Source organism: Cyprinus carpio, chromosome B22, assembly GCF_018340385.1.
Source record: "Cyprinus carpio isolate SPL01 chromosome B22, ASM1834038v1, whole genome shotgun sequence".
NCBI classification, from domain to species: Eukaryota; Metazoa; Chordata; class Actinopteri; order Cypriniformes; family Cyprinidae; genus Cyprinus; species Cyprinus carpio.
In genome coordinates, this window is record NC_056618.1 from 20,295,595 (window position 1) to 20,367,683 (window position 72,089).

The window sequence follows — 72,089 nt, forward strand, 5'->3', positions numbered from 1 at the left end:
TACAGAAGACAATTCCGATACGAGTCTGATAGGTCATTAGCAACTAGTTATTCAGTGCAAATGAGATTGTGACACAGTGACAGTGACAATAACAGACTTACAGTTATATTTGCTCGAAAACGTCCTCAGGGACACACATAATATTTAACATGGAAATAAGTGCAAATAGTAGGTTAGAGAGAGAGAGAATGAGACGGCACGTGGCTGACGGCTAGCAGACCAGCCCTGAAGGCTGTTGATTTCTCTCAGGTGCTTCACTGAAGCGTTTTTAAGGAGCCAAATGCAGAAATCTCACGGGGTTGCTGGGCAACCATCAGGGCGAGGTTGGGAAGACTTCGAAAACACTTTCAGTCACATACCTAAAGCCCAAAACACACTGCATGATTTTAGCTATTCTATAAGATCACTGCATGTCACATTGCGCAATATGGATCTAATAAACTCAGCTTTACTGACCAACCAATAAAAATGCGAAATGAAATCAATGTGACATGGTGCTAAAACATAAAACTGTTTACCTCAAGCTCTTATGCCTTCCTATTTCCCCACTTCGACTTTTTTTTGAGCACACACAAAAAAATACAACTGCTAAAGTGTGATTTATGATGTTCTTTTTGTTTACCACTAGCACATGCTGATGATGTTTTATTCTTCCATAGGAACGTGCTCGTGCATATGAGTCAACAGGTGTCATCATGTGTTCTAAAATCATAGTAGTTTTTTATTTGTTTGTTGTAGAATGTTGTGTGATGTGGTGTTATTGTGTTGTTGTTATAGTGGTGTGTTTTTTTTTGTTATTTGTTACATTGACTTTTAAACTGCACATAATCAACATTGTCTTCAGGTTATAAAGTGTTCCTATTAAAGTATTGACCCAAATAAAGTGAGAAAGCCCTCTTTTAGCAAACAAACTCGCGTGATTTAGACTGCAGTGATTTGGGTTTCCTGAAGTGATGAGAGAAATGGCACGGAAGAGGAATGAGCAGCTGGTCTTTTTCACACATCTGTTTAAACGTGTTAATTTATTCGTGTTGAGCTCAGGGGATACTACAACAATTCCTACACAGAGGCTGTGCGTCCTGAGCGAGCTATTTTCACGTCTTTATTTTGCGACACTTTTGTGATTTGATAACAAGCTTGAAGGGTTTTCAGTCTACCGTGAGTTACTAAAGTTTTCCCTGTGTGAAATTACGTCATTTATATCTCTATTTCCCTTAGCTTTTAAATGAAAATCCCATAAATGGGAAGTGATTCCCAAACAGCTGCATGTTAAATATAGACAAATTCTATATATATATATATATATATATATATATTATATATATATATATATATATATATATATATATATATATATATATATATACATTGTGTATATATACAGTTTGTATATATATGTATAATATATATATATATAATATATATATATATATATATGTGTGTGTGTATATATATATATATATATATATATATATATATATATATATATATATATATATATATATATATATATATATATATAGTAAGAAGAATAATAAACATTCTGTTCCAATCCTGTATTAGGTTTCTTTCTTCTGCTGAGCTTCAAAGATAATTTTGAACAATGTGTGTAACCAGTTAACGGTAGCCATTGACTGCCATAGTATCCCCCCGTTTACTATGGAAGTAATAGCAAACGTCAACTGTTTAGTAAACTCTGCTCATTTATGCACTACATAATTATATACATATACAGATATGGAATGGCACAAAGGTGAGTAAATGATTAAATAATTTTCATTTTTGTGTGAACTATCCCTTTGATACCGAATTGTATTTCATTTCAAACTAATATTTCAATTTCATATTATCTTTGCATTCAGACATATCAAATAAAGATAATTATCTCTCATTTCAATTCACAGTAAGGTCATTACCTACTCCCATGCATTGTAATCACACTTTGTTCTGTTTTAGAAAGTTGACCAAGGGCAAGTTACTGAGAAACATCCAAATGTACAGAGTGATTCATTAGTGGTGCTAATTGCAATTATTCATCCTTAGGTTTCAAAGTTTAATGAGTAATTCATCCCACAATGTTTGTGCTACAGGCATAAATTATACCTCAAATTGTGCAGTCTGTTGAGGAGAAGTGTGCTATTACTTTTCTAAGTAGTCATATAAAGTAAAACTATGAGATAAAGTCAAAAATATGAGATATAGAGTAATAATAGAGATCAACTTTGTTTACTCAAATTATGATATATTAATATCTCAGTCAATATTATATGTATTGTCATGTGACAAAGTCATGTCATGAGATATAGACATAATTGAGAGACACTTTATATACTGTAGTTTATAAAATCAGATTTTGAGATACAATATTGAGATATGTAATCTCACATTATAAAATTATGATTGTGAGATGAAGTCATGTTACGACAAAGTCATATTATGAGATACAAACTTCAAAGTATGAGATAAAAAGTCGTATTCTAAGATATACAGTAAATAATTACTGAGGTATATAATGTTATATTATGAAATATAAAGTCACATTGATAGAGATAGTTACAATAGTGCGATATAAAGACATATTTGTGAGGCAAAGTCATATTGTGATGGTCAATACTGAGATATATAAAGTCCAAACTGTGAGATATGAATCATATTGTGAGATATAAAGTCGATATTGTGATAAAAAGTCATATTAGGAGACATAAAGTCACAACTGAGAGATATAGAGACATATTAGGAGACATAAAATCATATTATGAGATATAAAGCTCCATCTGTGAGACATACATTCATATTGTGATCTATAAAGCCCAAAAATGAGAGTCATATGAAGTCATAATTGTGAGACATATAGTCACAATTGCCTTTTTTTTTTACTCTGAGTTAGAAACTGTTTCCACATACATATCTAGAGACTAGGACATCATAGATACTTGGTGGTGAGGTATTTAGACTTGGACCATTAAGAGACTACACAGAACGTCCTGGCAGGCACCTAGCAACCATACTGCAACACCCTTACAACCATCTACAACACTGTGGAAATGGGTTTTGCACAGTTGTTATCTTCAGAAAATGTAAAAACTTAGTTTATAATACAGTGCATTTTTACCCTGGTTGAGATCATTTTCTCATAAACAATAGAATTAATTGGTTTCAGAAGTATAGTGACACACAGCATCACCCCCACATTGTTTCGCTTTTCAAAGATTTTACCTTTTCTCCTTCTTCTCTTTCATACTTGTCTCTTTTTAAATGTATATTGTTCTGGGAGGAACCTGACAGGTTTGTTTTCGGGTGTGTTTATGAAGTAGTTTAGTGCACCCTATCACTGCTCTGTATGTGTGTGTGAAGCAGAGACAGCGAGGCGTTTTAGAGCTGAGATAGCACTGTGACAGATGTTTGTCTCTTTTTTCAATGACACATTGGGTTATGTTCTACCTCTCTTCCACCTGCTCTGCTGAAACGTCTCTCGGTTTGAACGAGTCAGCATATGTCGGGGCACAGAACCTACAGAATGTGTTTTAAAGGGTAAAAGACCATCAAAACACCCTTGTTGATAAGAACGACTCCCTGATAAACTGCATTTTTGTATTTTGTGATAAATGTCTTGTTTTTTGCCACAAAAGTTAACTATGAAACAACTTCTAAGCCCAGAAAGCTTGTAAAAGAGCATTGTGATTATTACCATCTCAAGTTTTCCTCAGATATTGCTCCTAATGTGCCTTATTAGAAAGAAATTACTACTTCTGACATATAATAAGAATATAGAAATATAAAATAAATATAGATAGCAGATATAAATATAGATAGTTCATATTGAGATTTGACATCTAATTGCAGACTTCTGGCTCTTGGCAAATCTAAGCACATTTTGAGACAATGTTGAGATTTCTTCTAAAGCTCTAGAAACAACTGATGAGATTAATAGGCCCATTTTTTCTTTGGTCTCACGTCAAATCTGAGAGCATTTTGAGACACTGTCTCTTCTGAAGCTTCACGGGAAGTCTCAACAGATTTGAGATTATTGGAGCCTTTTTTTCTTTGGTCTCTTGACAAATCTGAGCGCATTTGAGATTTCTTCTGAAGCTCTAGAAGACAAATTTGAGATTAAGGTTGTTTTATTTTTGTCTCAAAATGTGCTCAGATTTGTCAAGATACCAAAGAAATAATTGCCCCATAATCTCAAATTTGCCTCCTCTAGAGAAGAAATCTCCACATTGTCTCAAAAGGAGCTCAGATTTGCCAAGAGACCAATGTTGAGACGTCTTTCAAAGCTTTAGAGGAAGCAATTTTGAGATTATTGTGATATCTTGTCAATTCTGAGAGCATTTGGAGACACTGTTGAGATTTCTTCTGAAGCTCTAGAGGAGACTCATTTGAGATTATTGGGACATTTTTGTTATTTGTCTCTTGACAAATTTAAGTGCATTTATATACTGTTGAGATTTCTTTCAAAGCTATATAGACAGTTGAGAATATTGGGACATTGGTTTCTTTGCAAATCTGAGCACAATTTGAAACACTGTTGAGATTTCTTCAGAAGCTCTAGAAGAGGCAAATGTGAAATTGGGACCTTTCTGATTTTGGTCTGTTGGCAAATCCAAGCACATTTTGAGACACACTTGAGATTTTTTCTGAAGCTCTAGAGGAGACAGTTTTGAGATTGTTGGAGCCTTTTTCTTTGGCCTTTTGCCGAATCTGAGCACATTTTGAGACAATGTTGAGATTCCTTCTGAAGCTCTAGAGGACCTTTTTCTCTATGCAAATTAAGTGCATTTTGAGACATCATTGATATATTCTTCTGAAACTGTAGCTAAGATAAAAATAAGATTATTGGGGCCTTTCTCTCGTTAGTCTCTGGACAAATTTGAGAGAATTTTGAGATTTCCTCTGTAGACAAAATCCTGAGGAGCTGAGAGAGGAAAAAAATAAATAACAGGAAAAAAAACCATACAAAATACCATTAGCTCAACATCTATGTTGGCAAGACTGAATCATGACAAATAAAACAAATAAGGGGAATATGCAACTATTTTTGTGATGCAATACCAACACCTATCTGGATTATGCTTACTAACCAAACCTTGACTTCCTCTGGAGCATGAATGACAATTTTCATTTTGGTTGAACTATTCCTTTAAAAAAATGCATTTAGATACGGACATCATACATTTACCCATAATCCTCCACGTCCATCACATATTTTGGCATTGTACGATTCAGTCTTGTCAAAATTTACTCAGCTAATCCTGAACACTTGTGCAATTTAGCACTAAATCAAGCTTTCCTGATCCACGTCTGTCACCGACAGGTGACACTGTGATTCATGCATGATATGCCCTTCACCTTAAGAGAAGAAAGGGAGCACAGAAGGAAAAAAAGGTGGGAAAGAATGCCAGAGGTGTGCATTTATAAATGATGGCGGTGTGAAGCCATTAGTTGGATTTGATCTGAGCTGAGAGGCAGAGGTTTTAGGCAGGAGACAGAAAACCAGAGAGATGATCGATCTGACGAGAGGGGTCGTACATCACGGAGGAGAGAGTGTTTCTGCAGGTTTGAGTGATGACGCGAGATAGTTACGGCTGAGTTCAGCGCCGCTCTTGGACTCATTTTAATGAAATTACTGGTTGAAGGCCCAGCTTTAAATTAAAAGCTGATATGTGGCCACAACGACTCCCATCACTTCTGCTCTGGTTAAATCCCATCTATATGCGGCGAGTGGGAGTTTGATGCTTCGTAACACTTCACCTCCGCCCTCTCAGATGGCTATTTTTTAATCCCCATCCATTTTTCAAACTCTATTACACAGCAGGAGTCACTACTTTTTGATTTTAGCAAGCGTTCGATGCAATTCGCAAGGCGAATTCAATTCTTTATCTGACAAATAAATGGATTATCATGGGTTTTTGTGATTGGAACTGCGGCTAGTTGCACATAGTTTATTGCTACGTGACCCTGCTAGCAGTGATTCTAGCTATACTAGCATATACCATTACATTTACACTGTTTCCTATGGAGACTGATTTGTTTTTACACAGTATTTGCGTTAAAAACGCAAAGGGGTACATCAATTTTACATTTCTAGCGTCACACTAACAGCCATTTTTCAAGCTCTATTAAACAGCTGAAGTCACTAGTTTCTAATTTTGAGAAAGCGTTTGATGCAATTTGTAATGCGAATTTAGTTCTTTATCTGACAAATAAATGGATTTTCATTAGTTTTTATGACTGAAACTGCAGCTATAGTTGCACAGTTTATTGCCATGTGATCCTGCTAACACTGACTCTAGCTATGCTAGCATATACTATACGTTTACACTGTTTCCTAAGAAGACTGACTTGTTTTTACACAGGATTTGCTTTAAAAACAAAGTAGGTTACATACATTTTACATTGCTATCATCACGCTAACAGCATTGCATGACACAGACTGTGTACAAAGTTGGAAATGTAGCACAACTTGAGAAGTTACACTACATTTCGCATGTTGTATTAAAATACAGCTATTTAAAGTGAGTTTTTGGATGAATGAGATTTCACTTTGGGCTAACCAACACAATGTGACAAATACAAACTAGCAGTCCTGTCTTGTTGCTTTAATGCGCTAGGCTAGAACATGGTGTTTTATGCATTGAAGCTTGACCACGTCAAATAAAAACCATGCTTTGGAAGCTAGCTGAAATTACTGCTAGTTTAGCATATGAACACATTCCAAGCTAACACATTAGCATACATGCAATGCTAAACTGTCATATAACCCAGCAGTCCCTCACTACAAACAGCACTATTTTTCACCTATTTAAATAACATTATAGTAAGTAAGATGAGCCAAAAGGCATGTTTAATATAAACAGAAAACCGTTTTCTAGCTTGTAGTGGGAATTGTTATTAGCAGCAGCACAGCATTAGCAATAAAATAAATACCTTCTAACAAATGTGTCAAGCTCTCATGTGGTTAAGGATAAACTACATAATTGGGAATCATTTTCATGTTTCAGGAGTGGAGAAAATGTTAAACAGCTTATGTTTTCAGGTAAAAGTTTCGATCAGAAGAAGAATCCATTTTACAAAATAAGCTTATAAGCTAATAAGCGCACACTGAATCTTAAAATTAATACTTCATCTTATACAAATCCATAAACCATAATGTTTAATCAATATTATTTTGCCCTACTTAATCAATAATCTAACTGCATTGAATGAAAATCCATAGCAGTCAGAAAAACTGTGTAGATTCAGAATCGGTTAAATGAAACCTTATTTAGAGGATAATTGTGGGCTTCCCTGACATCGTATCAATAATCTGTGGTTAAAAATCTAAAACACGAACATCAGAACTCTAAAGACAAATGTATAATTCAAGAGAAGTTGTTTAAACAATAATCAGCAAGAATGTATTTCAAAAAAAGTATCTCTTAAAACAAAGTCATAATCAACACTATATACATTCCTAATTAATATTACTGGTCATATACTATTCAAGATTTCCTATCTTGGAAATCTTTCATCAAAACATAATAACTTACTCCACCCCCAAATAACTCTTAGTTCTGATGACATCATCAAGGCCTCTTATTTTTCGACCCCTCCCCTCAATATGACTCTCATATAGAGACACTTCACTATCACTTCACTAATGACATTGATAATGCAAATGTACAAACGTTAACAGCAAAATACTAAAATGTAAACATGACCTGCAGGACTTGAAGATGAGGGGGTGGAATCGAATTCTGGTTTGAACCCTGGCACAGGAGACCACCTGCAACAGCAAACTGTAGGAGTCTAGATGTTCCTGTCTACTTGTCTACTCATTACAGACTTGAATTATCAAAGTACAGTTCCCACTTCAACAGCCGTACGCCCACTAAAAGAGCCATGCTGATGGATGAAAGAGAAAGAGGGCGATATGAGCAAGACAAATCGTATGAAAATGTTAATTTTGGCTATAGGAAAGAGATGGAAAGTTGAAATGACTCAAAAATGGTGACAGGAATTCCACCTTATCTGCCTCCACAACAGGGCTAAAAGGGAAATAAAAAGAGGCCTCAATTTTTCTCTCTGTTAGTTGATACACTCAACCTTTTGTCCTACACCTTGTTAGATGGTTGCTGTTGACACAATATCCCTTCCTGTCTGTCTTTCTGCATTAGAGACTCAGAATTACCTCGCTACATTCACCTGGACTTTATTTTCCCTTACACTCGGATACCTGATACAGTCCCTAAAGTGCTGCCTGCATCGGATGCAAAATTCTCCTCCAAAAGCTTTTAACCGAACTTGATTTATTTACTTTTTCTTTCAACATCAGCGTCTGAAGCTTTGTTGCATTGGTATGAAGAAACTCAAATACGACTGTCGTCCTAGGTTCAGCGGCAAGAGATCATTTTCAATGGGATAGTAGTAGATTCTAGATCAGCACTTCCATTTTGAGAAAACTGATACATGAAGCCTTCTCTTAAAACGAGAATCGACTTTTGAAACCTCTTTAACCACACAATAGCATTACCCCAAATTTTTGTTTGAACTTGTGCAAGTCAATGGCGTCATGCATTAAGACATTTTGACAGTTTCTATTTTGGCTGTACAAGGTAGCTCTGCAGACAATGACATCTCATTGGTCTAAAATCGTGCTGCATATGTTTTCATTTTTGTTCTGATTAGCTGATAATTTTTGCAATCACGATATTTTGCTTTCAGCGATAACAACAAAAACAGTCAAAATTTGCTGCGTTGTGACTCAAGACAACGAGTATCTCTCTTTCTGTAGCTCAAAAACGTAATTGTTTTACGAAATATAAACACTACCATAACCAGGTATGATGTGATATAGTGTTGACTGCTACAGTAACCTCTGGTCTTTGTTTTTGTTATGTAATGCTTGAAAATCTATAACTTGTCATTGGCCCAAAATCCCACTGCATATAGCTGTATTTTTGTTCTGATTTTCTGTAGTTTTTTTGACAATAAAAATAAGAAAAGTTAACGCTTTGTGACTAGTTAACATGACGTACAGTAGCTCATTTTTCTGAAGCTCGTAAATTTGACTTTTATGAAATGTTGAGACAGGAAAACACAGTATCATAACCAGTTATGATCCGATAGTGTCATTCGCCAACTCACAGACTGTTTTTGCCATGTCATTCATGAAGCCCTGCCTACCGTGAAATCTCACTGACCTAAAATCTCATTGAAAATAGCTGGATTTTTTTCGTTTTAATTTGCTGTGATTATTTCACATTGTACAATATATCCCTTTTGGTGACAAAAAACTTCCAACTCTAGTTCTAGTTGATTGGTATCAGTTTCTGCCATGTCATGCATATAGCCTCACCACAGTGAAATCTCATTTGGTTGCAGGTGCAATAAACATACATATATATTAAGTGTAATTTTTTTAATCATATATTTTGTTATTGTTTTTTTTGAAGGAGGGAAGAATGACTGGGTATGGTTTATTTTGTATGTAAATGAAAATTGCATTTACTCACCCGTTCCAAACCTTCCAAAGACTTACTTTCATCCATGGAACAAAAAGGAAGACATTTTCAAGAATATTCACACTGCAAACAATTGCCCAGCAGCTGTTGAGCTACAAAAAAAGCGGGATAAAACATAGGACAAAATATAACCCCAGTGTTTCCCATGTTTGTCTTTATACAGTTCCAAAGCAGACATTTCTAACACTCGACACTTGCTTAATGAACGCAAACCCACGAGAACAAAACTCATTGTTTGTTCTTGTCAAAACCAAGACAGATTCTCAATGCATGTCAAAATCTTTTCTAACATAACTACTGCTAATAAGTGGTTAGAAGAAAAGACGACACAGAAATGTAGCACACAAAGCTACCAAAAATGTCTCTGTTTTTTATTATTAAATATACATTTATTTACAATACACCTGTATAATTCTAACCATATAAAACAAGCTCAAAATAAATCAGTCATTAGTGTATATTATAGTCCATAACATTGCCGGTGATTTGTCATGTTAATTAAAGATTTAAATGCACTTCAAAAACCACAGTTTTTTTTTTGTTTTTTTTCTTCTTTTGCAAACATAAGAATCCAAGCAGACCTTTGGCATTCAGCCAAAGCAATGCTACCAAGACTGTTCGGATAACAAGGTTTTAGCTCTGTGAAAGGTGGGCTGTTTGTTAGTGCTTTCTGGGGAGGTGGATGTTCTGGCTTGTTATGGAGGAAGTGAGATGTGTGTCTTACGTGACAGCAGCTTGGCGAATTCTGCGATTTTCAGCTAAAACCAAACATCTATAAAACAACACAACTGCCACGGCTACAAACACGATACTCCGGTCTTTCAAGTACAGCAGCTACTATTTCATATTCCAGCTTTCGGAGAAAATTCACAATACTAACATCTCACACCTCATGTACCTAGGGCTGTAGGAATGAATTGATAAGCCTTATTAACCTGACTCATTAATATTAATGTTCATCCAACAGTACTAAATGATTTTTATTCAAAAGCAGGCAAATGGACTAGCTAGACTTGTATTAGTGCTTGTGTGCAATAATAGATTGATTGATTGATTGATTCATACATAAATGTCCTTTTAATTTAATCAAAATTATTACTAAAACTGAAATAAAAAGAAAGCTATAAAGACATAAAAAAAAAAACAATTACAAATAACAAAATTACTAATGTTAACCTTAAATGAAAACTGAAAATGCAATAAGTTAGTTTCATATATTAATAGAATGAATATATGTGACCCTGGACCACAAAACCAGTCTTAAGCCACAAAAACAGTCTTAAGTTTGGACAAGTTTAAAGGCGATTTTCTCAGTATTTTGATTTTTTTTTATTTCACCCTCAGATTCCAGATATTCAAATAGTTGTATCTCGGACAAATATTGTCCAATCCTAATAAACCATACATCAATGGAAAGCCTAATTATCAGCTTATCAGCTTTCAGATTAGGTATAAATCTTTGTGGTCCAGGGTCACACACACACACACACACACACACACACACACACATATATATAATAGTTATTTCCCCTGCATTTGTTATGGTGGCTAGTTACACACCCGCACTGTAAAAGATGATTTTTCGAAGTCATAAAACAAAAATTATTGGAGAAATGTTCATGTTTAATTCAATGTGTTACTTGCCATTTCTTTGTAATTACTTCTAAATCTTACTAGCAATTTCTGAGTGAAAATTCATTTTTTATTTATTTAGTTATTTATTTATTTATTTTTCTGTGTGGATGTACTGCAACCATTAAAAAAAGCTCCCATTTTTGTTTTTCTCATGATGTGTGGCTTAATTTAAAAAACCCACATCACATCCTAAACTTCCTGTGAGCTGCTAGAATTGCTCGGTAAGCCATCCCGCTTCATTTCAGTTTTGCTAGCATGAATATCTGAGATTGAGGATTCATTACCTCGGTGAGACACACCGAAATCTAATGAGAGGAATGAGCCAATCATGGTACAACATTCAGGCTGGTGTTTATCCATGCTGAGATGGATTTAGCTGTAAATCGGACTCAGTTCTTAGCCCAGGGCTGTTTGAGAGAGGATCCATCATATCTGTTCCATCGCGGGAGTGACATTTACATAGATCACGGCTAGATAAATATCTAGCATTACTGATTCTTTGTCCTGACGCCACTGAAAATGACAAATGAGGGGGTTGGGTGGGACGATGATTAGATACCGCCTCGAAGCTTCGCTCTGGTGCATTATGGGTATTATCGGAAGAATCTGCACATCTTGACCCTCTTCAATGCAATTCTGTTCAGAACTTTTTTTTTTTTTTTTTATCATGTTGAGTCCGGGAACCAATTATATTTAGATTATATCTCATAGCGGTGAGGAAGCAATCATAATATGATCTAAGACATTTTTGAGGCTTATACGGGAAAGACCTGGCAACCTTTAAAAGGCTGTGAATGATATTTTGACTCCATTACTTGGTTCCTCTGGAATATAATGTAATAGATTCAGTTCCCACCAGTACAGAATGAATTCTCATATTCCCAGTCTAAGAGTTTATTGTGGACTGGTTTGATGCACTCCAATGCGAAACCTTCCCTTCATTGCAACTGTGATTCAAAGGGAACTTTGTGTTCCCGTAAAACACATCATGGCCATTTCTGATCAGCATATGATACTTTAAACCGTTAAACATAAAATTAAACATCTCTTCTTACTTGTTTGGGGAACACTGGGTCCTTATTTCAGGTTCTCAAGCATATATACTGTATATTTTCACTATTTTTCTATTTTTTTCGTCCAGTAAAAAAATATTTAAGGTATTTAGGCTAATATTGAGAATATATCCATTTATTCATTTATTTAGTTTTTTTTTTGTTTGTTTATTTATTTAGCATAAATAAATAGATTCATCATTAACTCAAGAAACATCAACAACAGAACTGTCAATAGGGTAATAAATCTAAACTTAATTTATATACTCTCTATATTCTAAACTTTTTATGTTGTTTTAATAATGTTTTGATTTTTTCTAAAAAAAAAAACCAAACAAAAAAACAAACTTTTGTCAGAAGATAGAACTGTGTGCGCTTTTGTTTTTAAGACCCACTTAATGTGATGTATGCACGTAGAGCATCCTTTCAACATTCTTTTATATGTATATGTATATGTATATGTATATATATATATATATATATATATATATATATATAATTTTTTGGTTCTGGAACAACATTTCTTGGAACCAATCACTGACCTCGCTGATAGAGTGATAGCACCAGAAACGGATGCACTGAACGACTGAGTCTTAGACTTTAAAGACAACATAAAATCAAAATTGACCATAAACGGTTACTTAAAGACCCTATGAAATCAAAATTGGAGTTCCGTGGCTTGTAAGATCATGTCTATTAGATTTGATGCCATTTATATGGTAGCAAGCCTTTAAAAGTTGACTAAATAAACGTAGCAGTCTGAGCACTTGTCTTGCGAACTACACATATTTGTGTCCAAATCCACTAGAATGAGAATTTTCCTTCCCTAGATACCAACTACAACTGATTAGCAACATCATTTAAGCTGCAAAGTATGCTGTAAAGTAAAGGCTTCCCGCTGTTTAAAACAAAGCACCAACAGGTAATACTCCAAATTTCCAGTCCCAAAAGCTGTGTGAAATCATTTTATGGGGTCTTTACAGACAAATCGAAATGAAAATTTACACTAGGCCTAATTTCTTAATAACTAATCCAAGTTTTACTGTGCATGAATCAGTGTTTTTAATAAAACTTATTCCACAACTTTTCTGCTGATGTAACCAAGTTAGCAGGAAAAATAATATTGGCCAATATCACTCCTACTTTTAATAATCCAATCAAATCTCGCTAAATAAAATCTCCCTAAGTTTTTTCAGATTCACTTTGAAATATATGACATAACCATGATTAAATGGTCTTATTTTGAATGATTCTTCAGTGCAAATTACTCCAAATAATAATAAAATAAGTCTTTGGGAACTTTTATCTAAATGAAATAACTTGCTCCACCTCCTTTTCAAATGCTATCATCAACTCCTCCCCTCCAATCGCTCACCTCCATTCTGAAACATAACACCTGCTTTTCACAACCCAATCATGGACACAATCAAGTCATATTTCCTGTTCTTTCTCTCTGTGAATTGTCACATGACTGTTAATCTAAATGCATTACGAATGCCGTTTCAAGTAGTCCTTAGGAAAGGAATTAAGAAGTGAATGTATGAAGGAGAAACAGAGCAAAGGAAGGAGGAAGTGAAAGAGCCCCAATGGTAACATCACCCACTTTATTTGCATCACTACATCGTGCTCGCCTGTGGCTGAACAAGACCATTCGTGCTGGATTAGTACCACACCAGAGCTGTTTGATTGGTCATGGTCCACAGACTGGAGACCGTCGAGTGTTTGTTTGTCTGCCAGAGTGATTCTCAACGATTCTGTAATCTCTTTGTTGTCTGGTTAAATAATTAGCCCTGAAAGCAAAAGAGTCGCATCAAACGTTTGATTCTCCATCCTCTACAAAGGGCTGAAGGCCATGTTTAGGTACAGCTTCTGAGCTTTGAAGCCACCTGATCTTCTAACTCTTGGGAACGTTTTGTCTTAAACCTCAGCAAAGAACCACCGATATAAACCCGGTCTGTTAAAATCCCCCACGCTGCCTGCGTCCCGCTATAATTCAATGTATCTGTGTTGTGTGCTTTCCATTCCCTGAATCCTGGATGCTAAAGGACAGTGGTTGGGAGGGTGAAGGGCACTGGCTGTGTCCACAAGGCTCAGCTGACTTCCTGTCCCCAATCCCTGTCCACTGAGTTGGCGCCGAACGTTAGGGTCGCAGCGACTCAGTGGGGGTCACGAGGTTCGTACGCCACAGGTCAGATGAAGTACTCTTTCCTGCTGTCTCTCATGGCACTGTGTAGGTCCAACTCGGCCCGGTATCTGAGTTCTGGCCTGGGCTGGTGATCTTTTTCCTTGACGGAGGCCATCTGCCGGGTACGCTCGTGTCGATGGCGGTACAGGAAGCGGGTCATCACGGCCAAGGCGCAGAGGGTAATGAGCACTACTGCTGCTATCAAACCTACGAGAGACAGAATAAGTAAGTGGCACTTGTGCTGATGCACAAAGGCAAAAGATTTCCTCATTCACATTTCACAACTGGTTCAAATTGGTCACATAGATTTGCTGCATTGACCAACAGAAAGCTGCTTAGTTTGAATGTAACTTCTACGATGGTCAGCACCTACCACCAATTACAGCGGAGTCACTTTGGGCAGCGTTCGTAAGTTTCTTCCCTCTACTTCCTGTGTCTGCATGATCTGTGAATAAAATGTGTTGGTTGTGCACTGATTCCATTAATTTTACCATTTCTTGAAAACATAAGATGGTACTTTTACCAACCTGACAAAGATCTGGATGAAGACTTATCAGCCAGCTCTCCGCAATTTGACTCTACCAGGTTACCAAGAACATTGACCAATGAGCTGCCTCGATTCAATATGGCCGCCTTGAGAGGTGCCAAATGGTTGAACTGAACTGAAGACAGACAGCCAATGAAACCTCTCGATCCAGCCTGGAGAACCTCTTCATCTACACCAGCTCGACCTGACAGAGGCAAGAAGACCATATTTCAGAAAGTTCTTATTTGCCGAACAAATAGTGCTAAACTAAAGCAAACTAGTGTATGTAGTGCTAAATCAAGGCTTCTTGCCCATTAAACTATCTCAAGGTGGCTCGGTGTGGTGAATTAGTCAGTTAAGCACAGGCTTGCACACCCACAGCTTTAATCTTGGAGTTTAATTAAACCGCCTACCTGTGACTTTCCCCAATGTCAAAGACCTTATCGTGATCAACTCTTTGTCCGTGGACAGGCTGTATTTCAGATTGGTATCTTTATCAATCTAAGAAGGAGAAGGATACAGAGAGAAAGAGATGTGGCGTGACATTCGCAAGATACTACAAATATTTTATTGTTGTGAGACAAAAGCCACCACAGTGTTAATCTGCAACAGTGCATGAAGAATACTGATGACATCCTTGAGTTTAAGCACTGATCATAAAGTCTCTGCTACCAGGGTACAAAACTTCAGTGTATCATCAGCCATGCACATCAGGGTACTTTATTTAACTCAGACTGAAAACAAATCTGATCTAAATCAGATTAATGATGCTGGAACTTTCCCTCAGCAACAATGGAACGGAATTATGAAACACGAGTGGAACAAAATTTCTTTGTAAAACCGTATGTAAACTGGCTCAAGAATATAATGTGTTTTAGAACCATTCTTATGTAAAGTCTTATGTAAATTATACATAAAACCAATTTTACATAATTTGTCACAAAAATGTGGCCTATACATTAAAATGCGTGCAAAATGTAAAAATGTGTCACAAAATACAATCTTTCAATTAATTTCTGTGTAATATATTCACCAAACTGCTCATGCATAAATTATTTCATAAATGCAGTTCACACCTTTGAACTTCTGTGTAATTTGTTCGTAAAACTATTCGTATGTAAATTGTTGCATGAATGAAACTTACATCTTTAATTGAATATCTGTGTAATTTGTTCACAAAACTATTCATACATAAATTGTTGCTTGACTGTGATCCACATCTTTAATTGAATTTCAATGTAAACTGTAAATTGTTGCATGAATGTGAACGACACTAAATATCTGTGTAATTTGTTCGTAGAACTATTCGTATGTAAATTGTTGCATGAATGCAACAAACATCTTTAATCGAATTTCAGTGTACATTTTTCATGAAACTATTTGTACATAAATTGTTGCATGAAAGCAACACACATCTTTAACTGAATTTCTGGGCAATTTGTTGGAAAACCATACCTATTTAAATTGTTGCATGCCTGTAACACACATCTTCAAATTTGTTCATAAACCCATTTTTATGTACGTTGTCTTGGTTAGGTTCAGTAAACGATTAAGAAATTTGTTCTACTTCTGTTTCATGAATAAAGACCAATGATTTATAATAATGTTGACACATAACTATGCAAATATTCATTGAAAAGGTTAGTAACTGCCAAAGAACTGACTAAAATTTGTTGCCCTACGAAACACATGCAAAACTTACCTGGACATACATGTCCCTTCCTTCTCTATGGATCTGGACTCTGTGGAGCTCTCCGTTTGCCAAATTAAGGGACATTGGTGTAAAGATGTCAGGCTCTTTATCTCTGTTCAGCCGATACCAAATCTGCAAACTCCCTGCGGGACACCAATGAGACGCGAGAAACGCAGGCAATTTGAGACATATGTAAGACAGAATCAAGTCAGCACAGCACATTGGTTGGCTCATTTTCTTCCCCACTAATAAGAGAAATTGCTAGCTTGACCGCTGTTTTGAAATATGAGGAACACAGAAAAGGATGCTCCTCTCCAATCATCACCATCATTGTTGGAATCATCTACTGACAGTTTGAAGGTAATCAAATTACATTAATAATGATTTTTTTTATTGCATAATAATGAGAAGTGAAATATTTGTCTGTTTACAAAAACAAAATATAATGTATTGTATTAATTTGGGATGATATACAGTATGACCAAAACATATTCTAAAAATGTTTTGATCGATTCACACATACAGCAGTTAAAGACAAAAGAAGAAGCAAAAAACAGTAATATTATGTTAGTACCATTGTGAGCCAAAATAATGGCCATGTACTGTTGATGATAGGTGTTGACTGTCAGAAGCATGGCAGGCGTTTGAGTTGTGAGGAAACTGAAGGCGATGCTCTCTCGTGAATTGCTGCTTTGGGCGAAGATAGCTGAGGACTGACGGCTGTGGTTGCGCATCACGGAAAACGGTTCCTGGAAGGAGTAGGTCACCGAGGACCCGCTTTCAAAGGACACAGAAACTTCTGGAAAGTAAGAAAACACAAAAGCGTGAAAATGTTGGTGCAAACGCTTGTGGGCAGATCATAGACGGCGATTGGCCGTGTTTTTGTTTCCCTATCAGCATAGTAATTCGCTTTTGAACACCAAGGACACGGCACTGAATGGACAGAGTGAAAAATGCAAAGGAAATGAATCATTTAAACTTTAAATTAATGCAAAATTATGCTTGGACTGAAACCGACCCCTAGGCATCTCATGGTGTTCATTTACTCATAATATTATCAGAATAGAAACACCATCCCTCTAGAGTCCAATAAAAAAAAACGCAAAGCCAAGAACGCTGTCTCATTCACAGAGCGTTGAATGGCTCTGCTGTCTGGCATATCAGAGGATCAAATGTGATAAAGGTTGTATTGACAGCAGAGAGGTTTAGCATTGAGCGTGATGGGCAGGGAGGGTCCGCTGGGATTGGTCAAGTTGCAATCCTTTGAGCGAAATTCATCCAAACAACTGTGGTTCACGGTCATGGACACGATCCATGGCGAGACAGACAAAGACTAGCAGAACTGCACTAAATAGCTAATGTTTTATCCAGCTCAGCTTTGATCAGGTGCAATCTGCGGGCGCAACGCAGTCTTCAGAAATTAAGGTTGTCGAGCTCTTAAACGTCATCCTTCTGGAACGCTCTTTGATATGTAGTAGAGGAGTTTGAAGGATGACAAAGTTGAAACAAACTGTTTTTGATGATGAACTATTCCCTTGAGCTGCAAGAAATTCTAAAACCTTCTGTGTCAGCCACAGACAGATATGTTGATCAATTATCAGCCAGTTAGCATCTTATTTTAGTTATGAATATCTCAACTGTTTAAGGCATTTTATTGTGCATATATTGGTATGATGTTAAATACTGCGCAATCGCTTTTAAGATATTATAACTGGCAGCTGAAAAGCAAGCGCACAAAAAGACTAATACAACCAAATTAAATTTTGTTACTGCAAGTTAAACAAGCACAAAAAATAACGCTAATACAGCCAAATTAAGTGTAGAAAGACAGGAAGTTTCAAATTATTTTTCTTTACTTAATATTTTCTTATTTTTGTGGGGGAAATTTAAAGAGAATAGCAAAACAAGACTGCCTTGTTGAAAAAAACAGCATATGCTGGTTAGGTATGTTTAGAAGCATGGCTGCTGGTTTAAGCTGGTCATGTGCTGGTCCTAAGCTGGTCCTGAGCAGGATTTAGTTGGTTGTTTTTTGTTGGTGGACAGGTTATTTCAAGCAGGTCCTTAGCTTGTAGGAAGATCTTTTTTGATGGTATTTATATCCAGCATATGCTGTTTTTTTCAACAGGGCGTGGCCTCATAAAATGGCTAAAAACAAGCATTATTCTTCATCAGAATATGCAAGCTGCAGTCTTGATTCTACAGTCAACAATCACAATGAAAACATATTATAAATATTAGCAATTCATTTGAAACTGTAAGGATTAAAGAACCTGAGATACTTTGATCTCCTGAGAAACAGACAATACAAACATACACGGGCATCTTCGAGACACCCCACAGAGTGGAGGTGCAGGAGACCTCCTTCCCTTCTGGCCATTTGTTTCATTTTAAATCCCTTCACCCATGCTTTCTTCTACTCAATCTGCTCAAAATGATTACATGAAAATGTCAATGCAAGTGAACTAACAGTCATGTCTGGTATCATTTGAAATGTCTCAGTGCAACTGGTACAATGGTCTCAATCTTACAAAAGTAGATTAAAAGATAATACAGATCCTAAGAGTTAAGAGATATTTTGCCTACTGTAATGGGAGTGCCCCTTCCCAGGGTCCTCCATGTAAATTACCTCCTGTTCCCTTTGAGTTGTAAAACCACCCAGGCTTGGGACCTGAGTTAATGCAAATTCCTATTGTTAGTTACTGTCTCCATCTCGGGGGATGTTTGTCTTGGTCTGAGGTATTTTAAACGATTGCAGCAAAAGGATCAGGGCCTTCTGTAGCCAGAATGAGCCCTTAGCATGAAGTGTGTCCACACACTTCATACTTATGTATTTTTCTAAAAGTCAGGTATGCATCTTTTATTCTTAGATTCACCTTTGAGAATTTGATGTCTTGTATTGATTTGATATCTCTGAATTGGCTATGTAATTGGCATAATACTTACCTGACTGATAATAAATTGTTACATTTGATTTACTCTGAGTTACTCTGAAATTGTTTCCTCAAGTAGATTAAGTGAAGTCTATGTTTCCGCAAATCTGCGTCCAGGGTTAAGTGCATACTAAAACTCAGGCTAGATGGAGCATGGGGCACATCAGGTGAGGTTTTAGATTTCTGACTAACCGCTTGACTTTAGTTAAGTTGTACTCAGTTGCAGTAACTATGGGGGGCTAGTCAGAGCACTGGTCATAACCGCTGGTTATTGTCTCAGCTTTAATTAAGTTGTACGCAGTTATATAACTGTCGGGGGGCTAGTCAGGTAGTGCTAGCATAACCGCTGATTATTGTTTGAGCTTTATTTAAGTTGTACGTAGTTAATCTTAACTATCGGGGCTAGACAAAGAGTACTAGCATAACCTCTGATTATTGTCTCAGCTTTTATTAAGTTGTACGTAGTTATATGACTGTCGGGGGGGCTAGACAGTTAGTGCTAGCATAACCGCTGATTATTGTGGTGAGCTTTAACTAAGTTGTACATGGGTAACTGAGGGGGACTAAACGAAAATACTATTTTAAATATGGTAAGTATGAGTAACCTATTAAATAGTATTAGTCATAACCTCTGACTACTGTTTAGACTGGCGAGTTTGTGATCGTGGGGCACACGTAGAAGGAAGGTCTTAGTGACCGAATATTTCAGAACTAGATTCCTAATGAACAAGTAAATATAAAGTAAAGAGTTAACTAGAATAATCCAATGTCAGAATAATAATAATAATAATTAGAGACAGACAATCAACCAATTTGCCTTTCAACCTAAATTCGAGGTCATACTAAAATGCAGTCAGATGAAATATTAAAATGGAGTCAGATTAGAATTGGATTTAAATTGAATAACTCTACGCGCTGAAAAGACCGAATGCACAAGCAACCTTCAGCCAGCACCGGATACCTTCCTTGGACCGAGTGCCTGGACCTTACAAAACAATATTCTTTCATTGACACACCCTCAACTTGAAAAGTCAGCGCTTAAAGAAAATCCTTTGACAGAAAAAAATCCTTTTGTATTTTTTGACATTGTTGTGGCAGACCAATTATATTTTAGAAACCAAGTGTACAGTCGATACAAACAAATTCAATATTAGTGCAAAAGATTTATCGCCAATATGAACGTACCTTTCTTGCAGTTGGGTCCTCCATAGGCTGAATGTGTGCAATCACAAACGTAGCCACTGCTCTTCTCGATACATTTTCCCCTGTTGTGACACAAGCTGTTTTGGCTGCTGCAGTGACCCGGACACCCCGAACTGACTCCTGGGGTCATTTTAGCCCGCTCCTCAAGGTCAAGTGTCATCCCGTTGATGTTTAATGATCTGATGCACCCTAGAAATCCTCTCTGTCTTGATGCTGTGCCTCCTGCACAGACAAAAATGCAGTTATTTTAAAAAGGAAGCTTTGTTAGCGCTAGAACAACAAAATTAAGTAAAAAAGACAGAAAGCTTTGTTAGCGCTAGTGCAACAAAATTAAGTGCAGAACAACAGAAAACTTTGTTAGTGCAAATAGACCAAAATTAAGTGCTATAATGAGACCTTTGTTAGTGGCTAGTAAAACAAAATGAAGCACAAAAAGACAAGAAGCTTCTTTAACACTAATACAGAAACAAAGTTTTGTTAGCACTAGTGCAACAAATTTAAGAGCAAAAAGAGGCTAGTACAACAAAATTAAGACCAAAAATAACAGAAGGCTTAAAAAAAATATTTTTTAATTAAAAAACTAAATGCAAAACCAACCGAATGCTTCATTAATGCTAGTACAAAAAATTAAGCATGAAAGACAGAAAACTTTAATGCTACTACAACAAAATTAAGCGCAAAAAGACTTTGCTTAGTGCTAGTGCAACAAAATTAAGTGCAGAAAGGCAGAAAGCTTTGTTAACGTTAGTACAACAATGTGCTAGTACAACAATATTAAGTGCAAAACCATCAGAATACTCATTAATGCCAGTAAAAAAAACAAAAAAATTAAAAAAAAAAGGTGAAAGTGACGTGAAATATGGCCAAGTACTGTATGGTGATCCATACTCAGAATTCGTGCTCTGGATTTAACCCATCCAAAGTGCACACACACAGCAGTGAACACACACACCGTGAACACACACCCGGAGCAGTGGGCAGCCATTTATACTGTGGCGCCCGGGGAGCAGTTGGGGGTTCGGTGCCTTGCTCAAGGGCACCTCAGTCGTGGTATTGCCGGCCCAAGACTCGAACCAACAACCTTAGGGTTAGGAGTCAAACTCCACAACTTCCCCCAAAATTATTAGCACTAATGCAATGAAATTAAGTGCAAAAAGACAAAGATTTGGTAGCACTAGTACAACAATATTAAGTGCAGAATGACAGAAATCTCCATTAGCACTACTGCAACAAAATTAAGCGCAGAAAGACAGATCATTTCATTAGCACTATTGCAAAAAATATTGCCATAAAAAAAAACTTTATGGCAATAAGCAAAATTATTGCTAATACAACAAAATTAAGTGCTTAAATGAGAGCTTTGTTAGTGCTAGTACAACAAAATTAAGGGCAGAAGGATATAAATCTTCAAGTGCTAGTACAACAAATTTAAGCACAGAAAGGCAGAAAACGTCATTACCACTATTGCAACAAAATCAAGTGCAAACAATAAAGCTTTGGTAGCACTAGTACAAGAAAATTAAGCACAGAAAGACAGAAAGCTTTGTTAGTGTTAGTACAAAATTAAGCGCAAAAAAGACAGAAACCTTCATAGTGCTAGTACAACAAAATTAAGCGCAGAAAGACAGCCGACGTCATTAGCACTATTGCAACAAAATCAAGCACAAAAAACAAATCTTTCCTAGCACTAGTACAACAAAATTAAGTGTAAAAATTAAGAAAATTTGTTAGCGGCTAGTACAACAAAATTAAGCACAGAAAGACAGGACGCTTCCTTAACACTAATATAACAAAACTAAGGGTGCTTAACATGCAACAAATTTAAGCACAAAATAACAGAAGGCTGTTAGAAGCTGGTACAACAAAACTGCGTGCAAAAAAGACAAAAGGCTTTGTTAGCACTAGTACATCAAAATTAAGCACAAAAAACACAGGAAGCTTTGTTAGCACTAGTACTACAATTTAGTTAAAAATAAATCAGGAAGCTATGTTAGTGCTAGTATGCCAAAATTAAGCACAAAATTGAAAGAAATCTTTATTAGTGCTGATTTTAATATTGAAGTAATTAGCATGTAAACACTATTAGCGGCATCTGTGTGGAGGTACAGGGATATTATTCTCTTACGCCCCGCTGGCACAGAGCTGTCACTCAAGGCGGTGCCTACCAATGAACAGCTGGCTGTTGAGCTGAAGGTGGGTGTGGCCTTCAGACGGGGCCTCCAGGAATCGCAAGGGCAGCTGGTCCACCTGCAGCGACGCCTCCTTCACATTCCTCTCCGCTCGGACGTAATGCCACTGTTTGTCGTTCAGCGGCACGTGAGACTTTACCGTCAGAACCACCGGCCCATTACCCACATCAAACGTGAAGGTCACGACAGAGGGTGCTGCGGGATTCAGAACAAAACACACAAATCACTACATATGCAACAGGACATTGTGCTTGCATATTAATATATATATATATATATATATATATATATATATATATATATATATATATATATATATATATATATATATATTTTTTTTTTTTTTAATATGCAAGCACAAAGTTGTTCTTTGAACCATGGAAGAAGTCAAGGTCCGGTGTGACATGGAACAACACCTCGTTAGAATGCAACTACCTTGTTTACATGGAGCCAATGTATTTTGACAAGTCTTGGTGAAAAAAATGATCCTTATACTTGGGGGAAAATATATAAAAACTATGAAGGCAGGCAGTATGATGAAGATGAACAGCCTCAGCGAACTGTGTACAGTAATTACACAGCTGATGGTTTCAGCGGCACAGTTCACTAAAACTGCTCTTTCCACTCAAACTGGCTACACTGGCTACATGAATATGAGGGACTTTTACCATTTTAATTCCACATTTGTGTTGATAAAGCGTTGTAGATAGATTGGTTGAAGCTCACAAAACCTTTGAGGGAACATGTTCAGATCATATTTCACGAAGAAGAAATAAATAAATATGGTCATATGTCATATTAAAAATAATAAATTCTTAACTCTTCTTCATTTGAAAAGTTAGTAATTTGAATTTTTTATTAAGTCTAGTTCTCAGTATAAGAGGTCTCACCACTGAGCTCCACTCTAATGAAGTCTTTTGTGCCCAGATGTTCCAGGAAGACTCCGGAGGGAGCCGTGGTTTTGAAATAGAGCGAGATGTCGACGCTGAGCTCGGCCTGAAGTGTTGGGAAGTGCAGGTAGGACGACTCCTGGTAGAAGGAAGCGGCGTTCCACAGAAACCCTGAGGAAAGAGGAGACTGATTATGGTTTTCATTAAAATATTCTTATAATAGGACTTAATTATGACCTGGAATTTAAGGAGTCTTGTCAGAAATTATATCAGTCTTTTATAGCTAAGGTGTGATAGACTGTGCAAGTGAAGACACGATCTGACTGCAAGTTCTAGATATACGCAATTTTAAGGCTGTTAAAATGAACGCATTAACACATGGGATTAATAGGACTAATGTGTTAAATATGCACAATTTAACGACAAAAATGCACTTACCCCCATGTCGTTCCAAACCCATAAAAGCTCTGTTCGTTTTCGGAACACAATTTTAATGACGACTTTCATACCTTTTATGGACCTTGACACTGTTATTTATTTGGCAGTCTATGGGACAGTCTCAAGCCTCTTTTCATCCAAAATATCTTAAATTGTGTTCTGGGGACAAACAGAGCTTTTACAGGTTTGGAACGACATGGGGGTAAATGATTCATGACAAAATTTTCATTTTGGGATGTAGTAGCCCTTTAAGCATAATCAATTCATTTATCAAACTGAGAGCAACAACTGTTGCTCAAACAGTAGAAGGCAGCACTAACAATGAGAAAATCATGAATTTGATTCCTAGGATAAGCATGGATAAAATTATAGCTTGCAATGCAAGTCATTTTGGATAAAAGCATTTGTCAGACTCATAAATGTAAATATTACAAATTCACTTAAAAAGGAACTGAAAGCGTTGGCATGCTAAAAGTCAAACATATTAAACATGATTATTTTAAAACACTGACAGAAATAATCAAACTGAATTAATTAACACTGTAACTACAAAAAAAAAAAAAAAAAAAAAATTTATAGATAGATAGATAGCATCTGCACTTCTGTGCATTTCTAAAGTGTGAACAGATGAGATATGTATGCTTACGTACTGTCCCCGTAGCAGTGCAGAGATCCCACTCTGTAAATGGCTTCTGACCCGCTTCGGTTTGTGTCTCCTATCAAGATCTCGGTCACTGGTAAGTGCTCTTTGTAGGACAGCACTCCCGTGTCATTCTCCCTGTTCACAGCAAACAATAGCTGTGTTTACATGACTGGCTCTAACTATCTGCAGCTATTGATACTGTCAACATGTGCCGAGAAGATATTCAACAGATAAAAACAAACAACACAAAATCTAATATGAAAGAGCACCAGTGTGGAAACAGGCAAACAGTGAAGGCTCGTACCATGAGCTGCGGTCAGCATCACAGTTGCAGAAGTGGTTCATATCGATGCAGTTTTCATCCAGACTGCAGGCGCACTGCTGTACCCCGGGGAGAAATCCACCCCAGTACGTCCTTCTCTCTCCTGCCCGGTCCAGCCACCAGGACAAGGGCGTTCCATCTGGAGCAAACACATTTCAGACAACACGTTGCTTTATTTTGCCAGTGACATCTAACACTGCTTGATAACAAAAAACGCCTTAGGGATGTGTCAATATAGAAGGTTAATACTGACAGTCAATGACTATTTTTGTGTTACAGCTGATGAACATAGTTTGCCCAAAGGTATTGTATTAAATACTAACACTTACATGTTTTACATTAAATCAGACATTAAAACATTACAACATTTATTGAAAAAGTGAGAGGGAGAGAGAGGGATGGCTGATAGTTTAGCAATATGAAAAATATGAATAAAAATACTGTATAATATTTGTAGGAAATATCAATATTGACTTTAGACAAACAAGGATAAAAAAAAGAACATAAAATAAAAAAGTAATTTTGATTTTATATTTGATTAATGCAACTTTGTTACAGCTTTCTAATCTTAGTTGTACTAGTTGCAAAACGTATGATGATGATAATAATAATAATAATATAATAATAACAACATGGAATACACGGTTTATATTTTATGCTATTATATACTATAAAATATTTTACCTTTAATGCCTTTAATTTAAAAACGTTTATTTTTATATCAATTTAATACTGTGAATATAAAAGAATATTATTTTTTTTACATTAATAATTACATTGCATAATGATATAAAATTAATAATAATAATAATAATTATTATTATTATTAATAATTTTTAAATAATATTAAATTAATAATAAATACATTTTTATTTAAAAAAGGGTAATTAATAATAATAATAATAATAATAATATTATTATTATTATTTATGGTATTAATAATTTTTTTGCTTTTATTGTTTTTGTATTTTATTGATTTTTTATTATTTTAATAAATAACCTTAATTAAAATAACCTTAATTAACCTTAATAGCATTAATATAATTTATAATATATTTTATTTTATGTATAATATATCTTAATTTAAATTACAATTAATTTATTTTTACATTAATATTATAATAATTTATATTATATTATATTATATTATATTATATTATATTATATTATATTATATTATATTATATTAAAGCAATAAAAAAAATGGTTATACAGTAATTTGCCAAATGCCTACAACAACAACAACAACAACAACAACAATAATAATAATAATAATCATCATCATCATTTTCTAATTTAAAAAAATGGCAAAAATGACAATAATGACAATCTCAGAAATACAGCTGACAACTGCACGTAATAAGTAAATAAGTAAGAGCTGGAGGTTTTTGTCACTGTCATTGGATTCCTCTGATCCTCTGAGGTTAACAGATCTGATAAGAGTACAGTCAATGAAGATATTCCCACACGATCCAGCCACCATTATTCAACACATTTAGCCTTTCTACTCAATATCCCCACAGGAAAAATCAGGCCAATCGTTGTTGCTTTGCTCTACAGCCACCAGAGCGTAAGAACGGCACCCAACTTCAGATCTCATTATGCAAATATCTCTGTGCCCGGCACAAACTGATGAACAATTTCAAGGACTGGCTAGTTTATTAAATGTCACCATTTCCCATCAATTAATATTGTAATTAGATTGGGGTCAAGTCAGATTATAGATCTGAACAAATTCCACTTTAGGTAAATTATCCAATGGGCCGAGACGTTTTAATCAAGAATAATGACTTGGAACATATGCAGAAGAACTGTTTGGATAGTGAACAATGACCAGTGACAGAGTTTAATAGGAATGAAGTATCAGCAATTATCAAGTAACACTATAACTTTCACCATTGCATTAATAAATCATTAAACATTATGACATTAAGCAATGCTCAGTTATATATTATCAGGGTTTTCATCGCTAACTAAAACTATTACAAATATTTGTTAACTGGAATAAAACTGAAATAAAATTATATATAAACATTGGATTAAAAATTTTACATTTAAATTAATATAAGTTTATAAAAATTAAATTTAACTGGAAATAAAAAGTAAAACTAAAACTGAAATAAAAATAAATTAAACCTAAATAAAATAAAATAATTAGTAAGCTGAGTCACTAAAAAAAAATAATAATAAATAATCGGAAACTAAAATTGAACTAAAAATAAATTAAATCTAAATAATAATAGAAAAAAAAACATTTTCTAACTATTACAAAACAAGCTAAATATTAGAAAAAAATAAATATAAATAATAATAAAATAACATTGTATTTTACATAATAATGTCAAATAATAAAGTACTGTGGAACTTTTTATACTGACTTGAGCAAAACCTCAAAAATAATAATAATAATAAATAGTAAATATGAAAGGTGCATTGGTTTAAAGCATCTGATACATTTAAATTTATATATACATATATAAAACAATTACATCAAAATTTACATAATTACTAAATGTAGATGAATATATCATTTATATATTAATATATAATATTATATAAAGCAAAGACCAACAGTGCTTAAGTTGTTCAATACCCACCCCATGTGTTGAAGAGGCGGGACTTCCTGCAGAGATAAACAACTTCCTGCTGGCACTGTTCAGACTTGCTCACAAGTGTCCGCAGCTGTTCCAGAGACGCACTGTAGTTGAACTTCATCACATGGGGCTTCTGAAGCGATGACCCTTGAACCCTCACCATCTCTGTGCTGTTGTGATTCACTACGGTCCAAACCTTATCATCTAGAAAAAAATGAAAAAACCTGTTTAGAAATCTGAAATAATCCATATGCACTTCAACACTAACTGACAATATTATTTTTGCAGTCAGCGTACTGTAGTATACACCGCACAGCATGCAGTATGCCCATTTACTGCACTATCAAAGCCAATCCCACACTAAACTGAATTCATACCACCTCGGTTCATTCAATCACAAAAGCGAGCTGTAATCCAGATAATAACGTACACAAACCTTAATGAGAAAAGAGCGCGACTGCAATTAGCAGGTCTCCTCCAACCCAGACTTAAGGCCAATCTTCGCTACACCTTTGATGTCAGCTTTCATTTATCCGGCAAACACCTCAGCGGGGGGTCGTGTTTACTCAGCCAGCAGGCACTTAAGTCTGTGTATGCCAAGCGTACAGTAATTTACATTTCATGCGGCATTTCTAATTGGGGTTGGCCGAAGTCAATGGCACTTTATTCTAGTGGATCCCGAGCCAGCGGATGTGTGTGTAAGAGAGTGACGCTTTATCACAATTCTGCAGGAGATGAGTAATATTTCACAGAATACAGCGGCGTGTATAAAGGTCCAGCAAAACGTGCCCGACCGCGGTTTCCCCGGACAGACCCGTCGTTCTGCACCCTGGGACCCAGACAGCCCTGGCAGACAGCGCAACATTCATCAGCGATTGGACAAGTTCAAGCTCTGATTAATGACTTCACATCGGTGTGGATTCAAACAGATTTCCCCTGGTCGAAAACTGCCTTCACAACCCGGCAGCTCTGTATATTTAAAAAAACCCTGAAAAAGTTAATAATCTGACAAAATACTTCTGACAAGCACTCTTAAGGAAGCTTTTTGACAAGGATGTGGAGGGTTAAAGTCAAATCACCCTTGAGGCAAATTCGCATTAAGTGTAAAGGTACTTAATTTTAGTATGTGTTTTTTAGCTTTTTTTCATATTCATCATCCTTTGCTTGCTACGGATGCAAAAATGCAGAAAATCGAACCTGATCCAATTTTTTTTTTTTATGATGGATAAAAGTTTCGGAGGCAGTGTGTAAATGTGATTTTCTGCATTTTTTAGGTCGTATTTATTTTTCAACGTGCGAAAATTTCTGATGAAAATTTCATACTCAGTGTGCAATTACCTTAAATAGAATATTGTCTTAGCAACAGATGCTATTTACACTAAGTGCAAATAGAGATTTTATAAAACAGTATGCAGTGATAACATATTGAGTGTAGATGATCATTTTTATTAAAATTATTAAATGGATGCTGCTTTATTGGGACAATAAAGCCCTTCATACATCTACCTCCAATCTTATTCGATACTTTATTTTCAACTTTTCAATTATTTCCTTCCTTTTTATTGAAAATAAATGCCTTTCCGATGTGATATGAGATGTGAAAGCAGAAAAGAATGAGTTTGGCAAAAGGCGGATTCGAACTCGAGTCGATCGCATCAAACAGACTGCGGTATGCGTTTCCCCATCTACACCACTGAAGGTGTTGCTTGATAGTGGTTTTTATAACATTGTCAAGCCCAACCACATGCTGGTGGATGGAGTTAATGTAAATAAATCCATAAATAAATGTAGTGTAAATAACCTCTGCCAACAAAGCAGGCTATTTTCACTTAGTGTAAATAGACACTCCAGAAAAAAAATTATATGGAAGTCAGTGGATACCATAAACTGTTTGGTTATTCACATTTTTCAAAATATCTTCTTCATATTTTCTTTTGTGCTCAGCAGAAGATTGAAATTCATTCAGGTTTGGAACGACATTACAATTTTTACTTTTGGATGAACTATCGCTTTAACTACTGTCAGCGAATTGAACCTTATTGTAATATTCAGTGAGTTTCAAACAAACCAAAAGTACTAGAAAATACTATAAACGGTCTGAGAAATAAAGTGGCAAGCTCGAACTTAGCTGTGAACAGGAAATTTCATTCACTGAAGGATGAATGTTTTCTTAACACATACAACTTGAAAAAACTGCATGTACTGTACAGTATGTATGCATCTCTATTTTTATCCTACACTTGCAGTATTCATGTTAACACTCGTGTTTTTTTATCCCACAGAGGTCTCACCGGTTATGTTGCAGTAGACGACGGTGGATTTGAGTGGTCCGCTTCCATCAGGATCGATTGAGAAAAAGCCCGAGGCACTTCCTGTGAGCCGGTGGGCCTCGCAGGAGGGTTCAAAGATGGCTAACCAGAAAAAACAGCAACAAAATACTCATGTCAGCTTATGTTGAGCATCATCAAAGAAGGAAAAATGTTTATTTGGCATTGTAGAGAATGTCTTTGGTTGCTTTGCATTTTTAACGAGTATTAACTTCAAAAGAACTGAAAAATAAAAAGAAAAAGGTTTAAAAAGTATGTTTAAACCTCTTCTTCATCAATGCAAAAACCTGAAAGAGTTGAAAGAGTTTGTAGCTACTCTCTCAAAAAAACAAACAAACATTTTAATGTTTTTGAAATCATTGTTGTCGACTCACAGTTATGACAGGTGGCTCCCGTGTATCCTGTTCCCGAACAGTCACAGAAGAATGTGTTCCAGGACTGAGAACATTCTCCATCATGCTCGCAGTAGTTAGGAAGACATCTGCAGGAAAAATAAGATTTCTGATCAAACTTTGACGGTACTTATAGCAGGGTGGAACATATATTATCAAATTACACAAATCACACAAACGACACACTGCGACATACGGTACAATACCGAACGGTAATGCATTTTGTGCTCTGAGGGATTTAAGGACGTGGCATCAATCAATAACCACAAGTGACTATTAGGAAATAGATGAGCGAGGCTGAAAGCTCACGAAGGAGGCATCAATTTTGCAACAGACTGAACACGCACTCAAGGATGAGGATGGTGGACAAGTGATGAAATCTGATGAAGTTAAATCTGAAGCCAAGAACTGACTTTTCCCCTTCTGTCTCTGCTGGGAACAAGCAATATATCAACTACTAGTGACTCTTGATCAACAAGTTCTTAATACGCCATCCTGTGGTTTAATTGCATATGAGATGAAATGTATCTACTGTTTGATCCCAATCTCATCAGCAGGTAAAAAATCTTCATATGATGCATTACTCATAAAAAAACACTTACTGGATCCTAATTGACAAACGAATAATTTCACAAAGGAAACTTTGCTAAAATTAAATTGCGAAAGACAATAATACACAAGCGATTTAATGCAAAGCATATGCTAAATACCTGCATGTAAAAATGCTAATTAAAACTGTAACATGACTGAACTCCCTTGTTAAAATATAATTCAACAAAACCATCTGGGTATGTATTTAGCTCTAAAATTACGATCTCTTCAGAAGCGCCTCTTTGTCGGCGAAACAAAGACTGTTGAATCTGAAAGGTGTCAATGTTGTAATGGTTTCTGTCTCTAGAAGAAAATTGAATAATTGAATCCACTAATCAAATGCTGTACAAAATATTACTACCTGCAGAGGTGTAGAGAAAAGAACTTTATATAATCTTAAGATGCTTGATTGCTACTTTGATCAATTTAGAGTACTGTAGAGAGATGGAAAAAAAAAAAGACCAGGATAATGAGAAGAAGAAGAAAACACAGCTGTCAGACTCCATTGTGGCAGATATAACTCATATCCATGTAGCGTGTGATGAGGGAAGGGAGGAGAGAATGACAACCGTCTCGCCTCATAGGCCGCCGGATTGCGGCTATATCTGAAATTTAGCAGAGGTCAATTCTAAACCAGCATGAGCTGATCTCAGCACTAACGGATGAACAGTGGAGGATGAAACCAGACTGAATTTGAACCCCATTTTAAATTGTATCTTTTGGCAGTATGTGTTGTGGAAGCTATAATTCACCCTTGAGAACATATTGACGTATCCTAATGGTAACGCTTAATTTTCAACTCAAAATTAAAGTAACCTTATTAACATCAACATCATTATACATTATTACTGCATTAACTATTGACAGGATTTTAGAAACGCTGTATTACTTACAACAGTAGTCCAAAACAATGATGTCTTTGAGCTGTTTTAGAGGCGTAACATTACAACGACATTACATCATTTTAAATAAACCAATAATTTATGCACAATAAGTGTGATGAGGGAAGGGAGGACAGGAATAACAACCGTCTCGCCGCACTGGCTGCAAGATTGCGGACGTCTCTGAAACTCAGCAGAGGTCGATCTACACCGGTGCCGGCTGATCTCAGCGCTAACCAATGAACAATGCAGGATGAAACCTGACTGTTAAAGCCTGAAATGCATTTGAATATATTTTAATTGTGTCTTTTCTGCAAGGTTAAGCACAAGAGTACAAAGGCCAATATCTTGAGTATGGGGGGTTGGAGTGCTTGGTACAGAAAGGTTAAAAGGAAGCAAAATCTAAGAGGAGGCCACGGATGTTAACTTAAAGGATATCTAAAGTGCTGTGATGCGAATCTTCATTCAGCCCCAGCGAGTGTGATTAAAGATTACCATCACTCTCTCATTCTCATTTCATTCTCTGCTTACTTCTGCTATGCATCTCATGAAGAGCAGGGCATAGTGGGTAGCATCACCCCTCTCGATCACTAAGGATGGCTACATATATTCACCCACAAACCAGTTCCTCCCCACAGGCACTATTCAGGGCAATGGGAGGGGGGTTGTTGGCAGGAGCTGAGGTGTCTTGGCCCAGTGGCCACTGTCCAAGTCTATATTGATCTGTCTTGACATATCAAACTGCAGTCAGCTGGCGAGGACAGGGACTTCGAGCCTAGCCATAGGTTAGACAGGGTGATAAAGAGACAACGAAAGCAGTGGAATAAAAAAACAGGAGATGGCTAGATATAGCTAGAGACAGAGAGAAACTGTCTGAAGCACGCTAGTCTAGGTCAACACAAATGATTTAGGATGGTGATCAAAGGCCATCAAAGAGGAATGTACCTTTTCGAGACTTTCTAACTTATTCTAGAGGACAGCCAAAACCAACAACTGGCCTCGCTTATCTTCATTTACTCCGGCTGATAGGCTTTACTGAAGCGAAAAACAGGCACATCTTCTACAGCCTTGGTACTCAACAAGCTTCATGTGCCTCTTAATGATGTTGCATCTCAAAGGCTCATTTGTCCCTCAAATGATTCTTTATGTTTTTGTCCTTGGCTTGGCTAGACAGTCATAAGTCAACAGCGTTCAGGATCGTTGCAAGATGACGTGCCCTTACTCTCGGTACTGCTTACCAACCGATCAAAATTAACCAACCTATTGCAATAATACTTTGGGTCTAACCTTTAAGAATTAGCAACATCCATCACTAGGACATAAGAGGAGATGGCAACCTATGTCGTTGGAAAAAATATAAATCATATAAAAACATATAAATCAATAAAAACATATAAATCAATAAAAGTCAATATGGATAACTTGCACACATTATATCAGTTTTAGGGAGTGGTCATATTTAGTGTTGTTCGGCAATTTTTTGAGGGAGAAATCTAGTCTTTTCAATAGAAATCAGGAATTTTCTGTGAGGACAAAACATTTCCTCATGTTTAAGTAAAGTTGGCCACGTGAAGGCAAACAGAAAGCTAAAGCTAATTTTAAAGTGACTTCTGTGTGAGCCTTGCGACAATAGAGAAATGACCTTTCTTGCCAACAAATTTTTGGAAAAGTTTAATATTGTGACCAGAGTGTTTGTGGAGACTGTAGAAATCAGTGGGAAGTGGCAAGCATCCTACCTGTCACAATATTCCCATGACTTCTCTTACAGAACAACCCATTTTCCGTAGCAAGTTCTAAATATAGCTTCCACCAAAATGACTATGTCAGGGCAAATGTGTTGAAGACGCTGTCAAGTCAGTCAATTTACAAAGTGATGAGCTGTTTCAACACTGAAGCAGTTCAGTGTATTGAGGCATCTTCTCCAATGACTTTCATTCAAACTGAACTACCCTGTCTGCCTGTCGAGATTATACCCCATTACACCTTTTTGAGTTAACCTTGAACGCTTCCCCTGTGGGAAAGTTTCGGATGGCGTGCCCCTACTCTGGATGCTGTTGATTGACCGATCAGAAATCACCATCACTACAATATGCACCTATTCTGGATCCTGCTCACCCAACCATCAGAATTATGTACAGGAGTAGTTCACTTCCAGAATAAAAATGTCCTGGTAATTCACTCACCCAGATGTCTTTCAAGAGGTTCATGTCTGTCTTTCTTCAGTCAAAATGAAATTAAGGTTTTTGAAGAAACATTCCAGGATTTTTCTCCAAATAGTGGACTTCAACAGGGACCAACGGGTTGAAGGTCAAAATTGCAGTTTCAACGCAGCTTCAAAGGGCTTAACATGATCCCAGCTGAGGAATAAGGGTCTTATCTAGTGAAACAATTGGTCATTTTTGGTCGATTTTGAAGTTGGAGGAAAAAATCAGATGGAGTTCAGTATTACTTTTGCCTACATCACACGTGACCTTTCCAATGTGACTACATAATGCGTGAAGTCGTGGACGCGGATCACAGAGCTAGTGCAAGAAGAGCATTTGTGGTTAAAAAGTATAAACACGATTAATCGAACGCGACTGTCATGCGCATTTTATTAGTAAAGCCAGTTATGTAATCAGCAGTAAATCATCATCACATGCTTTCATATGGAGCAGCATTTACTACACAGAGCCATAGTTCACTGAGAAGTTACACAAAAAAATTGCAGACGATATTATTGCGTGATTATGAAATTGAAGAAATCGTTCGCGATAATGACAGGTGTTTGCATAGCTTCTCAGTGAACTACGGCTCTGTGTAGTAAATGCTGCTCCATCTGAAAGCATGTGAAAATACTACATTTAATAACATATTTTTACTCTAAACTCACTTCATAACGTCAGTAGAGTGTTTGAAATAAATCCTTCTGTGAGATGATGAGACTTCTTACAGAGTAAGGCACGCTACATATTTCATAGTATTCTGAGCAATGATAAAGGCATTGCATTATAAATATAACGTTACTTTATTTTAATGAAAATGATAATAGTAATAACTCAGATAAACCATATATTGTCATAATCATGTGTTTATCACGTTGAATCAATAAAGGCAGTTAAATCTTCCGTTTATCCAGCTACCGCTATAGACATTTCCTGGGTTTCTTATTAGGGGCGTATTTGGAGTTTCAGCACGAAAGCGACCTCTGGCCTTTGGATGGAGATTTACTGCTGATCACAGAATCGTGCTTCACTGAAATATATGCATGACAATCACAGCTTCTGTCGAATCGCGATCTCAATTCCATTTCGATTTATCGTGCAGCCCTAACATTTTGTATTTTCTTTTAAAAAATGACAGATCATTTTGCAAGATAAGACCCTTATTCCTTGGTTGGGATCATGTAGAGTCATTTGAAGCTGCATTGAAACTGCAATTTGAACCTTCAACCCATCGGTCCCTGTTGAAGTCTATATGGAGAAAAATCCTGAAATGTTTTCCTCAAAAGCATTAATTTATTTTCGACTGAAGCAAGAAATTCATGAACATCTTGGATGACATAGGGTTGAGTAAATTACCAGGACATTTTTATTCTGGAAGTGAACTAATCCTTTAAATACCACCCTTACATGCTCCTACTCTGGATGCTCTCCAATTGTTTAGCAAGAACCATAACTATAACTTTCCCCTACTCTGGATGCTGCTCACTTTCCCGTCAGAATTTATTTAGCATACTGAGGCAACTCCTCCAATGAATTCCATTCACTCAGAACTTCCTATTGTCTGCCTGTCAGGATCCTACCCCATTTTGAGCTAACCTTCAAGGCTTCCCCTGCGGCAAGATCTCTGGTAACGTGCCCCAACTCTGGATTCTGTTTACTGACTGATCAGAAATTATGAGAACTATGACAAGCACCTATTCTGGATGCTGCTCACCTACCCATCAGAATTAACTACCACTCTGACATTCCCTACGGATCTTCAGCAACCCTTTATACGAAACCATCACTAAGATGAACCCCTATCTCTGGATGCTGCTCATCAAGCCATCAAACTTACTTTCATTTGGACATGCCCTTACTTTGGTTGCTTCTTACCAATCCATTAGAACTTTCCATTACTCTGACATCCCTCTACTTTGGATGCTGCAGATTACTCAATCAGAAATGTCCACGATTACCACATGCCTCTTACTCAATGAGTTGACCAGTCTGGATCTCACTCACCAACCCATCAGAAATAACCCTCTTTCTGACATGCCCCTACTTTGGATGCTGGTCGTCAACCCATCACAACTAACCATCACCCTGATGTGCCCCTATTCTGGGTACTTCTCAACAACCCATCATAATGGTTTTGGGTATTTCACTCTTAGGTGTCAAAAAGTGGTCAGTTACAACTATGATTAGCTAGTTAGCCTATGCTATATTCTGAACACTCAACAAACATTTCTGTCAATCAGTATAAGACAGTATGTACTCTTACAGTCTAAATGGTCAGAATTTGAATCTTAAATCGAGGTCCCAAAGTAGCTAAGACCAAGTGAGAAAATTAAGCCAGAGGGAAGAAACCTTAAATGTAAATGTTTCACAACATATGCTGTAATTGAGCAGCTGCTACTATGAAGGCCAAGTTGGTTTCTTGTGAACAATTAAACTTGTCACAACACAATTTTGGCCTGTTTTAATTTTGAGGTGATGGTTGGTCAAAAGAGCATTTTAAATTTAGTTTGACAAGGGCACATCAGTTTGAGTGGGTCATGGATGCATGCCTGGAACTGGCTTTTCCCCCTGGAACGTTCACAGCATGTTGGCAGAGCTAAAATCACAATTCATCCCCACGCTGGCCCTGCCAACAGTCATTTGCCCAGGTGCCAGGTCTGAGCATTTTCTTGGTGAAGAATGTGGCATACGTTGCCAGAAAGACCTGCAGAGATGAGACTGACAGCAGAGAATTTACGATCTCACCCCCTCTCTCCCGGGCCAGCATTCCCTTTCAGTAATGCTCTTTTCCAAACCTGGCTATCTCTCTTTTGTCCCCTCTTTTGTCTTTATCTTTGTCTAATGCTCTAACTGAACCTGACTAGCTAGATGGCTTTTTTTACTATTACTGTGTTTAATGCTCTTATCACAATTTACCTAGCTATCTTTTTCTTTTACTCTTTCCTTCCTTCTTCCATCCATCGACCTATCAGTCTTTCTTGCATACTTTGTTTATCCTTTCGTCCATCCATCCTTCATCCATTTATTGGTTTCTTTATTATTTCTCTCTTCTCAGTTCATCTATTCTCTTTCTTTCTTTCTTTCTTTCTTTCTTTCTTTCTTTCTTTCTTTCTTTCTTTCTTTCTTTCTTTCTTTCTTTCTTTCCTCCATCCTTCAGTACAATAATCTCTCTTTCTTCAATCCATCCTTTTCTTTTCTTCCTTTCTGATATTGCATCCTTTAGTATATTAGTCTTTCTTTCTTTCTTTCTTTTAACGGTTCATCTTTCCTTCTTTTACCAATTTATCCATTATTTCCTCTTTTCTTCCACCCATATTTTCTTTCATCCCTCCATCCTTCAGTACATATTTTCTTCTCTTTTATTTTTCTGTCTTTCTTTCTCTTTGTCTAATGCTCTTACTGTAACCTGAATGGCTCCCCCACCATCCAAACGCTCTTATCCTCACCTGCCTAGCATTCTCTCTCTTTGTCTTCCATTCTGCCTCATATTTATTCCTCCCTGTTTATCCTCCGCTTGTGTGTGCCATAAAGTAGACCATGGAAAACAGGCCAGGATGCTATGGGATAGAGGATAATGGACGAACTGTCTCATCTGCTCATTCCCTCTATTCATTTAAATCTATCATTATTCGCTCACAGTGCAAGCAACAGTGTAGAGTACTTTGGAGTCATTTGCACAATGAGAACACACGTGTGCAGAACAGCAAGGCATTGCCCAAAACATCTTCAAATAGTACTTTTTAAAGCAGTTTTCCCTTTTAAACTCTGATCTCAGGTTTTCCAGCTTGCTAATTACTTCTAATTTTTTTCACTCTGTTAAACACTGAACAAACGTGTTACAAAGGTTGTGTCCTTGTCTGATGCTGCAGCTTTAAACTTTGCCCACGGCTTTTGCACTCACACAGAATACACTATCGTTAAACAAACTGAATGAGGTTAAATTTTTATTCACATAAACATCACATTAACCATCAATTCTCTTGGGCGAGGTGTGAAACATTTTCACACAATTGAAGTTTCAGGCAAAAAAAGTGAATCCTAATTAGTTTGCAAATCACTGGCATGGATTTTACTATTGCATGGAAGCTACGTTGTTTTGAAACTGTGCTTGTTTTTGTCAGTCATTATCTCATAATGAGTGAATTGCAATAATTTATTTGAAAAGCTACTTGGCATTAGCATTTCAAACAGAATGACTAATAGACATACCTGTCACGAATGCCACAGATGTCAAACTGGAGCTTGCTGTAGTTTCCCAGCAGGCCTTGCTGCACCAGGTAGAAGTTGATTGGCTGGTTGTTAATGATAACAGAGCGCATGCAGCCTTGATAGGCCATTGTCGGATTTCGGCAACCCTGATTGGTTAATACTGATGGGCAACCTGTTTAAAAAAATATATATATTTACAACAGAAATAATAGATGATCATTTGTGGCAGTGTAAAACCACAAAAACACAATTTTTGTTAATTAAAACAAGTGCTGTAACTGTAATGAAATATAAAAACAAACTTATTTCAGCTCCTTGCCATTGCAGAATTTTACATTTAGTTTAACATGATGTACTAAAGAGCTAAAACTGAAATAAAAATGATTAAAAACTACATAGGTATAACAAAACACACACACAAAAAAAACTAAATTACCTCAATTATAATAATTGCTATTAACTAAAATTAAAATGAAACAATGCAATCTAAATTATAAAATTTACAAATAAAATCTAATTCAAAATATTATTAAAAAACTATATAGTATCTCTGATACCAAAATACTAAAACTGATCCTAAAGTAATTGTGTGAAAATAAACGTAAACAGAATCATCTAAATGAAAAACTACTCCTTGGTTGTTAAAAGCAATAAAGTTAAAACTAAAAGTAAAGCTTTATCTTTTCACTGATTATATTTTGTCAATATATTGGGTTTATTTATCTCCTGTGTAACTATGTTTTGACTATATTAGCTCTTTCAGTCATAATAAGTGTGTTATCAGTCACAATCAGTAAAATTTTTTAATACTTATTTAGAAATATTAGCCACATTTCACCTCAAAACCAATATATATTGAAACCAATAAGTGAATGATCATTACAACTGTTTCTTTTGTGAAAGTTTGATCCTCATGACTGTAATACAGTAATTTAATGTTATCATTTAGCACTAATGTATCACTTTTTATATATTAATTTTTGCATTAGGGTAAAGTGAATTGGCAGTTGGGGCTAAATTTTCATGAAAATTCTCTCTCAATGTAAAATATTTTATTGGTTCTAAAATAATGTAGTCTTCACTTTTGCATAATATCATTTCATTTTCCTTTCTTTTCATTTTCGGGTGACATGTGTGTGTATTCTTCACAATTAAGCATCCAGTAATCCATGATAAAGCTTGCAGGATAAAGAACCAAAAGAAGTGTATTTTCTAATTACAGCCCACACAATTCTGTTGTATGTATCCATGCTTTTAATTGTAAAACTAAGGGCTTAGTTTGTTTGTTTAAATGCACTAGCACCCTACCTCCAATTACCAGACTCCTCCCAGGCTGTGCAATGTCCTTCAGCTGCATGGTGGACGGTGGCTTGTCGTCCACCGAGAGGGAAACCTGGAAACCTCCCATGCTAATGGACACCGTGTGCCATTGGCCGTCACTCAGAGCCTGACCTGGCAGAGGAAGACACGGAGCGATGTTACGCCTCAAATGCTGCACATTAATCAGGGCGAATGATTGACAGATCTGGGGTTTGTGCGCTGGAGCGCAACGAGTTAATCTGCATATGTCAGCCCGGCAGAGAATCCACTATTTCCCTTGAGAGGGACGTGCAGAGATTCAGTTTGCCGTCTGCGATGGCAGCCTGCCAGACAGCCGCATCCAAAATTCAGTCGACATACAGGTGTGCCTGCCAAAAAGTGTTTTACAACTAAAAATCCTGTTTGAATTCTCGGTAAACGCTTTTAGGGTGAACGTACGCAAGTGGGATTGTATTTTGTCAATGCTGTGTACGGCGGAGACGCAAATATGAAAACAAGCGCATAACCTTGTATATTTATCCCTTGGAGGGTCTTCCCTTTCACATCTGTTGTTCTTAATTTAAGCTAATTATAATTAGACTAAAGGGGTGTTTGTATCAACAGCTGTTTGCAGCGACAAAACAACCAGTATATTTTCACTGATTTGGCATATTTAAGACAAAATAATAATAATAATAATAATAATACAAATAATAAGAATAGCTACTGCAGTTGTTATTATAATTATTACAGGAATAATTATTTTATTGTTATTAACAAAAGTATAAGTATTGTTATAGCTATTGTTATTAGTAATATTTGAAAAAAAGATTAAAAAGATTAATGTACATATTATTATTATTATTATTATTATCTGTTTATGGATTACTATACTGTTTATGGATTTTATTATTGTTATTTTTATTATTTTTAATTAATAAAACTTATAATAATAATAATAATAGCTACTGCAGATGTTATTTTGATTATTATAACAACAACTATTTTATTGTTATTAACAAAAGTATAATGTTTAAATCTAGATTAAAAACACATCTCTTTGGCCAAGCATTCAAATAATTTATCTCATAATCTTGTACTGCAGTTATATCTGATCAAATGCGCATTACTTGGTTAATCTTTTCCTTAGCTTGATGGTTGAAATGAAAACTAATTAATTTTAAGTTTGATTGGTTGGAACAGCAGCTATGCTAATTATGTCTTTAATTGTTTGACTTTTGTTTCTCTGTTTTGCAACTAGGATTTACAAGTGTTTATGTATGGATCCAGGGATGATGGTATGCATGCGAAACAACATAGAGAACGACCAAATTTTGCTATAAGTTTGATTGCATCATATAATAATTGCTGTTAATAGTGTTTATCGTCTATTTGATTAGTGTCATTTTTCTTTTGTTTTTTTTCCGTACATTTTCTGCCATATGTACATAAATTGACAGTAATTTCACATAGACTGATAAGCTACTATGAAAAATTGTAGATTAGAAAACTAAAAACGTAATTTTCTGTAAAGTTGCTTTGCAACGATTTGTAATATCGTAAAAAAACGCTATAAAATAATAAACTTGAATTGAATCATGATGTTATAGCTATTGTAATTATTATTTAATACGTTTAAAAAGATTGTAAATATTATGTAATAATATTATTTCAAATATTTCAAATAATATAATAATCAAATAATACTTCAGAAATAATATTTTTGTATCGTAAATTCTCATACAGGTGTGCCTGCCAAATAGTTTGAGTAGTTTATAACTTTATATTGTGTTGTGATGGTTAGCTCAGCTTACAATGAAATCTCATTGGTCCAAAATCCCACATCACAAAACTGTATAATAAACACCAGATATGTTCTGATTGGCTGCAACTGTATCGCGTTATGCAGCATTTTCTTTTTTTTATTGAAAAAAAATAATAAAGTAAAATACTGTGTGGTATGCTTAGGAAAATATTACACCTAAAATACACCTTTTGGAATATTTTGATTCAGTATTTAATTATAGAATGGATAAATATATTAGTAAATGAATGAACAAATAAATATCAATATTTTTAAACTAAAAAATATTTATGATGATGATAACAGTGTGCTGGAGACTAATCTTTTTGTTTATTTGTTAATAATAATAATAATAATAATAATAATAATAATAATATTATTATTATTATTATTAGTATATTTAAATAATATGAAAAAATTTATTATAATAATATTATTATTATTATTATTATTATTATTATTATTTTTATTTGGATTACACTATTATTTAGTGTATTTTGGACGAGGAGATAAAGATTTGGGCTGACAAGCAGAAGGTTGTAGGTTCAAACCCTCAAGATTCAAACTTCAGAAAGACACACATGTACACTAGTAGACATCAAACACGATGGACGGGACTATCAGAGCTTTGCAACGCTGATGCTGTGGTGGTGTGTGGTCTAAGCTGGCCATGAACGAGAAGCCAAAAGCAGTCTCTCCGACTCCTAGAGGGCCTCAGCCAGGCCTGTCTGAGCTGACAGCAGCGCATAGCCTTCCCGGTTCCAATAAACGTCTGGAACTGAAAACGTTACTGACAGTGTTTCCTAAGTGGCAGCGCGTCCAACGGAAGTTGACAGGAAAAACTGCTGCCTGGAGCTCAAGAAGGTGGCGGATACCAGTTGAGGCTCTGAGCAGGTAAAGGTCACATTCCCCTGAAATGACAGTTTGTGGAAGAGTTTAATTTATATGTGTATATATATATATCAGGAGATGGGTATGTAAAAGTATTTTTGGTGAAGTAAATATTTCAGTGTTTGCACAATAACAAACAATTTTCCCCGAATCTAAACACAAATCAATGCAAAAACATGTTCTTTTTTTCAAATGCCCGCAGGCAGGCAGATTCTCTGAGCGGCAGGGTATGAAAACAGTAAGATCAAATGTCAGGACTTCGAAGACTGCAGGTTTCCTAACAGAAAACAGAATAGGGGGTCTGTTGTTTTAGACCAACATTCCAATGGTACTGGATTTATGATCCGTTTAAAATAGTGGACAAATCCATTGACCCATCCGCTTCTTTGCTGTGTGGTCTCAGCCAGCAAAGCACAACAGGACACTTGTGTGGTCTCAGACAGCAAGCCACAACAGGACCAGCTCCAGACATTTTTTGTCTGTGGCATTGTGAGAGGGTTGGGTAAGTGGTATCAGATAGAACTCCAAACACCACAGAAACACCTCCAGCCTGCATGTCATGTCTGAGGTGACAGAGCGCTAGCTAAACACAATCCAATAAAACTCCAAACACCACAGGTGCTCTAAACATCATTTGCATTATACTTACTTTGCTTCCGTAAAAAATAAACAAAAATAAAATATTATTTATTACTTGCTTCCATAAAAATAAACAAAAATAAATATTATTTATTACTATAATAATAATAATAATAATAATAATAATAATATTTATTATAATTATAATATAATATAATATAATATAATATAATATAATATATAAAAAATAGTCAACAGAAAACAGCATTCATATTTCCATAATGAAGTGTATCTAAGTTAAAGCTATATTCTGATAAATAAACAAATAACAACAACAACAACAACAACAACAACAACAACAATAATAATAATAATAATAATAATAATAATAATAATAATAATAATATATTTTAAATTAAAGCTAACAACAAAAACCTTAATTTAAGGACTATCTTAAACATTGATTTTGTGAATTCTTAACATGTGGGTTTTTTTCAAATTAGTGCTTTATAGGATAAAAAACGGGAGTATCACTGAATGAAACCAATGCTTTTTTGATCGTCTAGGACAATTGTTTTTCTTTTTCCTAACAGGAAAATATTTAATCATTGACTATATGTAATGTTGATACCTATACTACATTACAGTATAATTGAGAGCTATCAATTTTTAACATTTATTAGACTTTAAAAAGTAACAACTGTTTAATTTTACTAATTTTAAGTGAACTTAATGGATTCACCTAATCCTATTGTAATAAATGTCAAATTTAGTAGGAAAACATTACAAAAAAATTGAATGAAGTTATAAAAACATTCAGCAAATTAAATATAGATGAATCCTAAAAAGCTACAAAATTTATATTGATTTCCTCTTCTTTCCTTTGTTCTTTGATGAACAGACAACATAGCAGCTGGGTTATTAGGTTATTTAGCCTACTATACTTTAAGGAGCTGCCACTGCTGAATGTGACTTGGATCTGACACACATCTTATTTTGGTAACTTCATGACTGAAATGATAACATAACTATGACATTGCATGCACATACAGTGCTAATTTTGAAAAGTGTTTTTTTTGTCGCTTCCTGCATATTTGTCACACTTAAAAGATTTAGATCATCAAACAAATATTAATATCACACAAAGATAATGCAAGTAAATACAATATGCAGTTTTTAAATGATAATTTCATTTATTAAGGGAAAAAAGCTGTCCAAACCTACCTGGCCCTACGTGAAAAATTAATTGCCCCCTGCTGATAAATCATGAAACAACTGTGATGAACCACATTATTTTAGAAAGCGGAGTTAAATGAGCACAGTATAATGGCTGACAAGAAAGGAAAATTAGTGTTTACTGACATATGGCCTGACAACATCTCATCTGACTGCAGTTCACCGTTGTTCTACTGAAGCTCTTTGTCACCTCTATCTTTTCTGCACTCATTTGACTAGCGCCTGTCACTGAGAGTGTGCATCTGAAAAGTCAGTTTGATGTGGTCATAAAGACGTTCTGCATCTAAATAAATGCAATTCTTGTCAAGACAAAAAGATACAGAAGCAGTAGTTGTCAGTGGGTTGGCCAACCCTAGCTCCACCCTGCATTAATTGTGTTGAATATTTTTAATGCATTTAACTGAATGAATCACATAAGTTAAAGCTAATTTTGACAGCACTAATTCAAATGCAGTATAACAGAGACTTTTTGACCCTAGTAATCCCAGACACAGTGTATCCCACATATGCTCTGAAGCCCCACCATGATCGCGCTAGTCGCTCAAGAGACACCATGCCTCATTGCCTGGCTCTAATTGGACTCCAAAGGCCCCTTAGGAGTCTGCATATTTGCCTAGCTGAAAACTTACTGCATAATTGAGAAAGAGAGCGGAGGTGTCCGCTGTGAATATCTCAGAGGGTGGCACAGACTAAGTGGGACTTGGTCCTCTCCGTCATTAGTACCAGAGTCCTGCTGAACTCCCTCCCGGTCCATTAAAGGATGCAATATCCAGCATGTGGGCCAGATTAATGGCTGCAGTGATTAGCTGTGCTCTGGTGTAGTCCACTGCACTGATGTGACAAGATATGACAGCCGACGACAAGCCATTACACATAATCACAGTGAGGAAACAGCCACTAGCAATACGAGACCATAAGAATGGGAACTCACAAAAGTTGCTTGATTTAGAGGACTGTGATTCCTAGAGCCTCAATACTGGGAAAATGTGGAACAATAAAGCAGGTCTGTGGATTTATATTTGGGTACTGTGTCATAAAAATACTGTCATTATCAGCGATTTATGTCCAAATATTCCTACTAAAACAGTTGCTTAAAAAAAAGAGAAAAAGAAGAAAGAAAAAAAATCACATCTATCTATCTATCTATCTATCTATCTACCCACTCATCCATACAGTTCTTAATCTAGTTCTTCATCTGTAATGTTCTTCAGATGTAGTTCTTCAGCAATGAACACACACCCACCATGAACACACACCCGGAGCAGTTGGCAGCCATTTATGCTGCGGCCCCCAGGGAGCAGTTGGGGGTTCGGTGCCTTGCTCAAGGGCACCTCAGTCTTGTTATTGCTGGCCTGAGACTCAAGCCCACAACCTTAGGGTTAGGAGTTAAACTCTCTAACCACTAGGCCACAATTTCCCGATTAAGAAATCGAATAAATCGCTCTGATAATGAAAGCTGTTTGCGTAGATTCTCAGTGGCTCTGTGTTGTAAATGCTGCCCCATCTGAAAGTGTGTGAAAATACCACATTTAATAACATGTTTTTAATCCAAATTCACTTCATAACGTCAGTCGAGTGTTTGAAATAAATCCTTTTTTGAGATGATGTGGCTTCTTACACAGAATAAGGCACACAACATTTCATAGTATTCTAAGCAGTGATAAAGGCTATGTCATTTATCATTGCATTATTATATACTTTATTATAATGAAAATCAGAATAATAATTATATGCATTCCTGTATTTCTTCTGTGGGGCGTATTTGGAGTTTCAGCGCAAGAGCGACCTCTGGCCTTCAGATGGAGATTTACTACTGATCATAGAACCGTGCTTTACTGACAAGATGCGCATGACAATCACAGCTTTTGCCTAATCATGATTGTGATTTTATTGTGATTTATCCATCCATTCATATTCATCTAGTTCTCTATTCATCCATATAGGTATCCATCCATTCATTCATATCCAACTAGTTCTCCATCCATCCATTCATATCTATCCAGGTGTCCATCCATCCATTCATATCCTCTAGTTCTCCATCCATTCATATCCTCTAGTTCTTCATCCATCCATTCATATCCTCTAGTTCCCCATCCATCCATTCACATCCATCTAGTTCTACATCCATCCAGTTCTACATCCATCCATTCACATCCACCTAGGTATCCATCCATCCATCCAGTTCCCTTTCCAGTCTGGATGCGGTTGTTACCTGGCGTTGGGTGATGGTCACGAGGTGGCGTTTGTGGATGAGTCATGTTGTCATTGCGGGAAGCTGATCATCTCGGAGTTGCTGGCCAAGCTCTGTTTCCTCAAAGGGGTGGAGCTCCGTTGCCTCTGCCTGGATCTAGTTCTCATAATGGCGACCACCAGGCGGGGGCTACTTCAGGCAGTAGCATGGTCGGTCTGAGGGTAACAGTGATGGCAAACCCTCCAGGGAACCAACCCTCGGGGGACCATCACTCCTCTTGCACACCGCAACCAGTTGAGCTGTCAATAGAACATGTTGGGTCCTCTACAAGGAGCGTACCAGCAGTATCCTTTGGCGCTCCTCTCGACGACCGGGTGTCGATCGCTGCAACGGAGGGTGAGGCAGAGCTTTCTGGAGAGGAAGATTTCGCTGCGCTGCTGTCCTCCGGGACTGTAGCAATGCCTGAATCAGATCCGGAAATAATGGCTATGCTTTCCTGGCCGCCAAAAGGGTAGGACTCGAGTGGAAATCTCCACTGTGTCCCGAGCCCCCCAGGGCTGGACGATTGGTTTCTTGTGGTGGCTCACGCTGGTTCTCAGCGTCTTGTCTGAGTGCCTTTCTTCCAGGAGGTGCATGAGGAGCTCACCAGGTCAGGACGGCACCAATCTGCTGGTTCCTCCTCCCTCACCACCCTCGACAGTGGTGCAGCTAGGGGGCATATGGGGTCCCCCTGGTGGAGAGGTCGGTTGTGATGCAGTTGTGTCCTAATACCCCCTCCACCCAGAAGGGTGAACCGTGCCTCCCCTCCCGGGTCTGTAGGAACTCATCTGGCCAGCGATGCTTATACGGCCTGTGGAGAAGCTGCTTCCACCTTACACGATATGGAGTTACATGAGGGTGGTCACGATCCAGATTTCTGAAAGAGCTCCGAACCGCTACTGACCTCGCGCTCCGAGCGACGAAAGTAACCATGAGTTCTCTGAGTCATGCAATGTCCACACTTATGGTACAGGAGCGCCATCTCTGGCTGTGTCTTGTTGACATGAGGGATGCTGACAAAGTTTGGTTACTTAACGCCCCTGTGTCCCAGACATGTCTCTTCGGCGACGCGGTCGAGAGCCTGGCCCAGCAGCTCTCAGCTGCACAGAAGCAGAATGACGTGTCACCCTGCCCAGGCGGGCAGCTGCTGCCTCCACCAGTCCAATGGCCACAGCGCCCCACCCATCGTCAAGGGTGGACCCCTGCGTCCGCCCTCGCTCCCACGCTGCATCCACAGCAGCCTCCAGCAAGTGGCGCCGTGGAGCTGGGCATAGGCAGGCCGCCCCACCCATCCTGACCCCCGTCAAATCTGGCCGTGAGCAAAAGAGCAAGCGGCCCAGGGCCGAGTGACCCAGAGAGGCAGGAAGCTGCACTTGGTGGATGATGAAGGCACCTCTCCCTCCTCTGGAGGAGGGCCAGATGGAGAATCTGGAAAATCTCTACAAGAGAGTGGTTTTCTCTGTCCCTGGGTCCTGGGAGGGCACGGAGAGTCACGGACGGACCAACACTGGACCACGCTCATCCTCCTCCTTCACCAGCCGGCACAGTTCGAGAGCATCAAAAAAGGCACTACTCACGCACCCTCTGCCAACCTGTGGAACCAGGTAAGCATTGCACTGCAGACTCCTCTTCTGTCTGCTCACAAGTCACCCGAGTTGGGTCCCTGTGTTCCACCTCGCTGCCCCACTGCAGGTACAGTGGTGGTTCCGTTAGTCCACCATAAAACATGCCTCTGGTGACTTATTGCTTTAATCTACTATTAAAAACTGTATATTTATGGTTAATATCTAAATAACCACTAAAACAATATGAAAAATATGGACATATGAACATCACTTCTCTGGTGTACTCAGATAAGCAGAAACATGTCATTAGTCAAAGCCATCCCTCTCATTAAAACCCCTCCTTCATTTCAAAATGACTGTAATTTAGTCCCCAGACCTTCAGCGAGGTGCGATTTTATGAGATATTCATCAGCGGATCATTTATGAAGTGTAATCTAAGGCCAGAGCAGCTCTTGGAGACTGATTGCCTTCCTTTTAAAAGATATTTTAATGACACGGCTCTCAGCGCTGTGGGAATAATGTGGACAAAACCACAATTCATTCTCTTAAAAAGCTCCCTTGTGGTGCCATACTATACTGGCAACGGCTCAAAAAAATCCAAATGGCTCCATTTCTCTCCCTGCTGACCAGTCCCACACAGAACTAAACCAGCACTAAAATGCATTTCTGGAAAAATGTAGGTGAAAACAAATGAGAATGAAAATATAAATCAATCTCTTTACAAACACTGTTTGTGCCCCACTACCAAAATTTAACACAAGCAACAGACTTGGCTGTAGAAAGTTCTGACACCTTTCCATGCTGGTGCTATTAGGGAAAAAAAATCACTAAATACTCTGGTCAAGAACCATCCATTATGGATAGAATGGGATTGCTAATTTATCAAGACCTGTGGAAATTTTTCTTATTTTAAGGCTTTTTCATGGCCATGACAACAACAATAACAAAATGTATTAAATTATCAATAATAAATGTACAAAATAAACATACTCACCACACTGTAGATCTGAGGTTTGCGTCGTTTGGCCAAGTCAATGATGTTGACTCCATTGTAGTAGAGGTTCTCCATACATCCATGGAAGTTTTTCCGCAGGAACGTGCCTGGTTTTCCGGGAAGAGGGATTCCTCCAAAGCTGAGCTTTGTGAAATGAATGGGAAAAACAACAGCGATGGAGAGGTTTTACAATATAGTGGGAAATGTGTCCAGTCATTAGTCAAGTGATTTGGGGCATGAGGTGTTATGTTCTTAACTAATCAAAATAACATGATTGAGGTCACCATGTTTCCACTCTTTAAACCAACATGTTACAGGTAGACTTGGTATTTTATGTAATGTTTTTGAGGCAAAATAAAATAAAATTCAAAAGTAGCTAATATTAGTATTGAAATATATTACTACTACTACTACTACTACTACTCCTACTACTACTACTACTACTTTTAAAGCATATTTAATAAAATTCTCTTTGGAATGCAACATTACAAACAAAACATAAATTTATTTATTTATTATTATTACTGATACTTGCACAGTGTATTTCATGGATTTCTCTTCAAAGTGCAGCATAGACAATTTGCTGCACTTCTTTGTATATAAAACATAAATAAAATTATTACAAACAGTAATTCACTTCAGTGCACTTAAAAGTTTGGCTTTAATAATGTTTGTGTACTTTATTAATAATAAATAATAATTTATTATTATATTTTACATTAATTTACTAACATTTCTTAAAATGCAGTTCAAACGACAACATATAAACAATATAAACAACATAAATAGACAATGTAAACACAATTAAATGAAAAGGAGATCAAAAGAAGAACAGAACTGACTGAACTGTCAATTGTATAAAATTACTAATTAATAATAAATAAATATATGTATTTAAGATGCTTTAAAGTAATAAAAAATAAGTACTTATAAAGCAATAAATTAAATATATACTATTTATTATAAATTGATACTAGGTAGGATTTCATTGGAGAAAAACTGCAGTCTAGGATGACTCATCAAATTAAATCTGTTTTTCTGAAAAACAGTGTAAATTTAAAGATGCAAATATCTGCTAAATGTGAGGTGAGCTCAAACCTAACAAGCCATGAAACTTGGGGTCTTCAGTGAAAGTACTGTTAAGGATCTCTATATGGATCTGCTAATATACTGAGCAAAAAATGCAATAAATAAAACAAAGTAAAGTAACCAAAATCATTCTCACCTCATAATCAACCTCCAGTGAATCATCCAGCCCACCCGTCCTCACATGTTTGGTTAGTCTGTCCACAGTGAAGTTGATCTGTTTGTTAAATCGCTCAATCAGGACGGAATGCCAGTGCTGGTCATCCAGAAGACTTCCCAGAAACACAGAGACATGGCCGCTGCTAGGGTGCATCTTAGCATCGTCTTGAGAGAAAACAAGAATATTTTTTAAATATAAAAGTATTAAATTATATTTTAGTGTCATCGTTTACATTCTTCCTTAGTATATCCATTTTTTTTGTGTTTGAGAAATCTACTAACAACATACTGTGTCTTATTTGAAAACTGTTATATTTTGAATTAGCTTTTATTTTCTATTTTCAGTTTCTATTTTATTTTTAGTTCAAGTTTTAGTACTTTTATTTTGTACTTTTATCTTTTTTTTTCTATTTTCAGATTTGCTAATTTTAGCACTCCAACTATCTTTTTTTCCCCAGTTTTCATCAGCTTTCATTTCATTTCTATTTTTTTTTAATTAGATCAATTTTTAATAGTGTTTATCTTATTTAAAAATACCAACACTTACACAGGTGCACATAAATACCATTTATATCATGCTAATAAATGAAACCAAATTAAAATGTTGTCAGAAGCCAAGATTTTATCAGTTGCTAATTTTACAGCATCTTTATAATGGGAGACCTTAGAAAGAAAATTATCAAATGGTCTCTTTTTTCAGCACATTCTCAAAATGAGCCATAAATAGATTAGGAAAGGTGTGCCTTGTGCTGTCTCCTCTGTTTGATCCTTCTGAACTTCCTGGAAAGAAACCTGCTGTATTGATGATAAAAGAACAGAAAGAACAGCCTATCTTGACAAAGTGAGAGAAGCCTGTCAGGAACATGTTCAGCTCATATTTCACCACAAAATCAAAAGAAAGAAGTATGAAATTATACTTTGCATAAAGAAAAGTAAGCTTTATTTTTAGCACCATTAATATTCATTGAATTGTCACATTAATTGCATATCAATTAAGCACATTTTTTTTTAATTGAGGAGAAACACCAAATTAATGGTGTCAGTGAATTAAAAAAAAACAAACTGATTTTTGTTATGAAAATTGTCTCACAAAGGAAATTAAAATAAATAAATACATACATAAATAATATTCTTCATTTTCTTTAAGTAATTAAATCATTTTCTGATTTTGGAGTGAAATATAAAACAGACACATTATAGTGAGATTTACCCATGAAGGAGACAATATACGGCATCTGAAATTAGCTTTGAGAGCTTTTTGTGGCTGAATGCAAATGTAAAGAAAAACATTGTCCTGATAAACAGCATCAACATCATCTCGGTTCAGTATACTTAGCAATCAGAGCTTGCCGCCGCTCTTAGCGTAACGTGCAACTTATTCCATCTGAATGCGGGTGCTAATTGAACACGAGGCTCGGAAAGCACTGGGACTCAACATTAGATCGCTCTTTGTGACAGCTCGATACACTTATATGTGATTACGCCGCAGATTTGGCGGTCTTAATCAAATCTTTGTTTCACAACTGCCTCTCATATGATTACGGTAAGATGCTACGATTTTGCTTGTGAACACTTCCTCTTGCTGCAGTGATAGAAGAGCTCTACAAAACCCAAAGAAGCAGAATAACCTAAAAACATTGCTTTGAATCTCTCCAAAAAAGTTTTTTTTTGTTGTTGTTGTTGGTTTTTTTTGTGGCTTTTAATCCACATAAATTAGATCTGAGGATAATTTTTATGCTAGTGTACTGAAATGTTATTTTGTGCAATTTGCATATTATCTTTCATGAATGAAAACACAGATATAGTCCCTGGACACACGAAAGCAAAATTATTCGCAAAATTGAGATGTGCTCCTAAAGATCATATCACCATAAAAAGCAATAATATAATTAAAATAAAATAGTTCCAAGTTTTTAAAAATGGAATTTGCTCAATAGTTGACCTGAAACACACACACACACAAAACAACAAACCTGCAAATGTCTGCATCAGCGCCCCCTGTGGCAATGCTGAGAATGCATTACAAATATCTGCCACAATTCTGAACATGAAAATGCATGAAATCAAGCTTTTTTAAATCATTTGTGGCCACAAGCTTGTGTAGAGTACATTTCAGGCCTTTGTTTTGAGTTTAAAAGGCTATAGAGAGCTCTCTCTCACCCAGATTGATATGCAGGGACAGTCGGCCCTTATGCAGCTCTAGGGTGATGTAATCGCCTCTTTGTCCCTCTCCATGCACAAGGACCCCATCTGCACGCTGGCTCTTAAACCGTAGAGAGATGACGTCTTTCACAGTGCTGGTGGACTTCTGATTAAACCGGTAAAGCAAAGAGCTCCTGCCGTTGAAGTCTGCAACATCTGACTCTGAGAAATGGAAGGGAAAAAAGAATCCATCATGGTCATAAATACTAAGCAAGAAAAACCTTATTTAGTTTCTTAATATATATATATTATAGTTATATATATCTAAACAGTTTGTACATTTATATCAGACAAATGTTTAAAACTAAACAGCAAAATTCACATTCTTTTATAAACACAAGACAAATAAAAACAAAAAAAGCAAAAGTAAAACAAGTACAAGACACAAAAAAAGATAAAAATAAATCAATAAAAAATAAAAATAACAAAAAAAAAAACAAAATAAAAAAAAACAAGTAAATGAAAGAAAAGAAGATAAACATTAAATAGCAAAAAAAGCGCAAAAGACAAACAATAGCAAAAAAGCAATAAAAGAAAACAAAAACAAAAAACAAAACAAAGAAAAGCAAACAACAAACATACTCACAAACACACACACACACACAAAGCAAAACAGTACAATGACAACACAACTTTAACAACAATAACAAAGTAAAGTTTAAATAAAATAGCCCTAAAGCTCTAGTAAAACACTATCAAAATACAAAAGAAGATAAGAAGAATCAGAATGATAAGCAATGAGACCCGTCTTGAGAGATAGGGTCAGTTTATTTGATCTTATTACCTTCTTAAAATCATTGGCCAGAATTTAAAGAAATATGAAGCCTGTCTTGAAGCAACCCTTCAGAACAAATTCTACCCTGGGCAGTAAAAGGCACAAATGTGGATTTTGACCCGGGCTTAGAGTTCAGACATTACACTTTTGCTCTATTTCTCCATCTCTCTCCTCACCGGATGCCGGAGTGCGAGAGACTGAAGCTAACTAGCCGTGACAAGCAAAGCCTCGCAAAGAGCTCGGAGCCGTCTGCTGAATATAGAACTAACGCAGAGGGTCCAGAAACATCAGCAAGCGCAATGAGGCTGAGTTAGATAAAGTGGGGAGATCAGACGAGAATGTGTTTGGTTTTCGTTTTTTGCACGAGTTGACGTCTTGATGGAGGCACAATGCGTGTCAAGATGAAATGATAAGGAAATATAGCGTTATCTTAAAGTCTTTCAATCAAAGAGGCACAACAATAATCACCAAATAACCACAGAAGTTTTATAAACGATGACCTTGAGAACTGAGAGGATAGAAAGAAGAGAAGTTGAAAATACTGCCAGGTTTAAAGGGAAAAAAACAAAAACAAAACTAATGCATATTGTATAATCCTTCCTGAGGGAAAGAACAAAAACAATGAAGTTCAAACTCGCGACTGCATCTAAACTCAGCCAGACGGCTCGCTGAACACAACACACGGTGGATTCACGTCATAATTGAATAATTTATTATTTAGGATTGTAGATGGCTAAATAAATTTGCATTATCTTTATATCTTACTGCTTGCATGAAATCTGGGTCCACAGAGATGAGAATAAATACTTAATTGACAGAATACTCATTCAACGCTGATATTTCTCATTTCTTACATATTTCTTACGTATTTCAATTGTGTTAACTGAAATAATGTGAGAATAAAATATAAATATTTGATGAAATTACAAAGTAAAAACAAAAATTAGAAATGCTGTCTTGGCAACTAACTGAAAAAAAAAGTTTTAGTTGAAACCCTAAAAACACTAAATAATTAAAAACTAAAGCAAAAAAAAAAAAAAAAAATCTGATTATTTATTAATATGGAAAAGAAGTGCTTGGGATTGACATTCAATACTGACCTAAAATGTGTTATATGATTATATATATGTGAAAATGTGAAATATGCTTTGTTTTTCATTGACTTTTTTTGGGCTATTTAATTAATGTTACTGATGATGGCCTTTAAATATGTCAAAGAATTAAAATTATATACATTGCAATAATAATAATAATAATAATAATAATAATAATAATAATAATAATAAATTGTAATGCTGAGCTTGACAATGCATGGTTTCAGACTGAAAATAAAATAAATGCGTGCCATATTTTAAATCTTTTTGTCTCCAAGAATCACTCAGCACAGAAAATGTTGGTGAAAAATGTGTATATTCTGTGTGGGCCTGCTTATTGCTTAGGAGACACACAAAGTTGTCCGCAAACTCAGAATTAGACCTCACTTTATCTGTGGGTCTCTTGGTGGCATCAACCCAGTGGTGCTCCGATGTGAATTAATGACTGTACAGGGACAAACACACACACTTATGCTCTTGCTACACACTCCCTATTTCAGACATACACACACAATCAGTTTATACCACGAAGCCACGGCCTTAAATTGCAGTTAGCAGCATAGGCGCTTGACAGATTTAAAACTAATTGACTTCAGGAGCATTTCAGCAGTGCATGAATAAGGCCAACGCACCACAGAGGACGTCCGGTTTATCCCACAGAAGACAAATATAAAATGTGTAGAGGGAGACCGTGCGCTATACTGAACGTGTGCATTCACTTTCTGTCTCTTTCTTTTTTAAGACTCAGATATGTTTGAATTCACTTTACCCTCCGTTTGATGCCACATTTTCTGTTTTCCCCTTATATAGTTGTCCTCTGTATTTCTTTCCTGGAGTTCGTTTAGCAGACATGTTCATATGTACTTTGTGCTAACATTGAGCGCCGCTGTGTGAAGCCATTGAATATTTGGTGTATACTAGCGCAGGGCTAATTATAAACATAATTACCGGGCACTAATTCACTCCTTGATTCATTCACGATTCTTTTGGAATGCAAGCCGTGCTAATGCTGATGCTAACCTGCCAGCGGTCTGACTTTGAGAAAGCACTAGCGTCTCCGTTATCAAACCCTATTACTGAAATACTGTGTGGTCAGCACCCACTTATCATGTTTGATCAACACGGTAAACCGAGTCGCCCCCATCGGTGTCACATTCCACCCTATCTCACAAAATTAACGTTTAGAGAATAAACATGGTGGTGATAGGTCGCCGAGTCGAGCTTTGAATTGACAATCGGTCTTGCTAGTGCACAGACTGCAAATACAAAGCACCTGAGGAGAGACTGAGAGAAAGGAAAAAGGGGGGAGCAGGGGAAGGAAAAGAAAGAAAACAAGCACTAGCAAGACTGCGTTATAAATATTTCAAGCGCAAGGCGTGCTGAGGAGAGACTGAGAGAAAGGAAAAAGGGGGGAGCAGGTTTTGCTAATGTGACCACATCAGAATGTGTTACTAGCTCTCCCACATCTATAAGCATCTTGTGAGTGAGGTTTTTATGAACTTTGAGATATTTTCAGGTGTATTTGGTGTCTAAGGTGCAGTTGTTAGCTCAGTTGTTAGGTTTGGCTAGATGGCATGTGCTTGCAGACAATTGCTTCATCATTCTGTTTCTTCATTGGCTGGCTTTGTACATTGTTTGTGTTCTTCCGTGTTAATGTTTGGCTAGTTAGCATGTGCTTCCTCATTCCATTTCTTCATTGACTGCCCTGATATTTGCTAATGAAGGTCACTTACAGAAGTCGAACACGAACACTCTTCCGAGTCCTGAGAGTTATTATCTATACATAGGCTGAACGTTTGCCAAGCTGCAGTTTACCGCAGTTTAAAAAAGAACACCAAACGTTAAGGGTTGGATGCTTGACTGTGCAATCGCGTAGTTTTCTCTTACAGCTGCACCCCAAAGCCGTTGCTACTACTCTAAAACCTCTAGTTTTAGAATAGCTAGAGGTTCTCCCCTTCCAGCTTGTCGAGACGACCAGAACCATTATATGACCAGTGAGGCACCTACGGCTCTTTTGAAAATGTTCCACACGTCTTCTTAATCTTCTACCTCATTAAAATGCATTCAAGCACTTCACAGACTTCCCTTGAAACCTATAAAGTTCCTCGAACCACCACAGCACCTTTTTTTCTCCCGCTGGTTGGTGATACAAAAGACCCAAAACCCATTAAACCATCATCAAGCAAAAAAAAAATAATTAAAAAAAAGAAAGCTGTTAATGGAGATGAATTAGCCAGTATAAAAACACTATACAGCCACCAGCCTCCTCCGTATTTTTGTGCAGTGTGCTTATCAAAGTCCACTGTCCACCCACGACAGAGCTTTAGTGCATGATGCCGTGATAGTTTACGTCAGGCGATTACAAGTGACATACTTCAATTCTCGTAATTAAAGTTTGAACAATTTTGTGGGTGGCTGGTTTTCGATAGGGAAGTGTGTGCCAAACAGTGTCTGACAGTGCATGTGGAGGATGCATTAATTCTTATCCTAGTAAAATTATTATGATTTAGTTAAAAGACAACAGACGCTTTAATGAATGATGGTCTGGTTGTGATGCATTTTATTCCAGTCATAAACGCGCTCCGCTTATTGAGCCGTACTCATACTCCGACCCAGCTTTTTCCAGTTACTTAAGGCTCAACAATGGCATTCAGAAATTCACTCAACTGAGAGATGTATATTTATAAGAGTACTTTGAAGTAACGGACCCAATATGGTTGTGATTCCCTCTGTGCCTGAAATGACTGTCCAAGCGCTTACCTGTCGCTCCCTGTATAGAGCACAGCATCTAACTCGTAAACACCAATCAATGCGTCCCGGAAAACGACCGCCTGGGGTTTGCACAGCTGTTCGCACGCTCGACCACCCGTGCAGTCATCGCAGAGTGCACCTGTAGGCTCATGTCCCGTAAAGCCCTGTCTAGGTTCGTTGCAGGCCCATCCGCAGCCTGCCTCCACACACCACAACCCACACAGATAATACAGAAGGGTTGACAGTCAACGGTACATAGCGGACAAAGGAAAGATACAACATCAATAATTATTTAAGCTATCAACCTGTGTTGAGTTTGCCAGCGTACAAAGGTAATTTTTTTATTTTAAGGTTTATGTCGCAGGCAAAAAGAGTGACAGATGAAGCACTGCTCACATAGAAGTCACTTTCAAACCGATGTCAATTTTGCATGCTTAATGTATGGCAAAAACCACTGCCCAAACCTGAACATGTTGCAACATCTCCCGGGGGAAATCTTTTCGCTTGTGCAAAATTGCGGATGGGCGAATGCCACAGATTTTGATTTGAAAAGTAATTGTGACCCGCACTTTTAACTAAATATTCTATTATTACTATCACACACACAAAAATAAAATGATCACACTATGGCTTTTGAACACTATTGAGTGATGATTTGTGAATATGGTGATGGAATTAGGTTTCACCTTTACAGCAGATTGTAATGCATGAATTTTTTTTCAGACCACACCATGATAATAAGTGGAAGTATTTGATAAATGCACTAATGATCCCGAAATATTCTAATTAAATGATTTGGCAAAATGACTCTGAATTGTACCAGAAGTGAGAAAAAAGAAACCTAACATGTTTTATATCTGTTACAACCGCACCCACCTGCTACAAAGCAATTGACCATGGAAGGCAGTCTGAGCGCATCGAGCTACTCTATGAAAGCAGAGCTATATATTTATTATAGCAAACGCAGTAGCCATGTGCAAATGAATAAAAACACGAATTATTTGGCACACACCATGACAGTGTAAGCTAAGCTGGGTGCACAATTCGCAGCTAACAATCCGTAGTAGACCCGATTGTTCAGTTCTGCGATGGCTGAGTAAGGCTGTCTGTACAATCACTGTCACGTTAATTGGTACAGTAAACAAATACCGCATTCATTTAACAATAAAGATGAAAGGACACTTTTACTTAACGTAGCGTCCGAACAAACGAAAGGTAATTTGGGAAACACGTAGCAGCACAGCCACACCTCAACGTCAGACAAGCGCTTGACTAGTTCAGGGTTGACAAGGAGACCCAATAAACTGTGGAGTGTTTGCTTTTAGAGCCTTGGGCCTCAGCTTCGTTACACTAACATGAAGTAGAATCTAGTAAATGTCCTACGTTTGCAGGTTGTCTGTTACCTAGTATTCTTTAAAAGGCTGACCAAATAGACAGCAAAACCCCGTGCCAAGTCCCTGAGGCATGAACAAAGAGACTGCTCTTACAAACAGAGACCAGAGGCTGAGGCCAAAGAGGCTAAATGTCCCAGTTGGTGCCCCCCTGTAGCTTTCAGGCCTCAGTCAATTCACTGATTGGTCTGCTTTTGACCTGTAAGTCAACTGAATTTCAGTCGAATCGACTCTAAAAGGCTGAGTAACATTTGCTGATACTCTACTCACAAGTCAAACTGGGTATTTAGTCCCTGCTGTGCCTTATCAAATGACCCTCCAAAGAGCATGTTTTTGGACAAGTACACAAATAGTGTCCAATATCCCACCTTACCATGGTATATATCAGTGCAATAAATTACATCAAAATTACCAAGGTATTAGCATCAGCTCCCATCACTGTACAGTTTTGCTAATGAAACAGGGATGTAAACGATTCACCTGAGCCGAGCCAGTTGAAAAAACTCGATAAAAATTTATGTGACGATTCAAGTTTGATGAGATGTTAAATGAATCGTGACACAACTGGGGGGTGATGGTTTATGTGAATGTATCTCTGAGGGACCTTGACTGTCTCACCGAAAAGTTTAGATGATATTTTCTTTTCATCTTTGCCCTCAGTGTAATGCATATGAAAGTATGCAATCCATCTGCTGTTTTTGTTTCGTTCAGATGTTTTATGTAGTATAATCTTAACAACGCCAAAAGTCGCACACATTCTGGTTTTGCTTCCAAATTTCGAAATTATACTTTATTTGGATTGTGATTAAAATGTAAGTTGTTGCCTCTAAGTTTAAAATGGACTCCGATCACATGCAAAGCCTTAGTTTGTTTAAATGAAGGTATTTCTTTTTATTTTATTATTTATTCATGTTACGTGGGATTGGTTTTAAAATTAAAAATTGAAAGTGTTGTTATTTGGCATATTTCAATTTCACAAAGAAATAATGCACAGACATTTTGCTTGACGAAATAATAATAAGGACACATGTTTTGATTTACGAAACATGATTTGTCTAATAAATTTAATCTAATTTTGTTTAAAAAAAAAAAGCAACCACCATATTTATGAATGCTAAGGGACACCCCTCCCTCCCCTGTGAGTCATATCGCATCAGGTGTGTTGACGTGAAAAGTTACATCCATATTAATGAAAGTAATTCAATTAATGTTGATAATGCTGATAAAGTAATTTCAACATTTTCAGTTTTTTTATTTGTATTAAAATTACTAAGGTATTAGCATCACTGTACAATTCTGTGAATGAAAGTAATTTTATAGAAATCTAATAGAATTACTTGGGTACAGGGGAGGAAGAGCAGAAACCAGTGGCCCATTGCAGTGATCTAGAACAGCATGAAAAAAAGATTAGCCAATCAGATTTGACATTCAAGGTTTGTGAATGACTCCATTCTGTTTAGAATGCCTGCTATTCATAAACCAATTATCTCCCAATGAATGATGGATCAAGTCCTCTCCCTTGTGCCTTTCCCCATTTTTCCCTTTTTTACCCCTACAGACATCAAATGGCTTGTAAATATTGCACAAAGTTAGTAACTGTGAGACTTTCGGCATCCACTTCTGAAGTTACGCGTTGGGCTTAAACTAAAGTAAGGAAATGAGCAGAAAAGGAGAGAGAGAGACAGCTGACAACAGCTCTCATTTCAATGTTTGAGAAAGCCGCACCAATTTCTCATCTAATTAACCTTTCAAACACTTTCTAAATGAGCCTGTAAGGGCCTTCATTCAAAAAATAAACTTTGAATTAAAGGAGAATAAATTTGAAACACGTAGCAGCCAGCAAGCCTCGGACTGCAGGACCACCTCAAGGTGACTTTTTAACCTGTGCTGTCACACTATTAGCTCAGTAAATCCTAACGACCTGGCACTGTCTCGTGTAAAAAGCTGACCAATAGACATGCACCCATGCTATCATAGCACAAGACGGCTCTACAACAACCAAGCAAGCCAAAGAGGTAATGTCACCATTGGTGCCCCGGTTCTTTCAGGCCTATTCACTGATTTGTCTCTTTTGCCTGTAGTTCAGACGGAATTTTCAGTCGAACGACTCTAAAAGGCTGAGTACCTTTGCTGTACTCGCTATCACATCAAATCTGGTATTTATCCCTGGCGTGCCTAAAATCAAATGACAGAGCTGTTTTGGGACATACATAGTTCCAATACCTTAAATACCATGGTATATATCGAGGGCAATTAATTACATACAATCAAATTACCAAGAGTATTAGCATCAGATCCAGCACTGTGACAGTTTTTCGAATGACTGGATTAACGATTTCACCTCCGAGCCCGGTTGAAAAGCGACTAAAAATTATGTGACATCTAAGGTGAGACGATGTTTAAATGAGCGGGACCACTACTGGGGTGATGGTTTAATGTACGTCGCTGAGGATCTGACTGCCTTCAGAACAAGTGTGATGTGTATTTGTCTTCTTTCATCTGGCCGCAGGATATCATATGAAAGTATGCAACCATCGTGCTGTTTTTGTTCGTCTAGATGTTTATGTATATAACTTGCAAAGGCCAGGTCGACCATTCGGGTTTTTGCTTCAATTTCGAAGTACTTTTATTGTGATGCTGTGATTAAAAACTGTAGTTGTTGCCTCTAATTTTTAAATGGAGATCACAGGGGCAAAGCCTTAGTTTGTTTTAAATGAAGGGTTTCCTGTATTTGTATTATTTATTCAGTTGACGTGGGATTTGGGCTTTTTAAAGTCAAAAATTGAAAGTGTTGTTAGTGGGCATACTTTTCATTTCACAAAGAAATGTGCAACATTTTAACTTGAGAAACTATAAACAGGGACACCTTTTGATGTAAAAAATGGTCTTAAATCTAATTTTTGTTTTACAAACAAGTATTGTGGAATCAGTATTGTGAATCATAGTAGCATCCGGTTTTAAGTGAAAGGTACCATCCATACGAATAAAATTAAGTCAGGTAATGCTGATAAAGTAATTTCACATTTTCACAGTTTTATTACTCGATTACCACCAGCCTTCTGTTGAGCTGGGCAAATAGGGCAACGACTCTCAGAGAAGATGACGAAGCTCTGGAGATGATGTGGAGAAGAGCAGAAACCATGGCCCGTGCCAGGTGATCTAAACAGCATGAAAAACAGATTGCCATCAGATGTTGACATTCGGTTTGTGAATGAACTCCTTCTGGTTGGGAATGCCTCCGAGTCATAACAAATTTCTCCCAATGAATGATGGCAGTCCTCTCCTTAATTTCCCCATTTTGCCCTTTACCCCACAGAAGTAAAAATGGCTGTTAAAATATTGCCAGTTAGTAAACTGTGAGACTTGCGGCATCCCGCTCGTCGGAAGTAACGTGCTAACTAGCGAGTAAGGGACTGATCAGAAGAAGAGAGAGACAGCGACACCAGCTCTCATTGTTCAATGGTTGAGAAGCCACGCAACCAATTTCTCCATTCTAATTAACCTTGAAAACACTTTCTAAATACCTGACATCAAAATACTTTCAGGGAGAAAGGCAAAATGTATCAGAAAAAGAAAAGGGAGCACAGTGGACATGGAAATAGAAAAGGAAGTATAAGGTGATGGTAGGTCTGAAGGAATAGAGACCGGCAGCTAGTTTGTGGAAAAAGAGATGGAAAAACATGAAATAGTGAGTATCCAGGTAAGGTCATAGGAAGGATAGAGACTGGTATGTTGGCTCAATGTTTTATTTATTTTGGGGAATTTGAGTGACAGAGATACAACCTCCCGAAGCAGGTTTCCTCCAGATGAAGCCATTTAAAAACCCACCCCATGATGCATTTTTCAACAGGGAGTCTCCCTCACTGACTATCTTTTCCTCTGCAAGCCTGTAAAGTGGGCAAATTGAGCAAGTGATGTTTCTGAAACTCATAAATATGAAATGATGGGAATAACTGACAGGGGCTTCCGTTTCTACTTGTGGTGATGGTCTTGTGGAGGAAAACGGTAGCATTGCGTCCACCAGTGGAAAGAGACCAGATTAAATATTTCCTTGAGCAGAAGGGATGTGAAAATGACCTAGTGGCTGCAAAGCACCTGGTGCTCTGATGGCACAAGAGATGGGAATCGATACAGCACGACCATAAACCAGCGGCTTCATTTCTCGAGGGCACTTGCATTTGAGGAAAAACTCTGAAGGAGTGTTTGATGAACAGGAATGTGTACATTCCTGAGGGGGTGGAAAGAGCCATGTCCATTCGAAATCACACAGGATTTCTGAAAACACTACAGGATCCTACTCTGGTCAAGAATGCAGCAAACTTTAAAATGTTCTTAACTTTCCATCGAATGCCAGATAGTTATTTTCAAAAAGTTTTTCCTTCTACAACCTTGTGATATGCCATCCTCTATTAATTGCTTTTATGAAACTTTGAGAAAAAAAAACAACAAAAAACATTGTTTGTTAAAGGTATAGTTCACCCCAAAATTAAAATTACCCCATGGTTTACTCGCCCTCAAGCCATCCGAGGTGTATGAGGCTTTCTACTTTCATGCCTATACAATCAGAGTTATATAAAAAAAATGTCCTGGCTCTTCAAAGCTTTATAATGGCAGTAAATGGCTGCTGAGAATTTGAAGTCCAATAAAGTGCATCCATCCATCATAAAAAGTACTCCACACCGGGCTTAATAAAGGCCTTTGAAGTGAATTGAGGCGTTTGTGCAAGAAAAATATTCACATTTAAAATTTAATCTCTAGCATCCGCTACAGTAACTGTCGTACTCATGTTCACGAGAGAGGGGGTGTTCCAGTGGATGACGTATAGGATGCAAAGGAGAGAGCAAAAAAAAACACCGGTCACGAATAAGAATTACAATACTTGGATTTGTAAAGAAAAATGTTGGGAGATTTTGATATAAGCCAAGAGGAGACTGGTTTTACTTTGCTGGAAAATTTGGTTCCTGCGAGACTAGCATGTTTCTTTCATTAACCCCCCCGGAGCCGTGTGGGGACACTTTTATGCCTATTATGATGGATGGACACACTTTATTTTGCTTCAAAAAATCTCGACCAACTTTCACTGCCATTTTTAAAGCTGGGAAGAGTCAGGACATTTTTTAATATAACTCTGCTTATGTTCATCTGAAGGAAGAAAGTCATCTACACCTATAGGATGGTTTGAGGAGAGACCTTGCAAACTCAGAAGTGCCCTAACTCTGTGGTTATCCACAAATGTTATTCAGCGACTGGAATGTGGTCAAGGTTAAAAACCACTGCAGTTGATAAATGAAATTTATGGATACCTGGAGAGGTTTTCGGAGAATGTGGATGTGTCGATGTGGATCCATTAGTCCGGAGGGCATTATGCATTGCAAGGATGTAGGAGGAGGAAGGTTCTAAGAAAGTGATGCACCATCAGGCAACAAAAGTTGCTGCAAAATACTCAGCATTGAGTGCCCTTTACCTATCAATAAGTTGGATACATACAATTTTTCTACAATACATCCATGACTACATAAGACACTACATGGGAAAGATTGGAATCAACATCCAAGGTCATGGTCTCAACACCAAATAAGTTTTTGCAGAATACTCAAAGTCCAAATAATGAGTTGTTTCATAGTCTCAACACCAAATTAGTTTTTGAAGTTTTCTAGAGGTGCTGGTTGTGAGTTTTGCTCAGATCTTGCTCTGTCTTAGCTCAGAAGACATAAAGAAATGGGCTTTCAGTCATGAATCAATGTTCCTTTCAAGATGAGAAATGCTTGAGTTCATATTGAGATCTCTAAATTTTGGTTAAATTTATGGGTTTGACAAATCTGAGCATATATTTGAGACATTGTTGAGATCTTTTTCTTGAGAGCACAATCTGGGGGACAAGAGACATAAACCACTCTTTTGCTCTCCATTTAGTATAGTTTCTGTTTAGGAGAAACAATTGAAAAGTTAACAAAGAGTGATTTTATCTTTTCTATTGGTCTACAGTATAGTTTGTGTTTTGTTTTACTTTCCATTTAGTATAGATTGGTCTACAAACAGTTAATCAAGGAAACAAAATCTACATGAATTTATATTAAAAAAAAAAAACTACCTATTTCAACTCTGACTTCTGCCAATCATCAGAATAAATGACCTGATTGCTGCATACATAATTGGTTAATCATGCTAATATTAATCTCAGTTTAGCTTATTAATTAGTGGAAATGAAGTGTACTCATGTATGCATGTAATTAATAAAACTGTTTAATGAATCAAGAACAGTGCTCACTTTTTTAATAACAATTCATGACAAGAGCGAAATCTAAAGGATGTTAGCGCACACACAGAGCTGCGTGTTGAACTGTAAAAAAACATTGTTTTTCCTCCATTTGACAAACACACTATGCGTAATTGTTTCTACCGGGATCAGACGGATGCTCGGCATGAATACGAAGAAGGGTTGGAACGGTGGGGGAGATTACATTTTTATGTTTACCTTGGAAATTCTCCTAGTCAGCAATGCCAGATCTACTGACATATGCATGCTGCGAAATTAATGTTTATGAGAGGAAAACAACTCAGCAGCACTGGTATTAGCTTGAGGATAGGTCGCCTAATTCGCCGTTTTGCTTGCTAGACAGTCAGATGGCATAAAATGTTTGCATTGTAACAAAGAGTTGGTTGTTATTCAGAAACGTTTACAAAAGCAAGCTCTCAGAATCATATAAAACATCCATTTGACATTACTAACTCAATTCTCTACTGTTCGTTACTCCTTGGAGTGTTTAAGACTCAAACCTTTTAAGCAAATGCTGTTTGGAAGAACACGTATGAGGCTATTAGCGGATGCAAGAATCCAAGAAATAGCATTTCTAAGCCGAGTTTTTTTTTCCTTCTCCCGTGTGGTATTCTTACGCTTTATTAGACGTAAAAGCAAACCCAGCACGACAGTCCATTTTTCCTGACCCCAGCTGCGCTTTTAAGAGTCCGCACCTTTAATGGAATCCCTGTATGTCCCAGTGCATCTGCGCTGTGACAGAACATGTGATTTCTAATGCAGTTTTAAAGAAGCTTTTCCCACATTGAATTGAGACTGGTGCCTCCAACAAACTTTTCCAATGGAGGCAAAAAGAGGGAAAGGGGGATGGGGTGGTTAGATGGAAGCAGAAAATGCAGAATGCCTAGACATCTGTGAACGGACACCTACATCCTGTAGAAAGTGTGAAACATTCATTTAAATCCTGTTGGAGAGTTTGCACGGTCCCGAAGTGTCCCAGATCTCTTTGTACACAGAACACAATCCGTCCTCTGTGGATTAAAGCTTTCTTTTCCGAAGACCAAAACTTGTATTGAGACACTAGTTAGTAAGCCAAAGTCTTTAACATTTAAAAGTAGTGAAATACGTAACGTTATGAGATTCTTGTTTAAAAAATTTGCCATTTGACTTAAATGAAGGCACTAGTTAGAAAAAAAGCCAGAAATGTTAGACAGCAAATGAATTAAATTAAATGACACTAAACTATTAAATAAATGAAACATGATAACAGTTAATCTACCTCAATATTCAAGAAGAATATTATACTTCTAAATTAACTAAATGGCAACAAAAGCTATTTATTTCATAAACAAAATGAAAATGAATAACAGTTACAAAACAATTTTTTTTTCAATCTGCTATTTGCTTCTATTAAATAAACAAACAAACAGTTAAGTTTATAATCTTTTGTATAGCAAAACCAAGAAACTGCATAACTTCCAAAAAAAAAAAAACAAGCCATAATTTGACAAGCTTCTACAACAATTGTTTATAACACTGAAGTTTTTTTTTTTTTTACATTAAAAAGTTTATGTATACAGACAAATCAACTGCAAAACAATTATATGGTGCTATCAAATCATTTCTGTAAATTCAAAGCTGGTACATTTAATGATTGCAGAAATTACACACTTACGAAAAAAAAAAAAAAAAAAAAAAAAAGATACTGATCTGAAGAACCTACAGGTACCTACCAGACTTTTTCAATCTCAAAAGCACCGTACAGCCAACTTTAAACCTCTATCTAGTGCAAAATAGGCTCTAAATCATCATTCTAACACCCCTCTCCTTGCTATGTGATAATGAATTATCATTCTCAACACGTTTAAGTAGTTTAAGAGTTGTGGATCATTCCTGAGCCCCATGAGAGGGGTTTAATCTTGCATGTAAAGATAAAACCAAGACCAACATCTGTGTAGATTAAACAGCCAGAGGATTCTGCCATGTTTTTTTTTTTTTTTAACCATTTTTAACTGATATAATGTGGATTGATAATCGCAACAACAACAACAACAACAACAATAATAATAATTATTATTATTATTATTAAAACATGTATAAATTATTTAGTTATTTTGTATTTTTAGCAGCATTTTAATTAGAAAAATGCTATAATAGTAATAGCTTAGTATTAAATTTTACTATATATCATTATTTGTATATTTAAATGAAAATGCTAAATTACATATATTTGTAATTAAATAATATAATATTTATAATTATTATTTATTATTGTTTTATCATTTTAGTGTAAAAACTACAAAACAAAATAATAAAATAAAATGACAAAAACAATTCAGAAAACCACGTAACATCCTCTTTTTTTTCCACAACAGCACTTCAAATTTAGATATGTCCCATTTACATTCACACCTCAGACCCCTGCGCCCTATCTCACAGCATTTTGGGTAATTAAAATGACTCGGGCCACGTTTCTGCCCCCCTCTTCAAGCTTGGCATTTAGCACTGACCTGATTTTACTAGCGGTTGCCCATGGCAGCGAGGGCTGATGTAATAGAGGAAAATGAAAGAGAGGCTATTATTTAAACCTGACAGCGACACAGAGAGACTCTTCACTTCCATTGTGACACTCTACACTCTCCTCAGCAGGTAGAACACAACGAGAAGAGCCTAACAAAGCCGGGTAATTTACAGTCACCTATTTAACTGAGGATTCGACAGCAAGATGAGACTAATACACTATGGAATATGAATGGAATATTGGGAGATGTAAACATCCGCCACACTGTTTGACATTTTTGTTTGGTTTAAAGGAACAAAACCAAATTCTTTCATTATTTAGATATACATGTTGTTCCAAACTTGTGTGTGAACCTACAGTATATGCCGTTTCAGAGTAAATAATGACAGAATTGCACCGTTTACAGCAATTTTCCTATCGTAAAACAACCCTAAAGCACAAAGAACTCCTTCATTCATCACACATACACTGTTTCTAAGAGTTTATGCTGAGAAACTCAGTTAGATCTTGATTGATTTGGAGTCAGTTCAGAGATGTTTGAATGCAGTTCATGCTGAGAGCATGTACATGTATCTATTGACATTTCAGTGAAGAAAAAGAAATAGTTTCTTTGAATAACAATTTACATTCTGTGTTTATCTCATACAAACCTATTCTACGACCTCAGAAAATGTGCGAATGAGTCATACAGAGCACTTTTATGCTTTACACTCATTTATGGTGAAAGAGCAGCCTGAACATTCGGCTAAATAGCTCTTTTTTTGTTGTTGTTGTTGTTGGTGGTGGTGGGTTTTTTTTCTTTCCCTGGAAAACAACCTCAAACTTGTGTGTTTTGAATCGATTTGAACTATTCGTCTTTACATAAAGCTCAATAACAATGATTTGCAGTCGCAACTGCAACAACACCATGTTCCCTGCAGCGGCCCCATGATAGTAACTATAGTAAAACACAGATATGAAGATATAATCTACTCTCTCTGTCGGATAGGTAGATGATTTGCACTATGGGAATGTTCAAAATTGCTTCCACACTCATTTTAAGTTCATGCAGAACACCACACTTAAAATAGCAATAACAAGACATCTTAGTGTTTTGGAATATGGACTCACTGAATGTGAATAATTGACACATGAGTTTAAAATACAGTTAAAAAAAAAGTCTTGATCATATTTGTCAGGATTTAATCAGGAAATTGTATTTATAGTATTTGTATTGTATTTTATTTTTTATTCATTTATTTCAAAACTGGGATATTTGGAAGCAACTCAACTTCAATGTCTTTGACATTACAGAAATTTCACGGATTATAGTTTACACAAGAATCTGGAAGTATGACAAGTTTAAACATTAATAATGTAATAGCTGAAGCTGCTTAGTACATATGTGGCCAGATATAGCTCAGTGTATTACACTGTTGCAGTTTTTTTCCCTTTGGTTAACACAGCAGTCTTGGAAAAACAAACTTATCGAGGCCTCCGAATGGTCATTGACTTAAACAAACAGCACCACACAACCAAGACACCATCAAAGCTATGGAGATGTGTTTACTCAACCTTTCTTTCCACTGATCAGAGCGGGGAACATCTCCGGCGCTGTTTCATGATGGGTGTGGGATGCCGGCAGAACTTTCCTGGGATATTTTTGAAACACCATTAGCGGCTTGTTATGAGTTTCTTGTGCTTTGGATGATATTTACGAAGTTGCGGAGCATATGTTTGGCAGACTAAACGCCCACTAACACAGACTGAACAGCATCTCATTAAGGGAAGATACATTAAAGGAGTCTGTTTTTCAAGAGTAAACATCAGCTGGGTTCATGTTTATCATCACCGGCTTTTACTTTGATGGATTAGATCCATCAATCATCGAATCACGGTTCTCTGAGGGGTGACGGCTGGAGGTTCCTGGTTGTGGTATGCGTTTCGCGTGAATATGTTAAATATCTTTGATAAACTTGGGAGATTTTCTTTGCATGTGACTTTTCGGAGTTTGTATACTGTATGTCTGTCTACATATTCAAAAGGTTTTTAAGTTCATGTATATTCCGAGAGGCAACAATACAAACTTTTCACTAGTGGCATAAAGTTTAGTCCTTGCTGCAGCTTATTATGTTTAAGAGCCGCCCACTTGACATGCAAAGTGACTGATCTCGGTTCAGTTTGTTTTTATGCACCCTCAAGATGATTTGAAATAGATTTTCCAAAGTACACTGAAAAATAAAATAAAATGTGTGTGTGTGATTTAAATTACTATAATTTTTACTCAGAAATTGCTAGAAAATTTTACAAATAATTACAAAGAAATGGCAAGTAACACGTTGAAAATTGAGTAAAAAGAAAAAATAACAAAGGTTAATAGATTATGTTTTTAAGAAAATATTATTCTTTGAAGTTATAAATAAAAGTGAAGACTGTACCACATTAACAGATTAGCATGGAAGAAATTTGTTCACATTTTTGCACAACAGTCTTCTCAAATGATTATAAAGAAAACACAACAATCAAAAAGAAAAAGAAAAACTAAAAATTAATTAATTAATAATTGTGTTATATTAACTTTTATTAACAACATTTATTTACCTAGAAAACATTCTCATGCAAAATAAATAAATAATCCACCAGTTTTATTTTTCTTCACTTTTTTTTAAATATTTGTTTGCTACTTTAAAAGTACCATCATTTTTTAGTAAATTTAAGTACAAAGTCTTTGATAAATCGCACTTCTCCAAACCAACATTCACGATTGGATTTGTTTGCTACTTTAAAAGTCTACATTTTAAGTCAATTTAAGTGCAAACTGTGATAAATCTCAACTTCTGCAAAACAACATTCATGATTGGATGATTAGCAAACGAAGCTCAATGTGATCAACATTTTGTGCACTTCAGGAAGTCACGCCATGCTAACCAATCAGACTGCGATTTCAGAGTGTGAAACTGAAACTACGAAAACAGTATTTTTAAGCACAATTTGAGTTTTTGAATTTTTTTCTGGGAAGGATGTTACTCCAAAAAACAAATATGTCTTTCTACTTAAAAATTCCAGGTTTAATTTAATGCGTTTCTTGTAATTACGTCATTACAATCATTTGCGAAACTTTCAAGCAATTGCTCTGTGAAAATATTTTCAAATGAAATTACTAAACCATTTGTACTTCAGCCCGTCAGTCTGGTTATATTTAAAAAAAAAATTGCAACTTTAAATACAGCAGCCTACATTTCTAAGCAGCTGTTTGTCAATATGACGCTCTTACCAGAATATGAACAGAAATTGTTATTTCACTAGTACCAGCAGCAACAAACCAACAGGGGCCCCTGAAGAGGAATTCAGACTTGATAACTTATCTTTTGATTACTGGTTCAGAATTTCCTATGGAATTAGCCACTTATTAAAAACCAAGATGTTCCTCGGATCTCTCAGAAAGACTTAGAATCTTTTCCTTTTTTCTTCATCTTCCTCTCATTTTCTTTTTCAACCCACGCATCTTTCAGAATAGATTTTCTGGCATTTATAAAACGTCTTAAAATACCCAATGGCGCTGTCGTGATAAACACTCATCAGCAGTGAAAATCAGACAGAGGTACATGGACTAAAGGACATTTACGAGCAGGACAGGAGTAGGTGGGTGAAGTGGGGGGGGGGGGGGGGGTGTTGTTTGTCTTTAACTTCTAAGGTCAGGCTTTTACAGCAACTATGGATCTGCCTCTTGTTTGGGGCCAAAATTACAGCTGACACATGTGCTGACAAGATAGAGGCAATTATTGAGTTAGACAATGATCTACTGTATAGTACAAGCATGGCACTTTTCTTTTCCTAGACAAGGAGAGAGAGACGTTTGAGAGCTACAAGGCCAGATGAGATGCCTTAGTTTTTGTTCTCTCTAATACTTTGAAACATGTAAGCAGAATTAACAGCATAACTTAATTTTTCCATTAAAACAGATCTCAACTGGTGGGTCGCTAACCAAAAAGTGTGTTGCATTGTAAAGAATAAATTGCAAATCATGCATAATTTACACAAGCCTCAAAAAAGACCAAATCTGTACCATGAATTGCTATTGATCTCAAATATTGTGAATCAAAACCTCAATATGATTTTTGCGCAAATTCATCAAGGACTGATTGGGTTCGAAGTGTTAAAGAAGAGTAAAAAAGTGTATGCACAAAATGTTTTCATCCAAAACATCAATGTTTGATTTCAGTCACCACTTCTTGATGAACGTAACATTTGGATCTGGATTTGGAGAAATTGACTGTTTTGGCTTAGGGCTGTCAAATATTGCTAATTAAAAACTGAATATGATTTTTGCACAAATTCATCAAGGACTGATTTGGTGTGAAGGGTTAAACAAATAAATAATAAATAAAAAATAGTGTATACACAACGTTTTTTAATCTAAAACATCACTTTTTTATTTCAGTTGCCACTTTTTAATGAACATAACATCTGGGTCCTGAGAATACAACTGTTTTGGCTGAGAACTGCAAATATTGCAAAAAAAATAAAAAATCTATATGATTTTTGCAAAAATTCATCAGGGACTGATTTGGTGCAAATGGCTAGGCAGAAGTAAAATAGTTTATGCGCAACTTTTAAAAAAATTTTTTTTTTCAAAAACATCAATATTTGATTTTATTTACAACTTCTTGACAAACGTAGCACAAACCACAGCTCTAAGACCTTTATTTTACAAGCTTTATTCTACGAACTACAACATTTTTTTTTAACACTTTAAGAACAGAATAAGGTCCAGGCAGTTTTTTTTTTTTTTTTTTTTTTTTTTTTTACTTTACTGTCTGGGACTTTACAGATTAGGTAATTAAAAAGATAAATTTGACTTTTTTGGCTG

The 72,089-nt window shown here is 36.5% G+C and overlaps 1 pseudogene; it reads right to left on the reverse strand.

The window, feature by feature from the left end:
• Nucleotides 1-10,064: 10,064 nt before the first annotated feature.
• Nucleotides 10,065-57,970, reverse strand: LOC109051285 (annotated as a pseudogene).
• Between the last annotated feature and the right edge of the window lie 14,119 nt (nucleotides 57,971-72,089).